This window comes from Gobius niger (assembly GCF_951799975.1).
Source record: "Gobius niger genome assembly, chromosome: 2".
In the NCBI taxonomy this organism is placed as follows: domain Eukaryota; kingdom Metazoa; phylum Chordata; class Actinopteri; order Gobiiformes; family Gobiidae; genus Gobius; species Gobius niger.
The window spans coordinates 16,855,027-16,926,900 of NC_136853.1; the positions used below are offsets into that span (position 1 = coordinate 16,855,027).

General features: G+C 40.0%; 6 protein-coding genes across 6 annotated transcripts in view; 2 read left to right on the top strand and 4 right to left on the bottom strand.

Annotated features, from left to right (window-relative positions):
- LOC306959600 (keratin, type I cytoskeletal 18) overlaps window positions 1-440 on the top strand; it is a 7,392-nt gene extending 6,952 nt beyond the window's left edge. The window contains exon 10 of the mRNA XM_079551754.1: window positions 263-440. Within this exon, the coding sequence (XP_079407880.1) occupies window positions 263-378 (116 nt within the window). The 3' untranslated portion in view covers window positions 379-440. The remainder of the gene's footprint in view (window positions 1-262) is intronic.
- Window positions 441-2,861: 2,421 nt separating this feature from the next.
- On the bottom strand, window positions 2,862-3,705 carry rbp4l (retinol binding protein 4, like; the record flags this gene model as incomplete). The annotated part of the gene is made up of 4 exons (XM_079551982.1): window positions 2,862-3,085; window positions 3,165-3,277; window positions 3,377-3,513; window positions 3,589-3,705. The coding sequence occupies 4 exons, from the start codon at window positions 3,703-3,705 to the stop codon at window positions 2,862-2,864; spliced, it is 591 nt and encodes a 196-aa protein (XP_079408108.1).
- Window positions 3,706-8,225: 4,520 nt separating this feature from the next.
- Window positions 8,226-14,185, top strand: LOC306983195 (rod cGMP-specific 3',5'-cyclic phosphodiesterase subunit beta-like; the record flags this gene model as incomplete). Its single annotated transcript, XM_079582968.1, has 23 exons — window positions 8,226-8,384; window positions 8,524-8,835; window positions 9,466-9,618; window positions 9,821-9,910; window positions 9,997-10,137; window positions 10,373-10,447; window positions 11,057-11,121; window positions 11,233-11,299; window positions 11,378-11,425; window positions 11,503-11,652; window positions 11,741-11,884; window positions 11,981-12,046; window positions 12,116-12,265; window positions 12,359-12,466; window positions 12,553-12,662; window positions 12,812-12,899; window positions 12,998-13,098; window positions 13,187-13,294; window positions 13,368-13,431; window positions 13,509-13,583; window positions 13,670-13,753; window positions 13,850-14,003; window positions 14,142-14,185. The coding sequence occupies 23 exons, from the start codon at window positions 8,226-8,228 to the stop codon at window positions 14,183-14,185; spliced, it is 2,556 nt and encodes an 851-aa protein (XP_079439094.1).
- A 2,930-nt stretch (window positions 14,186-17,115) lies between these two features.
- Window positions 17,116-26,533, bottom strand: fyb1b (FYN binding protein 1 b). The gene is made up of 18 exons (XM_079552250.1): window positions 26,471-26,533; window positions 24,567-25,509; window positions 22,078-22,177; window positions 21,924-22,000; window positions 21,724-21,746; window positions 21,554-21,612; window positions 20,272-20,404; window positions 20,025-20,184; window positions 19,824-19,920; window positions 19,725-19,744; window positions 19,587-19,656; window positions 19,228-19,314; window positions 18,334-18,378; window positions 18,038-18,110; window positions 17,801-17,963; window positions 17,676-17,709; window positions 17,568-17,599; window positions 17,116-17,436 (listed from the first exon to the last, which is right to left on the bottom strand). Exons 1-18 carry the CDS (start codon window positions 26,492-26,494, stop codon window positions 17,414-17,416), a joined length of 2,163 nt encoding a protein of 720 aa, XP_079408376.1. The 5' UTR covers window positions 26,495-26,533; the 3' UTR covers window positions 17,116-17,413.
- A 1,107-nt stretch (window positions 26,534-27,640) lies between these two features.
- Window positions 27,641-32,334, bottom strand: ccdc80l2 (coiled-coil domain containing 80 like 2; the record flags this gene model as incomplete). The annotated part of the gene is made up of 12 exons (XM_079552251.1): window positions 32,250-32,334; window positions 32,092-32,180; window positions 30,217-30,390; window positions 29,996-30,144; window positions 29,618-29,926; window positions 29,241-29,463; window positions 29,015-29,171; window positions 28,636-28,772; window positions 28,416-28,567; window positions 28,230-28,333; window positions 28,049-28,129; window positions 27,641-27,975 (listed from the first exon to the last, which is right to left on the bottom strand). The coding sequence occupies exons 2-12, from the start codon at window positions 32,122-32,124 to the stop codon at window positions 27,641-27,643; spliced, it is 1,854 nt and encodes a 617-aa protein (XP_079408377.1). The 5' UTR covers window positions 32,125-32,180; window positions 32,250-32,334.
- Window positions 32,335-69,316: 36,982 nt separating this feature from the next.
- fgf10a (fibroblast growth factor 10a) overlaps window positions 69,317-71,874 on the bottom strand; it is a 10,245-nt gene continuing 7,687 nt past the window's right edge. The window contains exons 2-3 of the mRNA XM_079551861.1: window positions 71,286-71,389; window positions 69,317-69,912 (exon numbers count right to left, since the gene is read on the bottom strand). Of these exons, the coding sequence (XP_079407987.1) occupies window positions 69,712-69,912; window positions 71,286-71,389 (305 nt within the window). The 3' untranslated portion in view covers window positions 69,317-69,711. The remainder of the gene's footprint in view (window positions 69,913-71,285; window positions 71,390-71,874) is intronic.

A 71,874-nucleotide genomic window follows, 5' to 3' on the forward strand; every position in this document is an offset into this window, starting at 1 on the left:
TATTTATGGACTGCTACACACCAGTTTTATCATTACTACTGTGATAAGTGTTCATTATTGTACAAAATAAACTGTGACAACTCCCAGGACGACAAGAGGAGACGGAAAAAACAATCAGTATATCATTACAATGCCGTAGCAAAGGTGTTTTTTTTCTTGCATTGAGTTTGTCAGGGGAATCTATGTTGTTAAAGAATAATATTTTTTGTTCTGAATGTAAAATAGCTTAGCATTTTTAACCCGAGTGCATTGTGTTTTGCAGAGGAGCCCGACGTCCGCACCAGGAAAATAGTAAAGGTCGTCACACAAACAATGGTCAATGGGAAAGTTGTGGATGAGTCCAGTGAGGTGGAACAAATTGAGGAGACTAAGAAATAGACAAAGAAACACTGTCAGTTGAGGTCTTACAAGTCAAATCTGCAATTAAATATGCCCCAAATTCCCACATACGTTGCACCCATGTACGTATGCGAGAATTTGTCGCATAACTCAGTGCTTCCTTTCAGAAAGTTGTCATTCCCTGCTGGTATTTTTTGTGTTTTACCTTAAAGTGTAAAGTAGTGTTTCTAGAGTTACGTGTTTCATTGCTGAACCATAACCTCTGCATGTTTACCCTCTTTTCAGATGCAAAGAAAGATGATAATATAGCATAAACTTACAATTTACTAATAACAGCCTTTTCTTCAGCAATGCATCTGTAGTATATTGCGGTAAACCGACTTTAGTTTGTCATAACCAGCTTTACAACGATATCATAAGCAGTTTTGTGTTTGTATGCTGAATAAAGTTATTTCGTTTCAATCATTCTGTGCTGTACATACTATAATTACAAATACTGTAGTACTGACAACTGTGATATGCACACAATTTAAAATTAACAACGGTATAGTATTTACTGTGTACTGTCTTGGCTCAAACAGAAGATCATTGATTTGTTCATACTCTAAAAGCACCGAAATCAAATGTAAATATTTAGCAATTGTCCTACCTGGCAAAGAATCAATATCAAATAAGAGAAGGGTTAATATGCCGCACTGTATTGAGAATAATCTGGGGTTGTTGCCGTGAGACACACCTCACAAACACACCTCGATCAGGATCTAAACAAGGCAAAAAGTCAATTATGAAGACTTTAAAATTCAACTTTTGCACATTTTTGTTGAGACGGGGCAAAAATATAAAGTTGAACTCTCAGTCAGATGGAAGTCTTCAGTGATTTTTCTTCTCTCATAGTAAATTGTATGTAACACAATAAGGAGATCTTGGTGATTGTGCAGCCCTAGCTTAGGAGGTGGGACTTTGGTTACAGGAGTTTAGCCTTACTGCCTCCATGTGGACAGTTCAGCTACTGCCACTTCCTTCTGTCCCCCCACTTCCTTTTTATTATTGCATTTGTGGTTTATTAATATTGCTAATTGTTTGCTATATAGTTAGATTATTTTTTATTGTACACCTTGACCCATAACTTGCCCTCAAGTATCAACAATGTCTTAGCCCAAAGCATTTGCAACATTTGCGTGTGGACAATGCATATGAAACATGTAACTTAAAAGTAATTTTATTTTAAATACTGTACCTTATTGTGTCATTTAAACCTTTCATTTATTTACCTAAATTAGGGAAGATTGTATGTTTCTTAATTTAATGCATACGCCTCAATAAATTCTTTCCAATGCACCGAAATGCAAATAAATGACCTTTATCATTGTTTTCCCCTGCCCTGAACTTTGACAGACTCCACAGGAGCAGTTTTTATGTGAAGGGTAACCGCTAGTGACACTAAAATGCATATGTTTTATTATGTTTAATGAAAAGAATCCAGACTGCTGGTGTGCTTTCAGATTGTTTTTCCTGTCTGGTTTTAACTGACAGTGGTTTTGTGTAGAAATAATAATCAACAGAGAACAGATAGAAAGATTATGGGATTACGCAGTCCTATAATGTTTCAAAAACAAACCCCAGTCAGACACCACCATTTCAATTTGTCAAGAGAATATAAGAGCTCATATTAGACCCTTCTGTGCTGTAAACCTCGACACAGGAACATGGCTGTAGAATGTTTCACCATGACTGTTTTAAAGGTATTTGGCTCAGGTCTGTAAAGCCTTTAATCCACAGCTGCAATTATGTGGCAGCCCCAAATATCACATGTGCCAAAGTCACTTTAAACCATTACTGTATGCTACATTTCTCACAAGCTTAAGCCAAATCTCAAGGCTGAAAGCCAAAATGCTTTCTTACAGAACTCCCAGGCTCAGCTGGTTGCAAGAAGACTTTCCTATATGTCACTGACATGTAATTGTACTAATGTTCAGTCTTTTGGACATGCAGAATATCTCTCTAACAATTATCCAGGGAAAACAATTACAAAGATAGTGAGATTTAACCTGCGAGAACATATAGAAAGTTTACTGGACATTATACTAATACCTCAGGGCTGTGTTGATGTGAAAACATGTGGAGCTAATCTAAAATTCCTTCAGATTTACATACAAAACCAATAAGACCCATAGCCATAAATGTGTTTATACAAATATAGAATATTAGGGTCTCATCAGAATCAGTAATCAAGTAATTAAGATGGTACCTGTATTAACGGTACTAAAGTCTCTACATCCATGAGCACTGTGTAACTATTGTGTCGGATATTTCCATTCATCACACACTGATAGATTATAAAAAATACTTTTATTATTGACCCAAAATGCAGTGACAATTATTAACTTCTTGTTTTGACCAATTTGGCGTGACAGTAATTCAAATAACAAAACACGATGGACATGAATCCCAGCAGTCCAGTGTAAAGGAGTCGCTCTCTCACACAAAATGTCTCATTCGCTCAGGCCTCCGCAGCCCTTTGTTTAGCAGGCTCCGGACTGCAGCACAGGCTGGAACTGTCCCGCCATGCAGATCTCGTCCTGCTTCTGGCGGACAACGCGCTGGATGGCCGGGGGCAGGCCGCGGGGGTTCCGGGAGAACACAATCGCATATCCATCCTCGCAGGAGCCGTCATCTTTCAGGGTGCGGCAAGCATAGGTGATGGCATAGTTGTCATAGTCGGTGTCAATAACCCAGTAGTTGTCCCCTGGGGTAAGATAAACACAGTGTTAGGCGTTCAAAGCGGGACACGCGACAAAGAGAATGAAAGAAAGATTATTACTGACCTCCGCTGGACAGGTAGCTGGCAAGGCCTTGGTAGTTCATGAACATTTTGCCAGGCATAGTAGGATCCGGGACAGAGTACTGAGCCGCCATGTCAGCACACACAACCCAGAAACTAAATAACAAAGCACAATTATTACAAATGTGCAATACTGACAATATCCATTACTATTTTTTAAACCTTTTTACTGATAGACAGAACACTGACACTCACCCAAAGAGAGTGACCCGTCCCTTAGAGGAGGCCGTCATGCTGCCGTCATCATCAATGGTGTACTCAGCTGAGATGTTGTCCTGAAGGAACAGGCCCTCGGGATCCTTCTTCTGAAGAGCGTACCATTTCCCTGCGTACTATAGGGCAAGCACAACCACCGTCAGCGCCTCCGTTTAACATCGCAGCTGAGCTTTGTTTTGTTTTTTACTCACTCTCTTTGGGTCAAAATCCTGCTTGACAGTGAAGCTGTCCACAACGCAGGACGCGGACAGGGCGCCCTCCACAAAGGCCAGCAGCACCAGGAGCAGAGGCAGTTTGGAGGATGCCATTCTGTCAGAAACAGAGCGTTCTTTATTTCCAAAATAACATCAAACCATGCGGGAAAGATAAATCACCACGTTTTAAGCTTGAATAAGAGTCAGAATTGTAGTAATCTTCGTCACGCATGCTGATCATTTAGATCATTTCTAAATAAAAAGTTCTTACCTTGTTTATTTGAGAGGGTTCAGACGCACAGGCAGGTCGTCTTGAGTGTGAGCCTTTATATACACCCAACACAGACAAGCTTACGGCTGATTTTCATTGCTTGGGACTAAATAAGGTGCTTAAATCTAAAAGTAATCCTGTTGGGTCAAAATCCTAACTGTAATCTGGCTTCTGCTTTCACACTTGCCCAAGACTTACTATGAAAACAATTAGTCCTTTATGTAACAAGTTCACATGATCAGGACAAAACTGGCAAATAATGTATTTATGACACGGCATCATTTGTAACTTGAACAGATTTTGATGAGAATGTCAAGGAACAATTGTTTTAAATATTGCATCGAGAACATTGAGGATAACATGCCACGTGCCACACGGGCACAGAGGCACATGTGCAGGATGAAAATAACAAGCCTTTTTGTTTGGGTTTTAGTATAATTCTCTAACAACTAAATCCGTATAGTGATTAAGGTGCAGCCTCAGAGATTACACACCTGAGCTACAGTGTTCAGTGTCACATGAAATATCCCTGGCTCAGACACAGAGGGAACACTTGTATCTTTCATTGCAAAGAACTGCTAATATAGAAAACTGGTTAATTTCCCACCATACTGAGGTCATCCTTTTTAATGTTTAATGTAGAGTAGTTTAGTGCAGTTGTTTGAGAAGTAGTTCCCAGACATTTTACCAGGCAAAATAAAGGTCAAAAACAGATTACAAACTAATTATCAGAATCTACATTGTTATTCGGAAACTACATTTATAATGGCGCCTTCAAAAAAAGAATGTGCAGTCACAGAATCACATTTACTTTGCGACAATGTCACAAAATCCAGCATTGTATTTATGAATTGGGTTTTATCTTTTCACAATCAAACTTTATGACAAAATATGATAAATGTACACATTTTAGTATACAAGACTTTTTCCTGTAAAGAGTGGGGCGTTGGCAACTGCTGCTGAAAGCATTATCAATTATTTACAACCAGTGTTGGTGTTTTGAAAATAAAAAGAAAAAAATGAAAAATTGAAAAAGGGTCCTGAAGGGTTCTCTTGATTGTTGGAAGAATTATGCAGTATGTAACTAAATACATGCATAGTTACTCATTTTTTCACCTTCATTTGTGAGTATTTAGAATACAGTTACTTTCCAAAAATCAAAGGAGTACATCACAGTATTCAATCATTAGATTTTGGTTTCATATTTTACAACATTATTATGAAAGAACTTTTAAAAATGACCTGTGTTTCTGCTTAAAATGAAATAAAGATTTAAAAAGCCTTGTGCCGCAATTCATACAAATAATGTTTTTGAATTCCTAATGATGGTAATAAATTGTGCGCTGTATTTATACATTAATATAATGCAAATCACTGTGAAAATATTCTAAGTATTCAGAATACCATATACTGACTGGACCTAGACACGGAATATGTTACAAAATACATTTTAGGCAAGTATTCAGTATTCTGTAATCGTACTAAATACAATCACAAAGTATTCTCCCCAACTCTGATTACACATAATTGATGTAATGTAGTTTAGAAGCTCCTGGATGAGGTGTTATCACTGCTTGCATGATAATACACACTGTGCTGTGTGCTGACATGTAGAGACTGTTGTTGACAGCGAACACAACAGCGTCACAGAGTTCATCACCTCCAGGTGTAAACACTGTAAACTGCAGCATCAGTTCAGACACAGAGCATGAACCAAGCCAGACAGCTGATCTATTTTCTACCCACTGACTGGGCTCATTCTAATCCAATATAAAAATAGTCCACTCTCAAGAGCTGAGATCAGCGCTCGACATTAACACTAACCGACTGGTTGGTAGATTTTAGAAACTGTTAGTAAAGTCCACAGTAGATGTGTAGATGTGGATGTGTGGATATCTCCTATCCTGCATGGACCACTACAAATCTAATAGAAAAGAAAATGGGTTAGGGTTAATTCGATTCATTTATATATAAAAAAAAGGCAATCTAGATATTTTGTGTTTTGACTTCTTGTTTTAGAACTATAATGTCCAAACTAGGCCTAGGCCTAGTTATATATATATTAGTTATATATATATATATATATATATATATATATTACAACTTTACAAAAAAAGATAAAAATAAAAAATAAAAAAAATTCAAGCTACATTTTCTCATTTCTACATTTTCACATTGGTCATAACAAGCCTTATCACTGCTATCAGTAAGTTACTTGTCCATTTACCCAATATTTATGTTGTTGTTTTTTAGTCACCAACAGAGGCCATAAAGATGACGGTCCTTGATATTAATCCTTTGTTCCCTCTTTTCCAAACAGCCCTGATTTATCATAAATCTGTATTACAACCAAACTAAACCTGACCACACTAGACCCTGCACTGCTGCACAAACTTAAACTGTACATCATGTTATAAAGACTAATCCAGTCTCCCTTTGCCTTCATTGGACCGATATGGTGCTGATGTGCATGTGTTCATTTTACTCCCTCACATCTGTGCTGTGATCGGCAGCCTCTTCATCAATGTTGAATAATGATCTCATACACTGATCTTCATGATGAACATGATCTGTTTGATTGGTCTAAAGCTAAAGTAAACAACAGTAATCTCATACTTGTGAGCCCAAGTGGGGTCATACCTTACCTGTTTCACCACAGCAGGCCGGAACATAAATTCTGTAACTTTGTAAAGTTATATGGCTTGCTGCTTCAGTTGTTGTTATCCTAACGTTAAGCCTTATTTATGGGTGTTGCGCCATCTTGTGGCGTACTGAAGTAGTTCACCTTCTACAAAACCTAAAAGCTTGTCATGAAGTTGTAAATTTGAGGGGTTAAACCATAGGCTAAACTGTGAAATTGTTGGCTACTCACGTTGTTCAATTGTGTAACTTGATTTCATTTTTCGTGATATTAATTGTAGTAAATTGCCACACATTCAGTTATTTCTGTCAGGAGCCATGTTGAGCTTAAACTAATTCACACCTCACAGTCACTTCCTGGTTCTTCTATCAAATACATTTCCTGAGGAGCTATTCCCTCTCCTTACTGCCGACCTACAGATAAGTAACACTTATTCACAGATGTGAGTATTACCAGTATCTACACAGAGGTCTATGCTAATCTTCTTCTGCACATTCTGTGACTAGATTAGCACCAGTTCAGCCTGACTGTTTCAGAACAATTATGCAAATGCTACAACTTCTTTCAATGACACCCAGCTCACTCACAGCCAACAGTATTAAAGAGGCTCTTATAGTAGAAGCAGATTATCTATCCGACCTTTTGGTCAGGGAAGGAAGCCTTAATTTAGATTGGAGATAGCCTATGCCCAGGGTCAAGGGTCATCAACTTTTTTCAGACCAAGTTGACCCCAACAGACACACACTCATTCAGTGTATCAAGAATTTCATTTGTGATCTTGCAGTGTAATAATTCTAAATGTATTAGTAGATAGTCCAGGTCTAGTAAGGACAAATTATATCCAATGCGAACAAATGAATATGTGGCATGCTCATATTTACTTTATTTTCACCAGTACCTGTAAGGTGTGAGGAGCCAATGAAATAGTTTAAGTCCGGAGATAATAAGTGACTATCCAAACCAAATAAGTAACTAAGTAAGTGCGTTATGTCATTGTGCAACCGTACAACAAAACTGTGTTCAGGTGTTAGTCCTGAGCCGCTGCCACTGAGCAGTGCCACCACTATGGGCCAACCTGTTTTTAGAGATTGGGGCACACAAAGGAAACGTGGCTGCCTTCAGTGCTCCTCTGATCCTCTGAAACGGTGCAGCGCCTCCTGGGCTTGTCCCTGTAATAAGGCTTATACCAGACACTCGTTTAATAAGAGCTCGCATGCTGTGCTTGGACAAGTCTACAAACTGAATATGATTTGGCACGACGTGGGCCAGTGAGGTTAGCACAGGCTCAGAAAAGGCCTGGAAATTAAATTGTATTTGACATGCCAATTGAGTTAGGTACATGACAGCCACAAGGCCATAATCACAGTGTCCATAGTAACCCGTACTGAATGATCAGCTGACATGTTTAACATAGGTAGATCAGTGCTCACCTTCAACACTATCTGCTGATGACAAAGGGATTGTCAAGACTCCTCCTGCTCCTTAGGGCTGTCACTCACTAGTCCACTCAGCACACTGGGAGGCAATTAAGTGCATGCACTAATGGACTAATATTGGCTTTACTCAAAGGAATATTAAATCGCTACTATATGCAGATGATTTTTTTGGAGATTTGGGGAAGAGGTTTGGAGGTAGCAGAGTTGGATCAACTGGAATATTGCCACTGAAGGAGCACAGGGCAAAGACAGTTCAAAGAGTTCAAAGAAGGAGTTCAGTGGCAGCATGGGGGCAAAAAAAGAAGATGTGGAAAAGTTTCTCCATGGCAACCCTGCATTTGCCAAGCAGTATTTTGGCAAAAAGATGGGTGCAGGCTTCATTTCAAAGGCGTCTGGACTTCCTGACAACCAGGTGGACTTCAGCAATTTTCAGGATCTCTCTCAGGTAAACAATGCCTCCATTCTACACAAATGTTTTTTTACGTGCAACACAAAATGTATTTTTTTTTTTGTTATTTAGTCTATAAATGTCCATACTATAATTATATCCCAGCATTAACCTATCTGTGCTTTCACTTTCAAAGCTGGAAGAGGGCAAAATCATGTACGAGGTCATCACAGACATGCAGGAAAATGTCAATATGGAAAAAGTGATGTTCAAAATACTGAAGAGGATAAGTGCTCTGATCCATGCCGACCGATGCAGCTTGTTCATGTATCGACAAAGGAACGGCATTGGGGAGTTGGCCACCAGGCTGTTTAACGTGAATGCCAAATCTCAGCTGGACGACTGTGTGGTTCCTCCGGACTCAGAGATTGTCTATCCCTTGGACATGGGTATTGTTGGCCATGTGGCTCAGACAAAGAAGACAGTCAATGTCAAAAATGCTTTAGAGGTAAGACTCAAAGTTATCTTGATGTTTAGAGACTATAATTATGCCCACCCCAGAAGACGTATTTCAGTGCTATAACTTTAGAAAGTAGATAAAATGGCGTAGGCTTCTCAGGAATTTAATTAATAATAGATCCAAGCACCTGCATAACCAGATAAAAGGTATTGAATGCCACTCACAAGTTATTAATGAACATTATGTTGCACAGAATATGTGGATGAGTAAATCCTGTATCAGACATAATCCATTTATTTCAATATCCCTTGGGCCTTTGCTTCAGCTCAGGATTAGACACCCCTGGCATTTGCACAGCATTGAGCACAATATAAACCCGATCAAAATCACTTCCCTATAGGACGCCTAGTGGCTCACTTAAAGCAACCATGTTGAATTCTTATTATTTGTTGTGTTTCTCACTTAACATCTGCTGAATGTACTTGACTGTGGTGCTTGGTAGATATACAAGCTACTGTGGCTTGCCTGTTCTTTCCTGCAATTCTCTATCAATTCTCGGCAGACGACTCTAATACACATGAAATTAATAAAATCATGGTTATTACATCTGTTTGCCAGCCCCAATGTCATCCCCGTTTGTTATATCCAACCTTAATATCGATATCCTTGCTGTTTCAGAACCAGTACTTCAGCTCATTTGTGGATGATCTCACTGAGTACAAGACCAACAACGTTTTGGCAACACCCATCCTCAACGGCAAAGACATGGTGGCAGTGATCATGGCTCTCAACAAGACCACGGGACCTCACTTCACTGATCAGGACGAAGATGTGAGACACAATAACACGCACAGCAAAGGGACATTATCATAAAGTTATTACACTACAACCTCTATTAGTTAGACTTAAGTACAACACACAAGAGGTTTATATTGTATGTCTTATCACTATGAGGCGATATGAAAGCACGTAATTACTGGTTAATGTCGTTATAGCATTCTGTTAAACTCTTCAAACCGTTTTCTTTCTGCAGCTTTTTTTAAAGTATCTGAAAATTGCTTCTTTGAACTTGAAAATCTTCCACCTCAGTTACCTTCACAATTGTGAGACGCGTAAGGGAATGGTAGGTATTTCATTTCTAGAATCCAATATTAACCACGTCACTGTAAACTGATGCACTGGCAATAAAAAGGTTGTCTTTTTTTGTAGATGCTGCTGTGGTCTGCCAACAAGGTGTTTGAAGAACTGACAGATATCGAGCGGCAGTTTCACAAAGCCTTGTACACCGTCCGAGCCTACCTCAACTGTGACCGCTACTCTGTGGGTTTACTAGACATGACCAAAGAGAAGGTGAGTCCATTCATATTCACAAACAACGTACAATCAATATTATAGTGTAGCATCGAAACACTGGAGCTTTGTGATTGGGAACACGAACCGTCCAAGCATATAGTCATTCAGTACAATACAATAATGCAGATATGTAGTATGGTAACACAGTATTTTCAATTGGCAAATAGAGCCAAAGTATGTATTTATTTTGCACAGTATATAACAGAGCGTCCACATACACTTGTCTTTGTAGGAATTCTTTGATGTTTGGCCAGTGCTGATGGGAGAGCAGCCGCCTTACTCTGGCCCTGTCACACCTGATGGAAGGGTAAATATATCTTCTTACATTAGGGCTACAACAACTTGTTTAAATAATGACAACAAAGTAAAAACTGACATAATCCTTTAAAAAAAAATGCAAATATGTATTCATTTCATACATTTGGCATCAGCTTTCTCTTCCTCTTATTTACTCTTTTCACCCAACCAATTAATTGGACAAAAACAGCAGCAACATAAGCGCCACTGCAGGTGTCGTAGCATGTTGCGTTTTTTTACTCATTAATTGTCCGTGAGAGTAAATACTACGCTGACAGAAAAGACAAAGGGAGAGAGGGATATTGTTCATCCAATTACACAATAGAGATCATTTCACTCAAACTTGGCTGTAAACACACTGCTAAAGTGGCGCTAGCCTGCAGTTTTAGCCTTGCCCGTTAGCCTGTTAGCTTCTTCTTCGTGATTCCATTAGTGTGAAATGGTGACTCCGACCCGAAGGCAGGGAAGTTGCAATTGTGGTTTTCTGGGCAGAGACACCAGGAGGAGATGAATCATCCCATTAACACGTGTATTACTCCCAGAGGGACTACGGAAAGGATATATTAACATAAACAAGTTACTTATTCCTGCTTTAAGTCCATTTATGTGTTCTCTCTAGGAAGTTATCTTTTATAAACTAATTGACTACATCCTGCATGGAAAAGAAGACATCAAAGTCATACCGTAAGTCAAAAGCCAACTAAGCTACATAGTTAATTTTAGTCAACAATGGAAAAACTAACTATGCAAGGCACCTCTCGTGGTATTGTGTTGATTATCCATGTTTTCAATCAGAAATCCAACTCCAGACCACTGGGCTTTGAGCAGTGGTCTCCCTACGTACGTTGCAGAGAGTGGTTTTGTAAGTTTAATTTCAAACCCCTCCATATTTTGATTTTTCCCTTTTTGCTCTGATTATGCTCTTTTACTGTGACATTAGATCTGTAACATCATGAATGCCGCTGCAGATGAGACATTTAAATTCCAGGTAGGATACGGCCTGCTATAAGAAATTATACAGTTATAACAAAGTGTACCGACTTTTTTTTTTTTTCAATCCTCCAGACTGAGGCTCTTGATGACAGCGGTTGGACCATCAAGAACGTTCTCTCGCTGCCAATTGTCAACAAAAAAGAAGAGATTGTCGGCGTGGCCACGTTCTACAACCGGAAAGATGGAAAGCCTTTTGATGATCACGATGAACAGCTCATGGAGGTAACGAACATCAAGCATGTCTCAAATGTTGCTTCATATTTGTTATGTGTTTACAATCTTGTACCTTCCTGTGTTCCTGACTCTGCAGGCGCTGACACAGTTTTTGGGATGGTCTGCCTTAAACACAGATACTTACGACAAAATGAACAAGCTAGAAAACCGTAAGGAGATTGCTCAGGACATGGTGCTCTATCATGTTAAATGCCGTAATGATGAGATCCAGAACATCCTCGTAAGAATTCATCCCTTACAGTAGTGCATTGCCATTTCTTACATTGTGTGCTCAAATATTCGGACCAGGTTTGATGTATCATTATCTTTTTGACAGAACACCCAAGAGGTTTTCGGATGTGAGCCCAGCGAGTGTGAAGAGGAGGAACTTTTACAAATCCTGGTATTACAAAGATTCATGTACGCTTTAAAACAATGTGAAACACTTTACACTGATGCCCTTCGTTTGTAGAAAAAGGACCTGCCGCCACTAATCAAGAAGTTTGAGATCTATGCGTTTCACTTCTCCGATTTGATCTGCACCGAGATGGAGCTGGTGAAGTGTGGGATCCAGATGTACTATGAGGTCGGAGTGGTCAAGAAGTTTCAGGTCCCGCAGGAGGTAGGCAGTTCAAATCTGTATATGTGCCTGTAATATAAGCCACTGTGCAAGTGTTTTATAGAAGATATAATACGTTTTTAAATGTGATTCTAGGTGCTGGTCCGTTTTATGTACTCAGTTAGTAAAGGCTACAGAAAAATCACCTACCACAACTGGCGTCACGGCTTCAATGTGGGGCAGACCATGTTCACACTTCTGACGGTAATGAAATATCATTTAGGAATTCATTCATTTCTCAATGTTCTGTACAATAAGTGAACTAGGTGACGCTCTCTTTTAAAAACTAGACAGGAAATCTGAAGCGATATTACACCGACTTAGAAGTGATGGCCATGATCACAGCAGGGTTCCTCCATGATATTGATCACAGAGGAACCAACAACTTGTACCAAGTCAAGTAAGACAGATTTTCATTTGTTTGACCTTAAAACAGGATTACAAGACCGGAAACCTTAACTGTTTTATTTATTAAAGTACATTGTTTTAAACTAAAGTACATCACCTTTTTTGTGTGAAAGATGAATCAATGTTTTTTTTTTATGGTAGGTCAGGCAACCCTTTGGCAAAACTACACGGCTCCTCTATATTGGAGCGACACCATCTAGAGTTTGGAAAATTTATTTTGTCCCAAGAGGTGAGAAAAGATGCAGAAAAAACAAATCATGCATTGTTTTGTACAATCAAATCTTGTTAACAGTTATGCTGACTTGTTTCTGCTTGTTTTGTTGGCAGTCACTGAATATCTACCAGAACCTGAACAGGCGTCAGTCTGAGCATGTGATTCACCTCATGGACATTGCAATCATTGCCACTGACCTGGCTCTGTACTTCAAGTCAGTTGACACATTACATTCTACAACACATTAGAGTATTTACAAATGGAAAAAAAAAATCAATAAATAAAACTATTTTTCGATACAGGAAGCGAACCATGTTTCAGAAAATTGTGGACCTGTCTAAAACATATGAGGACGAGAAGAAGTGGGTGGACTTCATGTCATTGGAGACAACACGGAAAGAGATAGTAATGTATGTGCAATAACATACATGTCTCTGCAGATGTGTAGACACATTTCTTACATTGAAGTCTGTGACATTTCAGGGCCATGATGATGACTGCATGTGATCTATCAGCCATCGCCAAACCATGGGAGGTGCAGAGTAAGGTGAGAGACCCAAACAAACAGCTCAACAATACCTAAAGCGGTCCATGAATGATGAGATACTATCATTTGTTTCTTAGGTGGCTCTCTTTGTTGCGGAAGAGTTCTGGGAGCAGGGTGATTTGGAAAGAACTGTACTTGAACAGCAACCAATTGTAAGATTTCAGCGACATGCTTTTTCAGCACTGATGTTGCTTCGAAATGGTTAAATTCACAGAGACTCTTTGCTGTTTGTCTCTAGCCAATGATGGACAGGAATAAAGCAGCTGATCTCCCCAAGCTTCAGTGCGGTTTCATAGATTTTGTCTGCACATTTGTGTATAAGGTAATATAAAATGCTTATCACACAATAAGGTCATACAAGAGACATCTATTGACTCGCTTTTTTGTGTAACTGTTTTTTTTTTTCTTTTTATACCAGGAATTTTCTCGTTTTCATCCTCAAATCCAGCCAATGTTTGACGGAATCACAAACAACAGGAAAGAGTGGAATGCTAGAAAGGAGGAATATGAGGCTAAACTAAAAGCCATCGAAGATGAAAAGGCTGCAAAACAGGCTGCTGCTGCCAGTAAAGGTATTTATAATTACCAAGCTCAACTGCATTATACATTTAAGCTACATTTTTATCCTGTGGCATTTGCATATAGTGATTCCCGCTTCATAATTAACCATGTACAAGGTTAATGAGAATTGTGTCTTCTTTGCTGACTAGCTCCTGACAACTCCGGAGGCTCTAAAACCTGCTGTGTTTGCTAAAGGAGGTCGCACCTGCCAATGTGGAAAACAGCCAACAGTCCAGAAACCAAGAGCAGGGAACCAGGCGTGGGGAAAACGCAATCAAAGAAACTCCCTGCACACCCGCTCTACATGAGAATGACTAGACTTTCTTTGACTTTATATTGATGGTTGATCAATAATTACGTAACATCTGATTAAGATGAGACTTACTATTTGCTTAGTGTAGAAGCAACAATGTGACTGGTTGCTCTAGGCGTCCAAATGTACTTCAAAAGGTTTGTATTGGGTGCTCTTGAAACGGCGATCAAAAAAAGGCATAAAGGGCGGCAAACTCAAGCACTCTAAACTAAAAATGTAGGTAAGTAAGTGCTTTATTTGTCATTGTACAAGCGTAAGCACCGTAGCACCCAGAGGACGCCTGGCTGGCTGCCTTCAGTCTCCTCTGATCCTCTGAAACGGTGCAGCGCCTCCTGGGTTTGTTCCTGTTTCAGAGCGTGGTGTCCTGCACTGGTCAGCTCCTCCTCTTTCTTCTGCCTCCTGCACCTCCCTACGCTCCACAACAGTCTTTCACCATCCTCTGGGAAGAGCTTAGCAGTTAATCTGTATTATGCTCCAGTGAACGTCTATTAGCCTGAACAATAGAAGGCATGTGTGGCTTAGCTGTGAGTCTCGCCTGGATACCTCCTTGTTTGTCCCTTTTTTGTTTCCTGTAGCTCCTCTTGCTGCAGGTGTGAGCTGCACAAGAAGGTCGTAAATGAGCTCATATGTCTTTGGAGTGTCTGGGTTTGCCTCCTTTTTATACTATGTGTTGTGATTATTAGTTAATTTGAGCCTTTAGATGTCTAAGTAGATCAGTTAATATCTGTGCGTCGTCATACAATTTTATTACTTTTACTTTAGTGCAAAACTGTAAATATCAGGTGTTTAAAAGCTCTAGTTGTACTTATGTCACTTATGTATTAAAATGACCAGGTCTTCCAGTCAAATAAGATTTACTTATTTACTACTGAAGTCAGTTTGCTTTAACACCATGTAGAGCCAAATGTAGATAGTGATGAGACAATAAGCTCAGAGTTTGTGCAGAACAGTGGAACACTGCATAATCTGTAGCTAAAAATGATGCCTTTATTTGTAAATACAATACACTGTATGTAGGCGACAACAGGTTAATGCAAATGTTTATTCAAAATCTAAAATATTTACTTAATAGTATGGTCATGAATTTTTATTTTTACTAAACAGCTTCCTGAATATAAAAAAGTTGTGTTGTAATTATTATTATTTATTTTTTAGAGGAGCATGTCTCCAGGAACTTAATTGAACATCATTCAAAATGGGGGGATGTGTAGTACATGTGTAATGAAAGTCAAAATACTATATGAATTTATATAACTTCATTATTAGGTAGATTTCATGAATATTGATGGAGAAAACATGAAGTGATTTCAGTGAAAAGATCATTTTCCAGTTTTGTACCACTTAATGATTAGATAGAATTTCTCATGTTTCAATCACAAAGGAGTTAATAAGTAAATGATATATTTGGCTTTTTGTAGAGGCATTTTGTAAGATATGCAAGGACACAATGTTTCCCTCATTAAAATCTTTGAAATGGTTTTGGAAAAGAATAACCATCTAAACACGCAGGAAACAAGACTGATCAATGAATGTAGTCTACGCAATACTGGACATTGTGAGAAGTTATTATAAATAAATGTACCTGCAGTATTTTGGAGTGTGCAGTGTTGATCACAATAAAGCAAATGTATTTTTCTAGTGTGCCTGAAATAATTGTATAGACCAATACTATAATGCTATAAAAACAAGTTTTATAAACAATTATGATTATATGAAATAGCGGGTGAGAAAGTAATACCCATTACATAGTGTAAGTAATGACGTTACACAACATAGAGTTGGCTACTCAAGGATTCCTTCTGTCCACACAGCATTTTCTACAACAGGTCTGTGACCTCAATCCAGGGATTGCTGCTTAACTAGGCCAGGATTACAACAGCATTCCCTCCAGAAGCTCATCTTCTACTGAAGGACAGTAGTAGACACATTCTGGTAATGACAATACATGTGTTGTTCACACATTACACTAGACTCCTCTGGAAGAACAAAACCCATCAATTAAAAAATGTACAAATATATACATATTTTTTTCATTGCTCTGCGATATACGCCACCAGAGCAGAAAGAAACAAAAATGTTGATAAAAAAAAAAATTGCTGAAGCCGCATTTTAGGTATAAGTTCAATCTACACTGTTTATTAGTACATTTCACTGTAAACTCTGAGTGTAAAGGCTACTCAATAAAAAAAAGTCAAATTGAGACATGTCATCTGACATAAATAACACATAAATTGCCTTAATTAAAGGCATATAGATCAAAGGTCAATAGCGATTTATTGCATCCATTACATTATTACCGTAAAAGGTTCTGTTTTAATGAGAAAAGTTTCTGTTTTTCGAAAAGGTTTCTGTTTAATAAGTTTATTTTTTGTTTTTAATTAAAGTTTCTGTTTTTGTCGTGGTCGTAAGTCACAAAATCCAACCAAGAAAAAAAGTTTTTCCCGAGTTGTGAGTGACATGATAAAATTAAAAGGAGTCATTATGTCCTCACTACTCTTATACAAAAAAATACAAACATAAAAACAGGGACTTCTAGTACAGCAAAATCTTAAATACAATTGTGTAAGTAGCGTAAGTTCTGGTAACAAACAAACTATTAGCAAATTAAATCAGCCTCCAGCAAAATCCCCTGAAAAAAGTAAAACACTTTTTGACGCTCACTGACGTTTGTTTTTACAAGCCATCTGAATCGGCTTACACTTGTATTGCGCTTTACAAGCCTGTATTAACAAGTTTCTCAAAGCGCTACACTGTGTTCATTATTCATTCACTCCATACTCGGTGGTGGTAAGATGTTGTTTGTAGCCACAGCTGCCCTGGGGTAGACTGGAGGAAGCGAAGCAGCCAGTCTGTGCCATTGGCCCCTCCGACCAACACCACCAACCACTCACTCACAACATTCATTCTGGCCTATTGTACATGTTTTTACCAAAAGATAAAGCAGAGTTCGGAGAGTAGAATGAAACAAATATCTCAATTTGGCACTTATGTAAGGAGGCTGACGAAAAATGCAAAACATTATGGCAGAAAACAACAACAACAACAACAACAACAGCAACAACATCAACAACAACATAATAACAGTTAAAACTGTTCCCTTTAGGTTTCTCAGTCGTTATCGTAGATGCAATCTGAAAATAAATGAAACGATTGTTATTATTTATACAAACAGACATTGGATGATGAAAAGTAGTCTTTTGGTAATGTACTCTGTCCTGTACTGCACTATATTTACTGATGTAGCCTACTGGAAAAGACCTACCATCTCCAATGTCATCATAGATATCTCCATCACTGCAAGAACAAAACACAGACGTCAAGTAAAAGGCCAATTTATCTAAATGTATTTGGTCTTGGTGTTTGTACTCACTCTGTAACAACATAACTGGTCGATACATAACCAACTGTCAATTAAAAAAAACATATACATAAATAATACATATAGATATACACACATAAGTATAATTTAAAAGTTGAATGTAGTACCACACTCACATTTGCCATCTTCATTTCTACAGATGAACTTGTTATCGACGGCCCGAACAATGACGTCCAGTTTCTCCCCTGATTTGAGGGGCAGCTCTTTGCCACTCCACTTCTTGTTGGTCAGATTTGGGATGATGGTCACCTGATGCAGCACTTTGATCTCACCTTCAAACTAAAACGACAGGTAATGCATGCTCGTTTTTCTTTTACAAACTTTTGTACTGCAGTCTATTTTTTTTGACCAACCTTAAACTTCTTTCTGAACTCCTTCTCTTCTTTCTCGAACTTCTTCTGCTTCTTCGGATCAATCTTTGGAGCGCTTCAAAGAGCAATAAATAAGAAATAAGAAAGTTATTTTAGTTAATTTCACTAAAACAGTTTTGTTGCCCAATTTACAAAATCCCAATATGATGTACCTGATAGTCTGAGTGTCCACATCATCGTACACCTCCTCATCTATATCGCCTCCCATATCTGTGAAACATGCATAAGGTCAAAAGTCCACTTTATCCCCCTCTTTCCTTGGAGCATGTTATTAGTGCTTTGGTTTACCTGAGTCTCTCAAAAACGGACTTGGTGTGGGCAATCTGCAAGAATCAAAACTCATGAACATACTGTTTTACATAAATGTACTGGTTTATTCATTAAGGGGGTCATTTATCAAGACAGCTGCCAAATAGCCAGTGCAAGCTGGAAAATATAATATAGCTTAATTTAGGAAAGTTGCCTCTAATTTACCATTTGAAACAGCATGTGTTATATTAGTTATATTACTTCTTCTTCTTCTTCTTTTATCAGGCCAAATCTGTTCAGTTCATGAGAGAATGCTGCGTGAGTGAAATAACTCTGCTGTGGATCCTTTAGCTCGAGCTACTCCTTTTGCACATGAGCGTTTGGTAAATAACCCCCTTTCAGTGTCAATGATGATCACCATTAGTTGATTAGTTTTTAGTTAGTTTTTAGACAAAGCATGCCATGATTTTTCAAATATATATCAATTTAATCTGGATGTAACATGAAAAATATGAAATGAATCAATTATTCAGTTTGAATTTGAGTGGTTAAAAGTGCATTATGTAATATTTTATCGAGATGAAAAAGTTGATATATTTCAGTAACCCAGCGGCTGTATGAGTGGTTAGCATGGCGCCTATACTTTCCATCTCGGCGGTTTCAGGGAGCAATCATTTTTAGGGTTTGTAGTAGGTTTTCACTGCTGCATTCAGAAAACCAACCCGAAACCCTAAAGCAATTGCTCTGGGAGCTTCCTAGAGGCCACTGTGATAGAGTAAAGGCACCATGCTGGCACCCAAACAGCTGCGGGGTCACAAAAAGCACAAAAACAAACTTATATCAACCAAAAACTACATAATGCACCTTTACGTGGGCAGATTAATATGTTTTTAAAAAAGGTCTTACTACGGCATTTATTTTACACTTTAGTGCTGGGGGCCCGTCTGCCCCGCTCAAGCATCCACTGGAAGACTCGTGGCTTCATGGGAGACTGACTTGGGTCTGAGGGACTGAACAGCCAAGCATCAACACGGTTTCCCTATAGGCTTTATAGCAGGGGTGTCCAAACTATGGCCCAATTTCTTGTTAACCCTCAGGTACCCTTCCACTTAGCCCGAATCACCATAATATGTTGGACTCTTTACTCCAGGTTTAAATCATATCTTTTATCTAGAAGCACCTTTGTATATAATAATATAATAAACAGTTTGGACACCCCTGGACTGTACTCTGTGGACTCGTAGGGCATATCATTTCAATGTACTGTTTTGCATGTTCATACCTAGCATCTTGGCTTGGATCGACATCATCGTATATGTCGTCTCCATCCCCAGGGAGTGGAGGAAGAGCCACTGCAGACAAACGTGCCCAGTAAAGTATGAGTAAATAAACAGAAAGTTATTGAAATGTCTCACCATACCTCTTCCTCCTTTGGTTTTACTGTCAAAAACAACAGAAGACATTTGTAAAGGCTCCATTGAGGATTAACTATTATACTATTGTTTAAAAGCAAGTTCACCTCTGTTCTGCTGGTGCCATATCAACGTCATCATAGACCTCTTGCTGCTTTAGAGCGTTATAGTCAATATCCACCAATGATATCTGCACATAGCCAACTAAAAAAAGAAAATGAGTTTACACAGTATTTTGGTAAAAGGAAATAAAACTAAAATAAAAATGTAAACGTTTTTAAAGGCTAGACTCTAAAGTAGAAACCCACTCGATCCGTCCTCTGTTCGGCCCAACCACTTGCCCTCTGGGTTGCCCTGAATGCGGATGATGTCCAGTGAGTCTCCCTGCTTCAGACTGAGGTCAGTCTTATTGCCTTTAAAGTCCATACGAGCCTTTCCTTTTTGAAGAACCTCTAACGGACCATCCAGCTGGAGACACATTTTGAAAAACATTGTACTAAAATACAATGGAGAACGCACCGGCCAGTCCTTTTTAATATGTGCTTTTTCACTTACTTTAAACTTCTTCTTAGCCTCTTGTTCTTTCTTTTCTCGTTCCTTCTGCTCCTTTTTGTCCGCCTCCAAGCGTTTTTTCTCTGCTTTGTCGTCTTTCTCTTTCTTCTTCTCTCGTTTTTGATCAGCTGCTTCCCTTTAAAGAAAAAAGTGTCATTTGTTTATACATTTGAATAACACAAGCAAAATAACAAATCAACTACAATTGTAGTCTTGTCAAACAACCACTAGGGGGAACTATGACTCAACACATAACCAAACACTGAAGATCATAACAACTAACCCAGTGTCTAATCAAGTGATTTGTAAACAGAGTAGTAGAATTAGAATAGAAACAGAATAGAATTTCCTATAAAACCTTATACACTGCACTGTATCAGTAGATTTCCTTACAATTAGGGCTGCAACTAACAATTATTTTGTAATCGATTAATCTATCGACTATTTTTACGATTAATCGATTAGTCGCTTGGCTATGAATGGTGTAGGATTTTTTTTTTTTTTTTTATCACATAAATCTTAAGTGGATCCGCTTGAGGACGTGTTGATGGAGTAAACGTAAAGTAAATGTTTGGAGGCTCTTGGTGCTAATTCTGCTTCTGATTAACCTCTTAACTCCCGCCTGAATCGAGAGCATTTTCTCCAGTTCAGCTTTACCCAAATCCTGTAGGCCAGTGTAACACCTCATTTGAAAGCTAAGACCTACAAAACTAAATTGATCTTTTTCCTCACATCATCAGATTTTTTTTCATCACTTTTTCGGGTTTTTTTTGTCCATTTTTTGTCACTTTTTTGTCACTTTTTCGTCCATTTTTTCTCAATTTTTCGTCAAATTTTTCTCACTTTTTTGTCAAATTTATGAACATTTTTTGTACATTTTTTGTCACTTTTTCATCCTTTTTTGCGTCTCAGTTTTGTTGCTATTTTCACACCTTTCTTCCAGAAGCTTTTGGATTGGGGTAAAGCTGGAGAAAATGTGCTCGGTTCAGGTGGGAGTTAAGGGGTTAAATACTACATTTTCATGTAATTTTTGCTCTATTTGAGTCTCTGTGAACCAGAAAACGACTAATCGATTACTAAAATAGTTGTCGACTATTTTAATAATCGATTAGTCGTAGATTAATCGATTAGTTGTTTCAGCCCTACTTACAATCAGTACAGTTTCAAAGATTTTCCAAAAAATGTTTTACAATAAAAACACCTAAAACTACAAGTGAATCCAAATCTGCAACGGCATAGTCCCACCACTGCAACAGTAGGGAAAAAAAGTATCACAATCTTTTACCATCTCTCATCAAGGTCCTCATACATTTCACCATCTTCGTCATCGCTGTCATTCTTTCCCTACGTCAAAAGATACAAAGTCATATCGAAAACAGTTTACTTTAAACTGGCTGTTTGTATTTGCCAATCCTTCGTTTGACCAATGAAAGAATATCCTTTGGAACATCTCACCTTTAACATTTGGCTTGGATGAACTGCAGAGAAAAGAAATATTAGGAACAGTGACAAGTATCATGTAACTATACAACACTGCATTGTGGTTTCACTATTACTTTTGTTTTCACGTGTTAAAATTGCACTAAACAGACACAACAGTTATAGGAACTGTTGTGCGCTGTGAGACACACAGAGAGAAAGCAGTGGCAGCAAACCTGGTGGTAAAGGTGGAGGCGCCGCGGTCAGTCCATCCACATCGTCATAAAAGTCTTCCGTTTCCTCTGTGTGATTTCTGAAACGACACTTGTTGAAAGCTTGTGTTTTCTTTTATGAATCATGTGTTTCTGGGTTGTGGTTAGTGTGACTTACATTATTCCTGGGTGTCTTGGGGGCAAACTTGGAACAGCAGGCGGTGCAGGGGTCACACGGTTGCTTGGGTGAGAGGGTGAAGGCGGAGTGATGGTTTTCCCTGGAGATTTAACAGCAAACACATAGAGAATATAGGCTGTAATTGGTATAGTAGCGATGTCAGATGTGGTCTATTATGGCAAGTGGCAATTGGTCTTTCGCAAAAGCCCCGTCCCTTTAAGAAATGGCAGCTATAGCAATGGCAAGATGTGGTTTGGCATCTGTCATAGTGAGGGAGACGGCCGTGTTAGTGACTCTTGTTGGTGCAATACCAGCGTGGGATCGTCTATCAGGGGTGCCTGCGCCAGAACACTTTTGTTGGCCCGCCAGGACTTTTGTGCCGCATCTGTTTAATAGGCTACCAACTCTCTCCCATTCATTCTCAATGGTAAATATGGATGCAGTACACTTTTTGGCCACCAAAGACAAATTGGGGGCACTGTTTCACTCCTTTCGCAAAGTTAAGGACACACTGTTGTAGTGTCTTGGTGTTTATCAATCACAGAGCGTTGTAGCGTCAACGTTCCCAGTTTTTCAACTCTTATTGCAAAGGCTGTTGACATCAACAAAGGTACATGTTAAAAATTGACTCATAAAAGAATTTAAGCTGGAATGGCACTTTCAAAATGATCAAATGTGGCATTTTATTTGAGGTAATGAATGAATGAGGTAAAGTCACTGTAGGTGGGCTACTGTATAAGACTGTGTTTTGCACTATATTGATACAATTGTTGATTTTGTTCAACTAAAACTAGGATTTCGCCATAGTTAACATTTGTTTTAATGTAACATGTTATTTGCGTATAGCCTCAAATGCAAATATATACCAAAAAGTGATAATAGTTAACTATAATTATTTGCAGTTATATGTGTTTCACGCTTGATATCACAGTGTTTGGCCCGTGACCCACTGGCACTTTTTCATTTTGACCCTCGGAGACAAAAGGTTTGGGCACCCCTGGTCTAGATTGAGGCAAAATGGGTTGCAATGTGCAGTGGAGGAAAATATACTGTTTGAAATATGCAAGAAAAGGTGTGAGAGCTACTTTAAGAGCAAACACAGCACTCATAGACGCAGATGTATGTTTTTCCCAACCAAAAAAAGTAATTCATTTTAAAAAATAGGCGAGCATGAGAATCAATCTTGCAAACTCTTAAATCCCAGCAAGTCCTGATCTAATAAGGTTTGCTTTACTTCAGTTTGCTTGTGTATGTCCCGACTCTGACTAGACTCAATCGGTGGTTCTGCAGTGAGTCTGGATGAGACGGCCTCTTATCGAAAGTAACCCTTCCAGATATTCCAGCTCCAGAAATTGATTTTTTTTTTTTTGACAATGTCCAGCAATGACAGCTCATGAAACTCTTGGGAAAGAACAAGAGTATTAGCTTGCTGCAAATGTTAGCAGCCAGTGCTTGTTTATCGGCTTTGAAAGGGAAGAAACAGGTCCCGCTCCATTAGTTTCTATGTGAGGACATCTGGGGAATGTCGCAACGGTTGCTCTGAGGTATGTTTGGACAATGACCGTCTTGGGGCGGGGCTTCGTGAAAGTTCCATTGTTGTGGTCTGTTCTGCAATTGGTGAATAAATTACATTTTCCGGAATATTTATACCAAAATATTATTGCCTATTTCTGTCCATACTTACTTCCTTTTGAAACAATGTATGCTAATGTGGATCAGTGAAGACTTTTGTATTTCACTGTGCGAGTGGCCAGGCCCGGAACTACAGGGGTGCAAAAGGGTGCATTGCAACCTCATTTTGAAATGTTTGCACCCTCAGTTTTAATGGCATCCCAATGTATTTTAATGGCGAGAAACTCTATTTGCGCCCTTTTGAAACTCAAATGCACCCTCAGTCAGTTTGTCCTGAGCCAGTGCGGCGAGTGGCTTTACCGTTTCACACTGTTGACAGGTGTGAAGTTTTGCAAAAGGAAAATGTACTTTATATAGCTAAGTAAGAGGAAATCCAAGCTGTCACATGGTTTTGCATTGGCCAAACAATTTTCCACTTGTATTAAAAGGCAAAGAATGCATTGCATTGCATTGCAAGTAAATGTGTGAGGGCAGATGTTTTGGGGCCTGTTGGCTCACATGTGTGCTCCAAATGTTGCTCTGCACTATATATAGTTACCAGAGTTTCTCAAATTGTGGTGGGGGTGCGACTTCCTGAGTCCTAATTTTCTTATGTCTAAACTAACTAAACAATCTATCTATCTGTCACACCTGCAAAAGATGTTTGGGTAAAGTGGAGTCATGCAAAAGGATTTGCACTTTTAAAAGTTGCATATGTCTCCCTTACTAGAATTATTGTTTGTATAAATCAGGGCTATATGTAGGTCAGACCAACCATATGCAGTTCTGTCTTTTCTTTAAAATAAAATACAATAAGAACTTAATTGATTGAAAAAATGTTTGGTCGGGTCCTTTGCTTTGCTCTGCTTTGTTCTTACCTTCAGCTTGTGCTTCAGACTCTTTCTTAAAAACTTCCAGGTTGACTTTTGGAGGTCGATTTGGTTTCCCTGGAGCGGGACCCAGAGCCAAACTGTTGGGGAGAAGGTTCTTCTTGGGTGCTGAGGGGTCGTCATCCTTAATGTGAGGGGAGGGCTTTTTCACACTGGGCTTCTTACTGGGATGAGGTTTGGGTGGGGGAATGTTGTTAGAGACATTTGTCGGCAGCTTGTTGACCACACTTGGCTTCACGCCACTGTCCGGTTGCTCTGGTGGGTCTTTGTTGAACAGGTTCTGAGCCGTCCTGAAGTTGGACGGCTTCACAGCCGCATTTACAGGAAGTGTGGGTTTGTTTGCAGTGTCTGTGATCACTTCTGCCTTTCCCTCAATTTGCTGTTGTTGTAGTTTGAAAAAGTTGTTGTTAGGTTTGAGCATTACTGGGGGTATTTTCGGCACAGATGGCGATGCTGATGGTATGGAGTCCTGCTTGACCCAGGTGGGTTTGGTGCTGATCACTGAGGGTTTTGGAGAGGCAGGTTTGGGGTCAGACCCTGTGACATATGGCTTGTTAAGCGGAGCTTTAGGCTCTGCCATTTGTGAAAAAGGTGGTTTTGACTGTGACGTATGTTTGAGGATGGGCTTGTTCACCTCCCCCTGAGAGTTAGCAAACACACTAGCCAGTGCTTTGGTTCTGTTTACATCTTGGACCACTGGGTCACTGTTAGAGACCAGAGAGTTTTTAAGAAAAGAGGGTTTAGGAGGAACAGATGACCCACAGCCTGGTGGACCATCTGACACTGGCCTCTTCATGTGCATGGCCTGCCCTGACAGCGTGGGACGTAGTGGTGGTTTGTGATGTCCCGTACTAGCAGAAGGGGCTTCTTCATCATTTGAAGCATTGGCCTGAAAGCGAGCCAACATGGCCCTCACATCACCCTTTTTCTCCTGAAATAAACAGCAAACAATGTCATTAATGTATTGGCCGACAGGTAGCCACACCCAATGCAATAAATGAAGCTAAAGAGGCGCCATACAAGGCAGTGCAGATAAGAGTAGCAGGGGGACTCTTTGAACATGTGAAAGTGACAATGCATACCAACTTAAAATGCCTCTCTCGCTCTCATCACAATCCTAATGTAGAAGTATTACAACAGCAATAGAAAATATAAACAAGACAAAATCTAAAGTGTAGTTGCAGGAACGCATGGCCTTATCATACTGTATATCACATGGTGAAGTCATGAGATGAGGACAGTGTGTGAAATTAGGGGAAAAGAAACAATTCAAAGTTCCCTCATTGTGGTTCTTTTTTTTCTTCTTCAACCACAGAAAACTAAAATTACTCAATATGTTCCTTCCCAAATGAGTTGCGACAAGTGCTTCTCAAAATATCGGTGTTGCTGCAATTTGGTAAAAACCTGTCAATGCTGATATGTAAAGCAACACAGAGCAGTTCTCCAAAATGTCTGAGTGTGTAACTGTCACCCAACTCTTGCAAGTCCGTCATGCATATGTTGCACATATAGGTTTTTCCGTAGGGTACCACTGACTGTGCTGATTTGACCTCTTTCCGAACCAAGAGCAGCCACAGTCGCAGGTGATTTTAGTCCACTCAAGTGCCAGTAAGTGAAAGGAGGAATATAGCCTTCTGTTTAAAGCAATGAGGAACAACAGCAGGCTATAGTGTTTCACACATATTCAACTTCTACAAAGCAGCTCTGTTAAACTTTAGACAGTATTTTACATTCTGTTTAAGGAAATGAAAAGTTTTATACAGATCATTCACTGTGTACAATTGCATCACTAAATTAAGTAAGTAAGCAAGTTAATCTAACACTCTGTAATTATAAAACAGCTTTCTCATGATTAGTTTCATTTTTGGCTTTACCTGCTACTTTGCACTCACCATTATGCCCGGAGCCTCTGCCATGTCCAACAAAATCCCTCAGGATAAACCACTCATGCACTGGTCTTCTTTACTGTAAGAATTAATTCCGTTCGTCCATCCAAGTGAAGTCTGTCTGAGTAGAAATGAATAGAAAAAAAAATCCACAGCTATCCACCTCTTCGTTCAGTTTTGCTAAATGTATCTGTGTACAGAGTATCACCACCACTGGCTACTTCCTCTCTTCTCTGTGTCAGCTATGTATGTGTGTGTATGTGTGTGTGTGTGTGTGTGTGTGTGTGTGTGGGGGGGGGGGGGGGGTGTTGCTGTTATCTCTGGGGCCTGATCACATGGATTTGCCTATCCCAAGCAAACACCATGTACTTTCCGGCTGTACTTGCGCTCATAGGCCAAATAAAACAGCCGGGAGCGCTTCATATGTGTAATTATTACATGTTGGTTATTATTTGCTCATAGACTAAAGTGAACTTTTAAGGAAGTTAGAAAGAGTGCACATGCATGGGGTGCTCTAAAGCAGGGGTCACCAACCTTTTTAGAGGGATACAAGTAAAAATCTGTATATATATCCCAAAGGATTTATCAGCCATATCATCATCATCATTCCTGATTTTAAACCAATACTGAGTCAAAAGAGCAGAAATCAGATGCAACTCAATTAACTGTGTGTTTTGCTACTACTGTGGATGACCACCCAAAGGGCGCCGGGTTGGTGACGTGACCCCTGCTCTAAAGTGTGCATTGTATGTTTAGAAGCTAAACATCTTTTTATCCAGATAAGATAAGCTTTTATTCAGATAAATAAAGGCTTATCTTATTCAGAAAGTTCTGAATAAAGGATGGAAAGAGAAATGGAACATATCAAGCATATCAAATTGTATCCATATAATGCAGGAACTCGACAACGGAACCATTGTCATTTTTAATGTCTTTATCTCCAGTTATCTCTCTAAGTTTGGAGACTCCTGGCCCAGTATGATGGACCCCTGTGCATGTGTGTGCTTTGTTACGATCACTTTAACTGTGTTTCAGTTAACATAAAACAACATCTCATTCAATATGAGTTTTATTTGCATATTCAAATACAGTTGATTTCATTGTTTCAGAACACTATGGCCAGCTCTCATCTGTGTTTTACTTTTTTCACTTATTGTTTCTTATGAAGCTTCTCAGTCATTCCTCGGGTCCCTGATACAGGTATCTCTCGTCTGTCCCATCCACACCATACTCATGATAGTGCCCTCCTTGGCTGGGCCCCTGGTCTTTGTCGTCACTGCAGTGAATACCCAGTCTCCTCTGCAGTTTCTCCTCTTGCACACGCAGCTCCAAGGAGTCCACCAGGTCATAGATACTATCCAGGGACCACAGGGGTGAGGTGAACCAGGCCTTCACATCCCCATCCTTCCCCACGACGAGCATGCTGAAGTAATCCTTACTGATCTTCAGATGCTCCCGTAGGTTGTTCACTGTGTCTCTGGACAAAGGCTCCACTTCACTCTGACTGCGACCTAAAGGGAGTGTTTAAAGAGAGAAACTGTAATTAAAAGGTTTACCAGGATATTCACTCTTACTTTTTCATACCATTTAGAGGAAAGAGCTCAACAGTCCCTGTGGCTTTGTCTCCTGTTCCCGTCATCTTTAACAGTGCAAAGTGTCTGATGCCTTTGAAGAGATAAAGAGGAGCGTGTCATTCAGAAGTTTGCTAAAGCCACTCTGAGACAGTGTACGGTGTCGTGTGGCCTCTATAGGGCGCTTTCCTCACCGAGTGCGCACTGTTGTCCGTTGAGAGAGGAGAGCTGCTGCTGGAAAGAGTAGTCTTCTTCAGATGGAGCTGAGATAAGCATCAGCCTCCTCTTTGACACGAACCTGAAGATCAAAGGTATGACTGTGTTTACCTGGTATTATTTTACACTCACTATATGCTCGGACAATGAGTCTGCACGTGTACCTCAGTAGAGAATTCTCAGCTTCTGGTTGCTTTTCATTTTGGGAGCAGGCCGGGGCACTTTTCCTCTCAATTTCTCTCTCGGGACGTCTTGACGGGAAGTTATCAATGAATTCATACAAAGCAGGAGATGACGGTGGAGCCTCAAACACTCTCTACAAAGCAAATGGATCAAGCTGGCGAAACTACTCAAAACACTGCTTCACATTGACTTTGTCCTTACAGTGGGCTTGAGGTCGTAGTCTGTGATGGTCATCGAGAAGAGGTCAGAAGAGGAGAGGCCAAGTTCAGAGCGGAGCAAAGAGATGAGCCCTGCATCTGAGATCCGCTCTGAAGGACCACTGAGCGGAGCCTTTGACTCTGAAACATATTCAGGACAAGTGTCAGGAGAAGGGAATGATCAACTTTATGAGTCTAGCTGAGTTTGTTTTATTAATAGCTCGAATTCAACTTCCTGAGTGTCTCAGAACCTCCGATGTTTCACTTCCGTGTTGCTTTAATGCTATGACCCAAGGACACACTGTAATTCTGTTCTGTTGTGTGTTCTGAGTGTTGCATGTTGGAGTTTCATGTCTCTTTGGCAGATGAAAAACACTTGATACCGAGATGGTGATGATCCAGGGTGAGCGTGGCATCGCTCCCCTGCCCCACAATGGTTGCCACGGTGATCTTCCGGATTGCAAGGTTGCAGTGTTGCTTTTCGTTTTCCTCTTTCTGCTGAGTGTACAGTTTGGCATCTTGGCTTGGTGTAGAAATCAGCTGCAAAACAGGCTCACTTTTAAATAAGCGAAAGCAGCAGATAAACATCTCCTTGCGCTTGAAACTCACCAGAAGACGCCTTGTCCCCTTTAAAGACTCGATGAAGTCTCTCAGGGCCGCTTTGTCTTTCTCGCTCACTTCTCGGCTCGACTTTCTCCCTCTTCCCTTCTTCTTGCCTTTCTTCCCTTTGCCCTTTTTCTTTGTACTTTTCTTTTCCTCACTGTCACCATTTGGTCTGAGCTTAATGTCCGTATCTTCTGCATTTGTTTTGGCTTGGACTTCTTTATCGACCCTGATGGAGTAACACAGGTAGGAGTAACATTACTTTAAATGAATTTTACTCAAGTGCAAGTATTTCTCAAGTATAGGAGTAAAAAAGGACTAGATGCGACACTTGAAAACTGTGACAACTGAGTGAAAGTCAGATATACATAAACCTTTCTCACCTTTCTTCCTTTTTGTTTGAAGATAATGAAGAGATGTCTGTCTGTTGTTTATCTGTTGTTGCCGCAGTGTCCTCTCCACGGTTCTTCTGTCGCGCGGATCCTTGAGTAGACCCTTTACGGATAACAAACCTTGAGCGCCCATTTAAGATGTCCTGGATCTTGCTCTTCAGAGCCTCTTTCTTGTCTTGAACATTTAGTCTCTGCAGCGCTACCACGGAAGTCACATTCCCACGCCTCTGTGAGCCCAAAATTCTTTTTTTCTTGATCTTTTTCCTCTTCATCACAACTTTCTTCTTGGCAGTTTTGCACCTGTGAACAACAATGCGTCAGCTGAAACGTCCCATTTACGTGACCACTGGATGTGAACATGAGGAGCACCTCGTATCCAGTCCTTTCCTGGTCATCTTCTCCAGCTTTCGCTTTGGGAATTGGTCTATTATTTCGAAAATGGCTTCAACCCGAACCGGATAAGGGAAGCGCTCGCTGGTTCTTAAGTTTTTTTTAATAACCAGCATCGTGAACACATCCTAGAAAAAATCATGCATGGGTTTGGCTGTTTTATGTGACAAGTTCTATGTTTTATTTGTTTGTCCTCTTACGTATCCAGTGAGCTCCAGGTAGTGCAGCAGTCTGCTCACAGTGTCCGAGTCCAGGGTTTCTACTGTGGCTTGGCCCTCGATAGTGGTCTTCACTATCCTGCCCTCCATCATGGCGTTTTGGATTATAGTGATGATGTAGGTGTCTCTCTCAGCAAGGCGACAGTTCAGCCCTTCCTGGTGAGATACATTTTTGCATTAATGGGTGGCACATGACTTAGCAGCACAGTCACAGCGCCATAATAGGATAGAAATGGTATGAAAGAGTTGTAACAATAACATTAGTGATTTGAGTCATTGCATGGACACACGTTATTTATTCAAGATATTATGAGGTATTTTAACCTGAGCTGGTTCTATCACCCAAACCCAGTAAAACCTGTCTATTACCAGGATTTTGTTGTAATTTCTCGTGCAAAAGATTGTTCTTGAGTAGTTTAAGAGCGCGTTTCACCTCTTAGAGCTGGGCGATTCCCCGCACCCCCCAAAAAATCATTACCCTCGTTTAAAAAAAACATACTATTAATATATATGTAAAAATATATTTAAACCTTGAAAAAAAGCAAAGGCAATCACTGTAAAAAACTGAAAAGCCAACAAAGATTTTTTTTAATCAAAATTATTAAAGCTGTACTAAGTAACTTGTTACCTTAATATATCCTTTCCGTAGACCCTCTGGGGGTAATACAAGTGTTAATGGGATGATTGGGGGGTCTCTCATCTACCCCCGGTGTCTCTGGCTAGAAAACCACAAATGCAACTTTGCTGCCTCCACGTCGGAGTCACCAATACACACTAATAGAATCACAAAGAAGAAGCTAACAGGCTAATGGGCAAAGCTAACTGCGGGCTAGCACCACTTAAACAGTATTTACAGCCAAGTTTGAGTGAAAAAAAATGTCTCCGTTTTGCAATTGGATGTACAATCCTTTTGTCTTTTCTGTCAGCGTAGTATTTGCTCTCACGGAGTAACAAAAAACGCGACATGCTACAACACCTGCAGTGTCGCTTATGGCCTCTAGGGGCATGAGTTACATAGTACTGCTTTAACACTAAAAATAGAAGAAAAAAAGAAAGATATTCTGAAAATATTAATCGATTTGACTTAACAACTCAATTTTTAAAGAAAATAGATTATTTTTGCCCAGTCCTACCTCTTAGAAACTTTGTCAGCAGCACTAATTGATCAGCAAGCATTTAAACCTCCAATAAGAGGCTTCATTTCTTGATAACAATATGAAAACAGCAGGACTGTAAAATGCTTTAAATGATTGTGGATGGATTTCATTAATTCATTTTGGATTTCCCCTTTAGATGTAACATCTCATATTCAATTTGTACCCATATTTGTAAATAAAGGACAGACAAAAGGCACACATGCACACACATGCAGTTCCACATCATCATCATCATGTTGTTGCTATTTCCATTATATGTCCATGTAATTTCTCTGCTATACAGAAAAGTGCAACATGTTCATTTGTTTTATAAAAAAAAAAGCTCTATTCCACCTGCTAATGTCATGAGTTAGTGCTCCTCCAGTTCAGACTCCTAAAAAATATGTAAATGCTCAAATTGCTTAACCATTTCTTGTTAAAATTTGTTTTATTAGCTTTATTTTAACAGTCTCACTCCCCTCTGTGCGTGACCTGTCAGTGACCCAGCGGCTGAACGATGGTGCTTTTATTTTCCATTACAGAGGAAATTTGCATAAAAAGTTCCATAGTACACCTTTAAAGCCTGGATGACAGACTTGACCTTTAGCTACAGCCCATGCAGTTGTGACTGAGCACACTCTGAAAGCAACATGGGAGTGCAGTGTGCTAATGGAGGCAGTGTGGTCTCACTATGGTGCTGTGTTCAAGGTATTAATCCCACCTGTTCCATGTCTTCCATCTGTTTTTCCATCATGCGTAGATAGTTGTCATTGTAGGAGGGGGCTGTTATGACCCATAGCCTCTTTTTGCCTGAAACAATGCAATAATTCTAGATGTAAGTCAGGTCTTCAACAGATCAAACCCACATGCTTGTCTTACCAGCAAAATCAGACAGAAAATCCAGCTCTGGCGATAGAGTTGTGGTTGGCTCTGCTTTTGTTTTTTCATTTCGTGTGTCCTCTTCCAGCCCCAGCCCCACTTCAACTCCTGCGGGAAGGTCCGAGTAGTCTCCCCAATCCCGCACATTCGGGTCCGAATACTTTGATTTGCTTTTGCCAATGTCCTGCCTGGTATGTGCGCAATTCCAAACACATAACAGTAAAGCCAGTTTATAAAGCATCCTTATGGTGGTGACGTTTCCTGCTGTCTGAAATGTTGTCTCAAACTCTCATATCCAGGTTTTCCATCTCAATTAGAGGTTGTTACGTAAAAATATCCAGATGGGTCAAAACTGCAGGGATGATTGAAGCATTAAATAATCCATATTGCCCGTATAATGAGCTGTATGTGTAGAGAGCGGTGCACTGTCTCCTTCAATGCAGAGACAGACTGAGACGGTTTGCCTCCCCAGCTCACACTCCTGGTTCACATTATACCCTGGCCTTGTCGTTAACAGGAAACTCCTGGAATTTGCTCTGACTTCAAAGCCTTTTCTTTCAACAAATTTCACTCCAGCAATTGCCACTCACTCTCTCTCTCCCACACAGATATAAATACACAGCTTTGTCCATCAGGTGTTTTGATGCGCTCTCAATGGGACTCTCCGCGCGCACATCAGTGAGGTCAGGGCACTGAGTACACTGGGAGGGATTAAGCCATACATGTAAAAACATGCTGCTTTCAGCTCTTTGAGTTTGGAATAAATGTGGCATGAGCTGTTTTAATGTTATCTTTACAAAAATGAAAGACAGTATCTTTGTTGTTCGAGGCATTTTTGATGCACCAGCAACTAAAAGCAGTCAAAGAAATAAGCTCTTTGGTCAATTAATCCATGTCAAACAAACAAGGCACAATCCACTTGATAGGTTTCTAGAAAGATTTTGTGCAAAAGTGAACAAAGCCTTGTGAGAGATTTGTTTTTATTGTCTCAAAAGAATATTTGCACAATAAACAATAATATAATTAAGATCAATTTAATTCAAATTGCCAAATGAAATATTTCTAGTTATTAATATTATTAGTAACCAGTGAGCACTAATACTATAGTAAGTAATGTTTTATGTCTTTAAAGAGTTTAGAGGTCCTGTCCATTTGTCCATGTTCATCTTTTAAAGCTTGTTGACACAAACACTTACAAACCTGTGTTCAAAATAGTTCACACAAGTTGTGAATCAGGCGAATGGTGTCCACATTCCAACAACAACAACCTTTGAAATCCTTTGTTAAATCAACATCTAGAAAGTACTCAGCGTACATGTTTCATGTTTTTTCATGGTGATGTGGACAACATTCAAGGTCAATCCTGCTATGAGGTGAAAGGTCAAACGTTAATAACACATACACGCCTGAACAAGTACAGCTGAAGTGTGTGACACAGAGGTATTTTTCTTGCAAATGCATTTAAAAAAGTTGCATAAATTTGCTGCTTTACAGCGCTATATTGCGTATTTGCCATTGAAAAGGGTACAGACAGGTCTCAGAGGTAAAAGCAAATACTATAAAAAGAACTCCCTCTTGAATGAAGTCTTAAATGAAAACAGATGTGGCAACTACAGTATGCATTCCTAAGATGACTTCGATAAGAAGAAACAGATGATCATTGTGGATTAGATGTGTTTTAGATAGTCGGCATGAGCTTACATGAAGATTTACTCCAGTCTTTCATCACTTTTTCATCTACAGTGAAGAGATTTAATAATCTGTGTCATTGTTTTAATCTATTGAAATTGCTCATATACATTGACAGACTTACATACAAGGAAACCGTGAACAAATCAGGTAGTGGCTCCCAACCTTTTTTCTGAGTACCCCCTAACTCAGATGCCCCAAAGTGAGCATCTTAACATAGATTATTCAGTATTTAGTAGAGTGTTTTCAAAATATAGCTAAAATATTCTCACAGTCAAAGCTTTCACTGAAAAACATAATTAAAACTCTTTAAATTTAATTCTACTCAAATTCACGTTGTTTTAATCTGAGGCCAAGTGCCAAGTGCTCAAGTACCCCTGGTTGGGAAACACTGTTGATAAAAGGCAGGAAAAACCAAAGCAAAAGTGAGTGACCGCTTGTTTTGAAGAAAGAGCTCCCCTCTGTGGTCGTTGTCGGTATTAGATTGTATTTACATGGCGTTTGTAGTGAAATGCGTTTCTAACGTTCACCCACACCGTTCACATTATACAATATCTTTGTAATTTATATATGACAAGAGAAACGTGCACTCTAGGCTACCATTTTTAAATTGTTCTTTTGAGATCACATCGCTAAGTTTACACAGCAGGAGACCTGCAACTGCAACAACAACAATCACTTAGAAAATTATTTAAAACCTACACAATAATACGCTATTGCCATAGTCCCATGCATCATGCTTAAAATGAGACTAAGTTAAGTTTGTGTTTACTATAGGTATCTGTTTCATTCATTGAACTCATGCGAGGCTATATTAAAAGTAGCCTAAATGCAACTGAACCAAACCAGATTGACCCCTCGCTTCTGTCAGTCTACCCACCCCTGGGCTACCACCAGCACTTGTAACCTTTTGTCCACAGGAAGGGACTCCTGGGGTGAGCATCACTTGCATATAAGCATGTGTAAATGCAAACACATTCAGGCACAAAGCACCAGTTAATGTCGGCCGTCAAAAAACCTCTGAATGGTTCAATCTGTATAACAAAAGTAACATATTAGCAAATGTCAATGCAAACACATTCAGTCACAAAGTACCTTAACATGAAATGTAACCTGTTAAACCTCTGAATGGTTAAAAGAAAATAATGTGTTTTTAATAATAGCAAACCCATGTCCATGGCATTGCATTCAATTGTCGAAACACACCTGCTATGTGTAATTACAGATTGTGTTGGCACTGCTTGCAGGTATATTACACACAATCTAAAGTCAATTTGTCGGATGTTTATTTTTCAAGTAGCTCCTCACATACAGCAGAGTGGTACAAGCATAGCATGTTCAATATTACATGGATGTCACAAACACAAAAAGAATCCCAAAAGAGAGGGGGGGGGGTCTTCTGGGCTTTAGTCCAGCATATACATTAGCAAAATACAGGCTTTATGATTGGTTTTGCATCAGTCTCAGGAGCATGCTCACACATAAGGGCAACATATCCTGCATCAGAGCAGCGATGGTAACCTCAGGCGCGGCATCATGATCGAGGAACATGCCACTCTTCACACAGGTTGTGTAGAGCGCAGCAAGTGTACACCATGGATTTGACTAGAGAAAGGTCGCTGTCATTCTTTTTAAGTCGAGAATGCCTTTGGTCAAAGGCAGAGATGTCCTTGGTGAGTCAGTTTCCAGAGTGAAGACAGGCTCGAAACTCGAGTCTAGCGTCATGTATGCAACCAGGCATCCCAGTAAAAAGTCAGGCGGTGCAATAATCTGAATATGAGACCCGTCGACAGCACCCCACTGAGGCAGACCCCACTTGTTTTCAAAATAAGTAAACTTATCCATCAACCTCGAATCAGGAATATGGATTTGCTCTGGCATCAAAAGGACCTGAGCAGCAGTGCAGAAATCAGGCACACACCTGTACACTGTTGCCATGCTGACCCCAAAAAGTCCAATGCTCCTGATGCAAAAGTAAGTTAGCATATAAGCAGAGGAACATGTAAACACATCTGGGCACTAAGCACTTGTGCATGTTGGCAGTTAAACATCTGAATGGCTCAACCTGTACTCACATAAGTAGCATATTAGGGTTGTGCCGATGGACGATGTCATCGTCCATCGGCGATGGATGAGCAACATCACGATGGAGAGCCACCATCGTGATGCCACGCCCCCTCCCGTCAAAAACACGCACTGGTCTTCTGTAGGCCTTGCAAACCTACAAACTTTGCAGGGATTGCACTGTAAATGAAATCACTTATGTAACTAATATGCGCGCTAGCGTCAGTAGCCTGCCAGAAGCCACGATGTGTTAGCCGTAATTATTAACGTAAAGACGCAGCTGCTCTGTTTATGACGCGCGGGCTCTCTCTCTCTCTCTCTCTCTCTCTCTCTGCAGCTCAGAGTTTAACAGCGCGTGGTTTTGTTTTGCTTTGCTGCGTATTGAAACTTAAACCGTTTTCAAATGAGATGGCTCTCACATCGGAGCAAGCTGAGCGCGTGGACTATTCTCACGAAGGACCGAGAGAGGAAAGAGAGGAGAGAAAGGCGCGGTGCAGCAGGAGTTAAGAGGTTACGAGCTCACGGACCGGGCGGCGCGTGGAGCGGCTTCAAAAATGTAGCTACGACGCAAACTTCTAAATATTGTCCCGTTCACCCACTGTTTCTTAAACATTACGTTAAAATTGAGCAAATGCAAATAATAAGCTCCGATTTACATTTGTATTAGTGTGATAAGAGCCTTGGAGTTCACGCGCTGAATGAGTCGTTCTCCTCTCAGACTTTGCGCACAAGTTTTAACACATTTCTTTTGCAAAAGTCGTGTCCGTGACTCTGTTCAAATCATGTTTAGTTTAGATCCATTTATCCTGCAATCTCACATTTTCCTAGCATACATAGTAATATGCAGCATATATAGGCTATGCAAATGTCTTTAAAAAAAAATGCTTATAATGAGAAATGGACGATATCATCGTCCATCACGATGGTTCACTATAAACATCGTCAACGGCCTGGGACATCGCCCAACCCTATAGCATATTAATCATAGAACATAATAACGCTTGTAATTAAAGCTGCAGTCTGCAGTTTTACATGTCTACATTTTTTTTTCTTTTTTCAAATCCTTTGTGGTGGTTTATAGGGCCAAAAACATTGAAATGAGTCTAACAACACCTTGTTCATGTTATCGTCGTGGCACTGTTTGCAGAAATGTAACACAATCTCAAGTCAATTTGTAGGATGTTCATTTTTCATGTGCCTCACATACAAGCTGCCTGATACATGCATGTCACAAACACAAAAGGAATTACAAAAGTGGGGAGGGGGATAGGCTTCTGGGCTTTTTAAGTACTGTATGAGAGAGTGGCGTGCGCGGTTAAAGTGAATGTAGTTACAGGTAAGTGTTGAACAGTTTATCTTTGTTTGAATTCATTCATTTTCATAAAAAATAGATATAAATAATGTTTTCAGACACTGTGAGTCTCAGAGATAAAGAGTCTCCTCCAAGTGTAACAAGTGTATAAGTGTATAAGTAAATAGACAACTTTGTAAGTTTTAAGTAGTCCAGTTTTTCATTGACTTAAGTTTTTATCGTTAAATTAACTTTTTAGCATATTTTTATTAGGCTACATATTAAGTAGGGCAGCAAACTGCTAATACACTAATTATACCATAAAATGCCATTGTAACACGCTTAAAAATATATAAGTGCGAAAGGTGATTTAAAGATCATATAAAATGCAACTTGATGTATAATTAGTTGTTCCAAAATAGCACATTTAAAATATATTAAGTATGGTGCATTTTAAAGTATATTTAATGCTACAAAAAAGAACAACTTAAGCATTTTTTTTTTTCGACCTGGGAGTACTTGTTTTGAATTTTAAATTTGAGTGTGTCTGTGAAGGCTGAGGAAAATCTGTAGCATTCATGGGATGATCTTGGGTGAATGTCTGTGGAAAGATGTGAGTGGCCTCTCCAACAGATGTGTCACATGACGGTGCACAAGTCTGTAAAAGTGTGAACAGGGTGTGAATGATACTAGTCCAGGGTATATAAGTTGCCTCTGGTGTGCTATCCAACACACCCACTTCAACTGCATTAGAAGCATGAGTGATATTCCACACCCCTGTGTTGCAAAGATCTGGCCAAATGGTGTTGTCTAAACTGTTCTGCAGCAAAGGGAGATGGAGAAGATGAAGAGGCACAGACATTCACCATAGATCATCCCAGGGATGCTACAGATTTTCCTCAGCCATCACAAACCCACTTAATTGAACTTTCTTCTATGGACAAAGCAGATGAAGCACATGAAAGTGAATCAAGTCCATCTTCCTCATTCCATGTTGATCTTCCTATTGAAGAGGTTGCCCATTTACAGGAGGCTTTGATCACTGAGGACCCGCTCCCAGAAAGGATAATGGAGGACGGCCTCGCCACATTTGAGTTAATATCAGGTAGTTCACGAAAGGGTGATCTCCTCACAGACTCTAAGGGTTTCCAGTACGTAAAAAAGCAACAGACTGGTTTTGCAACTACTTGGATTTGCGGCGTCCGCACTTCAAAACATAGATGCTACAGTGAGTCAACAAGGTGAAGTGTTCGTCCGAGGCTCACATGATCACAACCACCAAGGCACTCCTGGCGGGGCTCTCAAGACAAGGGCACGGGTACAGGTGAAGAATGCTGCCAGGAGTAATGTGTTCAGGTCTTCTGGGAAAATTGTGACTGATACACTCAAAAGGTTTGATTCAGAAAGAGTTGAACTGCCATCATTTGGGAACTTACAGAGGACTGCTAACTGTGCAAGGGAAAAGCAGAGACCAAAGCAGCCAACAGACCTGGACTTTGAAATTATAATGACCCATGTGCCTGAGGATTTTCTTCAACATGACATTCGTCAAGATGACCAGCGCCATTTAATCTTTGCCTCACACCTGAAGTTATCCCACCTTGCCAACGCCAAGATGTGGTTCATGGACGGATCTTCTAAAGTTGTGAAGAAGCCATTCAGTCAGTTACTTACAACTCACAGCTTTATCAAGTCTGGGGAGACCATGAAGCAAGTACCTCTCTGCAGTGTTGTGATGTCACGCCGAAAAACAAATGACTATCGTGTTGTGTTGGAGGCAGTTCTGTCAATACTCCCTTCAGAACCTGTGTGCTCAGAGATCATATTGGACTTCGAGAAAGCTATGTGGAATGCCATTCGCAAAACCATGCCGGATGTAGCTGTCTATGGCTGTGATGTCCAAGCAGGCACAACTGCAAAATCTGTGGTGTGATTATGAGAACAAAACTATCTCAGCCTCAGACTACCTATCAAGATGCAGCTTGACCACAGTGAGGACTAAATCATGGATGAAAGTGACGTTAGGAGGTGACATTAAGTGAAAGGATATCAAGATTTGAAATTACATTGAAATGTAATGTAGATGAACATGGTCTGAAATAATAAAAGGTGATTCTACAAATACAATCTTGTTTTTATGTATTATTAGTATTGTTGGCAAAGTGTTTCTAAGATGTAAACCATTCACACAGTAAGGCCCCACAATGGGTGTGGGTCATTCAGACAAATTAGGCCGGGGCATTCAGACCACTCCATGGGGCATTCAGACCAATGGGTGTGGGGCATTCAGGGTGATGAGTGTGGGGCATTCAGGGTGACGAGTGTGGGGCATTCAGGGTGACGAGTGTGGGGCATTCAGGGTGATGAGTGTGGGGCATTCAGGGTGATGGGTGTGGGGCATTCAGGGTGATGGGAGTGGGGCATTCAGGGTGATGGGTGTGGGGCATTCAGGGTGATGGGTGTGGGGCATTCAGGGTGATGGGTGTGGGGCATTCAGACCAGACTTCCAGGGAGCAATGGCCACGCGCTTCCTCACGGGCACACTGAACGTTGTGTTTTTGCGCTCCATAGCTGGAAGGACTTTGTTGCAGAGGAAGGTGAACGTGTCTTCAGAAATCCTAAAATGTTCAATCCCCTCCATGGTGTCTGTTAACGGTTGTTACCTGAGCACCAGAGACTTTATACAGTGTTGCACCACAGCGTCCACGCCTCTTCTGCTTGTCGGACCACCCTGTTCTCAGTCTATGCATCTGACCCATTGACCCATGGATCTAAAAGGCCTGGCGGGCATCTACTGTGCTGAGTAGATACGAGCCAAAGTGAGTAAGTAGATGGTGCCGTGTAGAGCCATGTTCAGTGGAAAGAAGACGCCTAAATCTGTGCACCATGTCTGCGTGTTCTTGTGAGCAGTTGCTCCTGAGTTCAGAGGTGTGTCCTGTCTGGAACTGCAGAAAGCTCCTTCAATCACAACCCGTGTAGGATTTTTTTTTGAAAACATAAATCCTTGAGATGATGTGCCAGGCCTAGTATACCACATAACTAAACAACATTCTGAAATGTTCTAAGATTTTAATTCAGAAATTACTTTGCATATCAGCAGTGTTCATAGCTAAAAGGAAGAACCTTCAGACATTCAGACATGAATTTTCTGTTCCATTCATGAATTCGCATTGAAGTGCAAAACTGTATGGTGGGAACTGGTCCCAACTGTTGTCAAAAGGATACCAAAATATATATAAAATACCTCTATTTACTATTTAATTATTTGAACATTGCCTGTCTATTTGCACACCCTGAGTGTTTCTGAGAGCTGAATGTATCAAGTGAATTTCTCCATTAACAGATCATTGAATATTATCTTATCTTGATTAGTTACAACAACAGAGGGTGACTTGATGTGATTAGGTCAGGTCCACTAATGACACAAATGAGACAACTGTTACTAAAAACATCTGCCTGGGGCTGCAACTACCGATTATTTTAGTAATCGATTAATCTGCCGATTATTTTTACGATTAATTGCTTGACTGTGAAAGATGAATGAAAATCTTTTTCAAACTTTTTACCACATAAAGCTAAAGTGACGCCGCTTGAAGACATGTTGATGGAGTAAAATGTGGGAGCTATTTCTGAGACAGACAGATATATATGAAGTTTATGCACAAAAAAACACTCTACACTCACACTACATACCCTTACTTTAAAACAGTTGGCGATTAATTGATGAATTGTTTCAGCCCTACTTCTTTCCTGCTTTAGTTTTGTGCAACCATCAGTTTGTAAATTTGAATGTCATGGTTATATTTAAAATCCCTTTACTTTCTTCTCTTCACTTCCCAGGAATTCCTTACACACAACTCACAGTTGGCGTCCCAAAATAAATGTTCCTATATGAGCGTCGTGTGGCGCTGTCTCCTGCTGGTGCCCAGGCCCTCATCAAACAGGGGTTCAATGCTGTTGTGGAGTCTTGGCAACTAGGCCTTCTTGAGGCAAACCAATCTGCCTGTAAAAGGCCAAGTTGCCATAAATCTCACCTTTTGCCAGGTTTACAGTGTGCGGGAGATTCAGTTTGCCACATAAAACCATAACAAACCTTATACTTCAAAACAAGCTAGGTACTCACCATTGGAGGTGGTGTGGCCGGATTAGCAGCGGCCCTGGCGCAATGGATCATGTTGTCAGGGGATCTATTGTCATGCAGGTATGTAAATTACATGTGCGCATGTGCATATACTATAAAGTGAAACTACTACATTTTCGCACCAAACCGCTCCTGTGACCCGTTAGCCCCTTTTCAGTCTCAGAGAGCAGCCCATCCCCGAAAAAACAGAGTTGACCTCACGTGCGTTAGGTTGAAATGGCCCCGTTTAGCGTGCGCCAAAGGTACATGGTCTCGATAATAGAATCAATCCTATTTTTTGTGACGGGTTCGTAAAGCATGGGGAGCAGTTCCTTTCCAAAGACACAGAAAATCTGCATTTATCCTTCAGTGCAACGTCTCCCTGGTGCAGTATTTTCAAATGTTTGAAGTAAATCTGGCTGTGGTGGAATATGGATTTGTACTTAGATTGTTTTAATACTGTGACCAGCTGCACAGATGATGAATACAGCCTGCTCAGTTATTCTCACTGCAGATGTGTTGGAAGTAAGGTTCACATTGAAGTGACACTGAAGGGAATGGGATCTCACGTAATACGCGAGATGTGTGGCCCAGGCCTTATCAAAGCAACTTTAGCATGTTGCTGGATGGCAGCTGCATCACATTTTTCACCACTGTAAATGAATAACTGAGTAAGAAATCCAGTGTGCAGTGAGTTTACAGGATGACGCTCACTTGCGGGTTTTACTACCACTGTTCATGACGGGACAAGCAACGAGGAGCTCGTGGTTCAATCCCTGATGGTGTTCACCATTGCACTTGCTTACTGTGGTCACTAGAGGCCACTGTAAGAGCAGCTCTAAAGCTCTTTCTCCAGTGAATCATTCATTATCCTCTTTATGCAGTCCATGAACTCATTACCTACAATAACACTGCAAACGCCGTGTTTAAGTGTGCTCTTTGTGCTTGTTCATCTTTGTAGAATAGCAGAAGCTCCTCAGCCCAACAACGTGCCCTGCTCCACCTAAACCAGACAGTCCAAGAACTGCAGGCAGATAAAGCTTCACAGATCTCACGCTTTACCACACTCACCACTGCTGGCCTGTACATACTGCTGGTATCTGTAGCTCTAATGAGAATGCGTTGTTTAAAGCAATATTCCCTTTGGAAACTAATTTACCGTAGTCATCAGATTGTACTACTCTGCATGTCCAGCCTCTGTTTAATTCAGAGGTAAATATTATAACATTTTGTCCTCCTTTGGCTTTGGCTATTTTATTCCTATTTCTCTTCTAGTTTATGACAATTCAAGATTCAAGATTTTTTATTTGTCAAATCATGTTTGAAATGATGTTTCTCTCATCCTTGATTGTGGAGCGGGGGAGGGAGGTTAGGGAGTTCAGCTTCCCGATGGCCCTGTGTACGAAACTGTTCCTCAGTCGACTGGAACTGACCCGTAGTAGGACTAGTAAAGTATTTTTAGAGACGTGCTTTAGATATGGTGGTGCTTGAATTACCCAATGTTTCCTTTGGCAGCACTCGATACAAGGTTCAACTCTGGGGTCAAGAATAGGTCAATTATCAGCCTACAGGTCAGTGTAGGAATGTGTACAGAGGCGAGAAGTGACATAGGCGCACACTCAGACACCCTGTTAGTGTCAGGAAGTGTACATTGTAAAAACAGTGTCCTGCTGAGTGTTTGTTTGAAGTGGAGCTGAAGTGTGGGTTCCCATGGTGCCACAGCACTGTCTGTGTGAGTGCACCACACACAGTTAATGTGCTTCACACATTGTTGAGGTACTCTGTAGTTTCCCACCGCACAGTTACTGTGGTGAACTACCCCTTTATTGAAGCGAAAACCTGCCTAGTGCTAGTTACAGGCTTATTAGTATGGCATATGATTGTAATTTAAGAGATACCGCTTTGATACTCTTTTAATGAAGCCTGCAATGACTCTAATAACCATGCAATTATACAGTATTATACATTTGACCATGTATCTGCTTCTTTCATTTGTAGTGTTTGCATTAGTAAAGTGACAGCAAAGTGTTTACACTGGCTATCTCTTCCTGTCTCAGGCCTTGCCACCTTGCTGGGTCTGGGAGAGTCTGCCCCTAATGCTGCCTTTAGTCAAATGGTCACTACATTTGGCTTGGCTGGGATGGTTGGGTCCCACACAGTGTGGGGAGTCACACCTGCTCTGCACTCTCCACCCATGTCTGTCACCAACGCCATCTCAGGTTAGTTTAATTTGTCACCTCCACTACATAAAAACTGGCCACTAAAATGCTGGCTGGTCTCCACTGTGTTATGTTGTTAAAATCCTACCGTTCAGTCCAAATAAAAAGATGAAAGATTGTGTCCTTATTGTCTTGACACAAAGAGGTTACAGGGTTAGCGAGGTAAGTACATGTGTGCGTTCTCCTTCCTTTGATCAATGTTCTGAGCCACACACTGGTAGGAAGTAACACACTGCTGATCTTATAGGTCACACGAGTTCCTTGCTGGTTGCTTGTTCGCACAGCTAGACTTGACCTGTGTAACTGTGATAATGGTCAGTTTTCACCTCCTTTAAACATTTAATAGCGCCCCTTGACACTTCTTCACTCTATCTTACTGGTTCTGGTTCCTTTCATTTAGGGCTTGTTTATAGTTTTTTGACTCTCATTACATCTATGCCAGTTTTCAAGTATAAGCTTGTTTTACCATATACGGATGTTAAAAGAACACTATAATTACTGTGCGTACAATTATACAACATTTGAATACAATATTTTCTATAAAAAAGACAGCAATTTAGTTTTTTAGTAAGTTTACTCCGACTTTGTCTTTTGTGTCATCTTTTTTGACAAAAGCAGGTCTTCCATTATTACCTTTTCAGACATTAGTTACTGGACAAATGTGGTTATGGAAACCAGGCAACATAAAGATGCACAATCACTCACAGACATTAGATAATCATATTGGAATTTCGGGTTTTGTTGAGAGACGGTTAAATATTTTCAGACATAGAGTAATAAAATACAGAATAAAGACAGAGTAGGATTATATTGTGTCTGGCTTGATGATCTCAGTGACTCACTTGTGTTTAGCAGTAGATCTGATGTCTAACTTTTATCTACCTGAGACCCCGATTCACTGTGGCATTGCCTGTTGTTGGCTCGGTGATTAGAGCGGGTTTCTGGTACGCAGAGAATGTGCATACACGTGTGGACGACTATTCACTTTCTTTTTGGCCAAACCTTTGCTTTTAGTGGCCAAAGATTGCTTTGATCTGCACCTAAAAGGTGTAACACTGCCTGTTCACTTTGTTCTATTCTGTAAAAGCATAATTGTACATTATACGTTTAAACACATTTCAAATCCAAAGACTATGATCAAATATATAAAATAAAGAGTAAAGAGAAGCAGTGGTAAGAGGTAGTGTTAATGTTTAATAGTGCGCTCACATTCAGACTTGTACCTGATTTACGTGCTGAATTGGACACACACATGTCCGTGTGAATGTTGTGGATTGTGTCTTGCTGGCTGTAAGTCATTACAGGCCTGATGTTATCAAGGTTTCCTGGGTCTGTTTTGGGAAACAGGCTTTTTCTGTTGTTGAACCAACATGTGAGTGTCTACAAATCCTTTGAGGTTAAGAAGACGAGAGTAAATAAGTAGTGTAGATGTGCATGAGTGCTCTTTCATAGAAACATTTTACTTAGGTGTGTAGGTGTTTTATAAATGTGAACTTCACAAACACAAGCATGTCCATCAGACCATTCAACATTTGACACATAAGCAATCGGAGGTATTATAAAAACTAATGTTTGTTGTACAGGTCTAACGGCTGTGGGTGGTCTGTCTCTGATGGGAGGCGCTTACAGCCCAGAAACTACTGCTCAGACCCTGGCTGTACTCGCCGCCTTCATCTTCTCAGTCAACATCGCTGGTGAGTCACCCTTTTAAAGACATCGCACAATAAACACTGCCAGCTACAGTAACACATGTCCAATTAACTATCAAGATGGATAGATATTATATCGAGCTGCACAATAACAAATCTTAACCATATTTATTACCGTCATGTTCTAAACACCTTCTTAGACTTGTTTTTCTAAATTCAATAAAGTTCATGAGGTTTAGCGGTGATCCCCACGGCCACATTTCTGCTCTTCTTCCTCTCCACTTCCTCTAAATCCTCCGAAGTCATATTTATATGATCTGATGAGCGTAAACAATCCAGGTTCCCCCGCCTTTTTTTGTCATGTTGTCTGTGGTTTTGTTTTTACACACATTCATTGGAACTTAGGAAGTTAAAAAAAAAAGGTTTGATGGAATTGAATGAATGATATACAGAATTGAGACTTAGCTCATATAAACCCTTCTCTTTCAGTGTGTTTTGTGAAGCCCTGACCAGTTTGTTGCGGTTTCCTCTTGGGTGGAACAGCCAGAAATCACCTGACTGACTGTCCCATACATTCACTGCTTCTTCATTAGTAATCCTGCCATTTATCCTGAAACATTGCTCTCTTACAGTCATCAGCAACGTTTGGAGTTATATCATGTATGTTTGACTTTCTAAAAGTAGTGTTACTGTTCTGGGGGAACAATAACACACTGGAGTGGATATTGGCTTGGACATGTTTATTAAGTAAGTACATTCCTCCATGGTAATATATTGACTCTGATTTTTTTTATATTACTTAAGCTAATAATCCGATTGCACTGTTTTCCAGTTAGCACCTCAGAATATAATGACATGACTGGAAAATGACTGCTGTGGCCCTCTTTTTCACCTTTTTTAATGTCTATGCATGTGTGCGGATGGTGCAGTCATGTCTTTGGAACGAGCTCGACTACGGTAATGTGATCTCTCCCAAAAGCTCTGAGCTGGAGCCTAGTCTTAGTATAACACATTTGAGGTTTTCTTCTTAAAATATTTACACTGACACAAAGTAGATCCATTAAATTCCTGACATTGGTTATTGGCCTTGGCACCAGCTTAGCTTTGAAACACCTGTGGTACAAAAATAGATAGCTTGGCAGGAGTGGCTTGTCTGTTACAAATCCAGTCTATGCGTTTCTGTCAGATTTGCTTTTTCACCTGTGTCGTCGCTTCTTTTATGGGTAATTATTCCACATTCCCATCTTTCCAAGCAGGTGGTTTCCTCGTGACTGAGAAGATGTTGGACTTGTTTAAGCGTCCCATTGGTCCCCCTGAGCATAACTGCCTCTAGCTGCTTCCTGGTGGAGTGTTTGTTGGAGGCTCCGCTGCAGCTCTACAGTCTGGATAGAGCATTGAACAGGTGTGAGAGCAAAACCCAGATGTTTCCTCTACATTTACTTTTATAAAATCGCTCATTTAGCCTTCATTTGATGTCTTTTTGGATGATGAACTTAGGCTCTGGTCTCTGTTGTGTTGGTGCCCTGGCTTTCCAACCAAACCACAGCACGTCTTGGAAGTGCATTGGGAGTAATGGGAGTTGCAGGAGGGATTGTAGCCACGTTGGGTGCCCTCAAGCCAAGCCCTGAACTTCTGACTCAGATGAGTGCGGCCATGGCTGTAGGAGGAACTGCTGGTAAGTGTGTTCACATCAAATGGAGTGAACCAGACTGAAGTGAAGAAACCATTTGATTAGACTAATTAGTCAACATGTGAGTGTCTATTGGAGAGCAACAGGTGGTGGCCTCTCTCGGCTGTTTACATCAAACACACGAGTAAATTCCTACCAGACTGAGGAAGATCTTCAATGGTCGGCATTGTACATGACTCACTTTCTAAGAGTTTCTCTGAACTCTTTTATGCTTAAAATGCTAATTGTTCCAGTAACAAACTGAAAAGACTAAATGATATACACCATGCACAACAATACTGTTTACTTCTTTTAAAAAGTATCAAAGGCGCCCTGCACAGTATATACCTACTCACAAACATGGAATGCGTTCGAGTGGTCTTCATCCACACCACCTGGCTCCTTTATGAACCACTTCCCCAGCTGTACTTTTGTGGTATCTGCTTTAGATTTGCCATTTGTGTATACATATCTGTCAGGACTTTTAAAAAAATCACTGGTGATGTTAACAATGTAACTCTTTATATTCAATTTCAAACACATTGAACTTTTTGTTGTAAGCCTAGCCATTGCTAAGAGAATCTGGGGGCTGCTTTCCACGGCCTGGTTGGCTTGGCTGCTGTACTCACTTGTGTGGCTGAGTATATGAGTATAACAACTGATCCAGCTGCCAATCTCACTAAGATTGTTGCCTACCTTGGCACATACACTGGCAGCATCACATTCAGTGGCTCTTTGGTTGCTTATGGAAAACTGCAAGGTATGCAAAGTTGCTATGTTACAAAACAGATTGGTAAGCAACAAAAGGTTTTGAAAAGAATTCGGAAAAACCTTTGTGGCTATAGCTAGTGTGGGCAGATGCTTGAGGTATTTGATGGACAAAACAGGTCCAGTTGATGACCCACATAAATGTCCATATGGTTAGATCATATTATATATGTTATATTGTTAATTTATAACTGTTTACTGTGTAGACTCAGTACCCTGGAGACAGAACATACATGGTTTTGGAATTTTAACTATGTGTGCACCTCACTGTTTATCTTTCTGGTTTATGTGTTCATTTTTTTCATATATGGGCCCTATTTTAATAGGATCAAGACTTGTTGTAGACAGTGTTGATGTTTTTTGAAACTTTTTTTGAATCTAAAGGTCAAGCTCTCCCCTGATCGGACATATTAAAAAAAACATTTTCTCTTTTCTTTTGAACATTGACCCTTTAATTGCTGATTTGATGCCACAAAATTGATGTGTACAGCATCAGCTCAAAATGTCCATTGAAATCCACTAAAATCACTTTTTTATTTTAAATCCTGCTACAATCAAAAGTGTAAAACATGCAGTTCCTCTTTATGCACTTGACAGTTTTGGCTTATTATGATAAATAGGAAGTAGCCAAAAAAGTGTGTGACTGCTTTGAAGCCCCTCTGGCTGCACACGTCATATGGAGTTATGACTTTTCCCAAATGTATTACTTACACCAGCATTAGTCCTTATCCAAATATCATGTATTATTTCTTATCCCCTAAACGATCACTTTTGTTTTCAGCCCACTCAAAGCCACTTGGGACCAATTCGGCACCCCCTTCTGTTGAATGCAATTGAAATTTGGTTTCATGATGTTAGTTTGGATACAGTACAATCAAAAATACACCAAATTCAATGCCAGAAATGTAAAAAACAAATTATATAACAGTGTCCCGCGACTGTGATAGAGGTTTGATGTGTCAAGTACAATCATTTTACTTGATAAAACTGATGTACTTGTACTTTAGTTGCCCTGTGTACTTGGTAAGACTAAGGCTGACCTTTGGCTGAAACAAACAGCTCAGTTACCTTCTGTGCATAATGTCTGTGTTTCCTGTTGCAGGTCTTCTGAATAGTGCTCCTCTGATTCTTCCTGCCCGTCATGCTCTGAATGCCAGTTTGATGGCCGGCAGTGTTGGTGGGATGATACCTTACATGCTTGATCCCAGCTCGCCTGCCTCGGGGCTGTCTCTGTTCTGTCTGTGTCATGGTAGGTGCTGTCCAAGAGAAATGTTCAATTGTAATGTAATGCTGGTCTGTAAGAATGTTACAGTAACTTGTACTGAACTGACTGGTACAATAATGGACTGGACTGTACACCTTAGTTTTGTAGGCTTCACTTGAGCATTAAATTAATGTCAAAGCTCCAGTACCTGTTTTTTCCTGTTTTCAATCTGTGATATGGGGAGGTAGTGGAGTTTAAACTATAACCATGTCTTTCTCTCATCATCCCTTCCACACATCCTGATTGTTCACAAATGAATTATATGCAAGTGTTGGGTGCTTGTACAGTTTATACTTCAGCATCAAGCTGCAGAAAAAGTATAAAACATTGCATTTGGCCAGATGTTTATTTTAAGCAAGACAAGGACTGGTAGTTAAATGTGTTTGTGATTTAGCACAGGCAACATACAGTATGATATAAGTTCAATACAATGTCTTATCTAAAAGAAATGAATGCTGTTTTTACTTTATTGCTTACCATGCCCATTTCAGCTGAGGCTCAGGCTTTACCATAATTTGGAGTCAAAGCTGGTCATACAATTTGGGAAACACCAAAAGTCGCACGGCCAAAAAGTCGTACGTCTGGTTGTGACTTAGGCTTAAAGAAGACTTATCTTTGTTCTATTTATCATTGTGGAAAGATCACTTTATCTGTGATTTGTGGGAGTGATTTGGACAGTAACATTTTTGTTTTGTTTTTAGAGGGTGCAGTGTTGACCGCTGCCATTGGAGGCGCTGAAGAGCCTGTAGTTATTACTGTGCTCAACAGTTACTCAGGCTGGGCTCTCTCTGCTGAAGGCAAAAACAACCTGTTGACTAGTAGAGGAGCACTTATCGGATCTTCAGGAGCTATTCTGTCATACATTAGGCGTGTGGTGATTACCGGTAGTATTTGAAGCAATATGACTTTACAGTTTTCCATATATTGATTGATTTTATTTTTTTGTATATAAATGTAAGTGCAGTGACTTTTTACCAATGATGTCCCGCTCCACTTTTTTCAGCTCCCAATCCGATCCGATATTTTGACTCTTCATGCTGGTTAGCTTCAGCTGTATCTGCTTCTAAAGGCCTTTCATTATGTTTATGGACTGTAAAAGACATAAGCACTAGTGGGAGCACGTGGGGTAAAAAAAACAGTTTTCAGTCTGGATTTGAACATTGTCAGAGTTGAGACCTGTCTCACATCCTCATGAAGACTGTTCCAGACTTTAGCTGGAGGAAACTGAAATGCAGGACATCCCTTGATTTTACTTTTATACTTAATGAACATCAAATATATGTTTGGTTTTCCAGTACCATTTAACCTCAAATATTTTCCATTCTATTTCTTAAAATCCACACCAGAGAGCTGTTAATGCCACAGGAGGCTGTTTATCTGTCAGTTTAAGGGCATCATAACAACAACAACAGCCCATTTTTAAAATTAATTCCACAGCCATAAATTGGACAGATTCTTTACTAATGGCAACTAAAACAAGTTATGTATGAAAATACTATGTAAATGCTCCTCTTAACCCTCTAGGTGATGAATCGGCCCCTGGGCTAACATAATCTTGGGAGGCTATGGCACGTTTTCCGCTGGTACCGGAAAGCCTATGGAGATCACATGAACGCTCACTGAGGTCAGCGTGGATCAGACTGTCGGCATGATTAAAGAGGCTTCAAACATAATCATCACTCCAGGTAAGACACGCACACACGCACACACGCACACACACACACACAGGCTCCTGAAATTGAGTGGAAATACTTTGACTTTACCATGTTTTTTTTCCTTGTCTGTGCTCTGTTTACTTAACCTTTGCGTGACCCATGTTACATCACCATTCAGCTAATTGACCAGCCATGGTAGTGCCGCCACACACGCACATGATTTCTGTGTGGTCGGTGGGCCCAAGTGAAGAGACATTCTACAGTGCAGCGCATATGCAAGGTCAAGGGAACTTCAGATGGAACCGGTGCATGTTGACAATACAAAAGAAACTCGGGGAAAGTGCAAGGTCCAGTGTGACAAACTTTAGGGATGGGTTACATTTGAAAGGTTAAGAGAACTACTAATGGTACAAACATCTATTGTAATATCAAAAACTGGTACCAAAAACCACATTGCATTGCTTCTTTGTGTTTCATAAAATGCAACATTATCATCCTATTGAAGTCACTTTATTATCTAGCTAAAGTTAAAGCACTGCTACTAAAAATCCAAATGAAAGCTCTTCCCAACATAATTTGTAAAACATGTATGAGTTCTCCTAATGCGACTGGCGCTGCACAGTTGGTCCCTGAAGCCGCTCTGACCTCATTATTGTGTGGCCTAGTGACATTTCATTGCTCCCCCAGACGGTTGTTGTTAGCATGTCAAGCTTCAAAAGAGTTGTTTTTTACTCACGTGGGTACATGTAAACACAGGAAAAAGCACACAGCCTGCAAATTAGTGCTTCCAGCTAAATTGCTAAGGTGCTCGCTATATACAAATGCTAACTTTAGAGGAAACAACTTAAAGTCTCCCGAAAGAAAAACTAAAAGTGTGTTAAAAATAAACTGAAACACAATTAAAGGTACACTCCACTTGATGGTCAATGGCCCTCATTTATCAACGTTGCGTACAAAAATGGTGTATGCGTAGGTGTATTTGCGATATACGGCAGATTGCGCGTGGCATTTATGAACCCGTGCTTTACGCTGAGATCAGTCCGTACGCAAAAGCATCTGATGGTAAATGTCACGGAGAAATCCCAGCGTCATTTGAATGAAACGGCCCAAAATATTCATAATGAGGAGGCCTCACCCACGGGTTTTACGGCACGCACGAAACACGGCAAGAAAGAACATTTCTCCAACCACGAAATGATAAAGAGTTGTTTTTAACACAACAAATATGATATTTTTGCGCATAAGGAAAAATAAAGAATCTGTCAGCAACCAACATTAACCTTATAGCCAATCCAAGATCACATTTACTAAATAAAAAAAGAGGGGGGAAAGAAATAGGCTAATAATAATTATTAAATATGAAGAAGAAGAAGAAGAAGATCTTTATTTATATAGCGCCTTTCACAGACATATAGTCACAAAGCGCTTTAAAATATGCTGTACTCGGACCATACGAACCCGTCCGGACCGAAGAAAGCGGTGGAGGTGTCGAAGGTTTTGTTTGACACCCGGGCTACTCGCGCCACGGAATACGGTCCACAGACCTGACGCTCAAACCAGCCAGAACACAGAGCAGGGCCTCGCAAAGACCCAGGTGAGTCTCGGTGTCCCGGTGTCCCGGTGTCCCGGTACACGGCAGCGGGTGTGAGGCGGGGAAGCCATACACACAAAGCTTGCGTAGCAGCTGTCTTTTGTTAAAAAAGAAAATATATTAAAAAAGAAAAACACCATGAGTGACTCTGTGGCCCGCAGTCACTCATTGATTCTTCTTATTGTCAGCAAATGTTACACCCACTTTCTCACAGTAATACTGCCGCGTGATAGGCCCAAACCTCTGGTGGTTTGGTTTTCAAACAGATCGGCTTGACGGCACGAGATGGATTCTCGGGTGTTCGTGAACCTGCAAATGAGTGAGAATTCAGCTTGGTAAATGATATGTGATAATATGGGTCACACAAAACTAATGCAAGAACTCTTTAATACATTAACTGTTTTCCTCTAGCCCTTTAAGGCGATGCACTTTGTGTTGACACAGCCCTATTATGGAGCGAGTAAAGATGCTTAATGAAGCTGGGGAAAAAAATCATTCATGTGCTGTAGTCTTTGCAGCTGAAAAGTTTGGGAACCTCTGCTGCTTTAGAGTTTAAAGACTATAATATTTCAAATTATACTATTTTATTACTTTTTTTTTTTATTGAAAAGAAGAGATTCTAAAAAAAGAAGAAACCAGATTTCAACTATTGTACACCTCAAACGTGAGTGCGGTTTGAAGTGGGGTCACAGAAACCCCTGGTCCAGCTGTGCATTTGAAGCACATTTTCTTATTGTTCATGTTGTATGGCATCCGTTTCGTTTCTGTAGCTCCGCAGTGTGGCTCAATACCACTGAAAGTACTTAAAGTCATAATTGTAAAACCTGTTCCTGAAAATGTGTTCCCCTTGCTGCTGATAGGTTGCATGTGGTCCTACAAATGTTCCGACTTAAAATATTCAGAATACCTGGTGAACTTTTATTACAGAGTTGACCTGACCTTCTCGAAACATGTCACGCATCATCTGTGGCTAAATGAGCCATGGAGAAACCGGCAAAACTGGATAATTGCATTTGACAATTTCACATTTTTCTTATCAGATTCTGACCTGGTTTTTGGTGATTGGTGCCAACAATACAGTGACCTCAGCTGCTCTGGAAGATCCCAACTCCATCAATGCTGGTGTGCCTGTGCTGGAGGTCTGGAAGTCTAAGCAGGTGAGCAGGTGAGGCATCTGGTCTGTGCATGTGCGATAATGATAGTCCTGCAGCCACAAGAGATACTTAATATAATGGAGGATTTTACAATGAGGCTGCTTTTCATCTTCACAACAGCATGTTTGAATCCCATACGGGGCCCCCGCTGGACACATGCCCGGCAACATGAATGCAACACACATTAATGTTCTTACGGCGCGAGATCGGGTACATGCTGTGAGGATACTGTGTTCTTGAAGATTTACCAAAAATCTGTGGTGATGTTGTCATGTTGGTCTTCATTAACATGGCCTCTAACATTTTGAGGTTTGAAGAGTGGGTCATGTTCTTGTATGTGCATTGAAAACAACTTTCCACTGACAACATAAACATTGCATTAAAATCCATTTATCAAAGCAAGGAATTTCCCTGCTCCCCAACATCCATTCCTTAAAGCCATTTCTTTAAAATGTGATCTCCAGTGATTTCCCCAGAGGATTGTTTTAGTGACACAGCTAAGCAAACCACAAAGTAGAAACCAATGCTAATATTGTGACTGCATGTGTCTTTCAATGCGGTTGTCCTTTAGACATGCTGTGGTCAGTGAGCACTGACTGAAATCTGCCACAAACATGGTGATATGAATGAAATTGTCCACGGCAGCACTCTGCTCCAGGTCTCTGTAAACTCCGCAGTGCGCAGTACGGCCCGGTCACAGTCAGCTGAAAGGGGACTTGGATTCAGACGAGGACCATGCACTGCAAGGGAAGGTTGCATAGACGGGTAGCAGTGCTTATATAAGCTTTATAAGCTTTATATATATCTTTGTTTCATTGCCAAAGTAAATTTTGTTTAGGCGACTTCAAAGAAGCATATCAATAAAAACAGATCAACAGATATTAAAATGAAAACTTTGCGCCTTTTTTACAGACTTGTTTGCATGGGTACAACATCTGTAAGTGAAGCACATGCACTGCACCGGGCCAAAGAACCCTGAGGGCCCCAGAGATGCATAAGCACTAAGATGCCGCTGTAATATTTTGTACCATGATTTCATGCTTCTACAAAGCTTGTTTGACTAGCACTTTTGTGATAAAGCACTATTAACGACATTTATTTAAAATCTTCTCTCGAGCAGAAAAGGTTTATCCTAGATGTGTTTACAAGCCATACTACCTGAGTATCAGACAGTATCATATACCCGAGTATCATACGGTATCATATACCCGAGTATCATACGGTATCATATACCCGAGTATCATACGGTATCATATACCCGAGTATCATACCGTGAAAGTAGTGGGTAGGTGAGTAAAATCTCTCAGCTGTTGCCTGAATGCGTTTCACTTCTTTCACAGTCAGCCGGAGTTACAGTTCGGTCTGCAAATGCTAACACTGTGCTAATTTAACATTATTCTAAACTACTTTTGACAGTATGAGGATTAGTTATGAAGGCAACAGCAGCATCATGAATCACAGCCTGAGTGTATTGTGCAGAGGAGAGCGATGGCCAAGGCCAGGATTAGGGTGAAAAAAAAGAATTGTGTTTACCTTTTGTTCCTAAGGCAACCACCATTCAACAGCTTTAGCCATCAACTGTATCTAAAAAGTTGACAATCATTTGAATAATTGTTTAATTGTGAATGAATTGATCAGTTGTTTCAGCCCTATATACCGTATGAACCGTCTGTCTCTGGCATCAGTGGATATCAGGTGTGGGCTTGTATCCAGACTCTGAGCCAGATAGCTCTTAAGTTGTTTTAGCCTTAAGGAAAGATAAATGTGGCCACAATAACCTTGTCACAAAAGTATTCTTTACTGTGCTATGTCTTCGCTACTTAGAGCTGTGTAATATAAACACTGTGGGATAGTGTCCTTTTAAGATGCTTTTATTGTCCGGCTGTTTCTCAAGCCCTGAATATAAACTGTTGACGTTAATGAGGGATAAAAACGAAGAAAATGAAAAAGCATGAAGTAAACTTGCTCCACAAACTCCCAAGTACACTAATCCATTCTTGCCGCTTTCTATAAATGTTTTATTGAATCCATCCTCACATTCAACATCACTGCCTGGTTTGGTTCACTCTCTCTCACTCACCGCAACATTCTCAATAAGTAATCAAGTAACAAAATCATCGGCCACTCAGAACCATCTATGACTCCAGAGTTCTGATGAAAGGCTCCCAGATCTCCACTTGGTTTGTATCTTTGGGGAAAATGGTTGAGTTTTGTTTTTCTGTTGTGTGTTGTTGAGCCTGGGTAAAGAGGCAAAGTCAGTAGCCATTTGTATTGTATAGTATATCCTTGAGAACTTATTATAGACTTAGAGCATACTTCATCATTTAAGGGAGGCTTGGATTGTTGAGATTAAGTTGTAGAAAAAGTGTGGGACCAGATAGGTTGTAATTATGAGCTGCATATTTTGTTATGAACTCAACAACCTCATTTTTGCAGACGTATGATAACAACGTTATATACTTTTGCTTAGTTGTTTGTGATTTGTTGTCTGAATTGGAGATTTGCAGGAAGTGATTTTGAAGACAGGAGTTACTGACTAAGAGACTCTACAGGAAATAGCGAGTACATCAGCAAACAGAAATAAACAGTGCTGGAGTGAGTGAATAGAAGTATGGGGAACCCCTCATTACTGTGACAGCTCAATGAGTCAAAGGTAATAAAACTTAATTTAGAGCTTTGTGAAACTCCTGTGTTTGTGCAGCCTGGCCACACACTGCTGCAGCTCACTGTCTGCCAAGAATACACTCTAGACTAGGAAACATTAAGAGGCTTTGACCTGGATGGCTGTCCAGCCTTTTCCACTGATGTCTGTCCGGCTCTACTCCGCTCTCGGTGCCCATCGACCTGACTCTCAAGCCTTTCCACTTGGTGCTTACACCTCGATCTTCAGCACCTGTTACTCTCTTGGGCCACAGCGAGGCGAGTACTTAAACAGACTCCTAGGCAGAGGAGTTGTCACAGCAGATTTCTCCAAAACGATTATTTTGCCCCATTACACGCAGGCCCCATCCCACACGTCCTGATTGTCTTTGCACCAAAGTTCAGACAGGTTCATTTGGATGCAATCTCTGGCTGAAAACAGTGCTCTACATAGAAAACAGCAGTGCCGCCGCGTCCTATGCCCAAATAGCCCTAATAACTGTGCGTCAGGCATGTCAGAGGGCCCCACATGATGCCGTTGTGATCAAATGGTTTTGTTCAGTATTTGCGCCGCTGTTTTATTCATGTAGCTGACAAAAAACTTGGTGAAGTCGCTTGCAAATATAGTTCAGAAGTCCTGACAAAACATAAATGTCATGTAGTGTTCTCTGGTGTCTGTTCTCGCAAGCAGGAGGAAGGCACATGAAACATTTTGCTTATGGCACCAAAATAACTTGAAGCAGCCCTGGAATACAGGCAGGTATTCTGTATTCCAGAATAGCCATTCTCTAATAACCTCGATAGAGGAGCAACAAGTCAGTTCTCTGAAACTCAAAGTAGTGCATTTACATTTTTCATGGCGGTAAGTGAGTGTATGCCGTGACATTGTCGTTAACTTACAATACACGATGTGTTAGCAAATCGTGTTAAAGCGTAAGTGATGATTAGAAAACCCTTGTGCAATTATGCTAGCACTGCCGAAAACTGTTGTGCTGCTTAGAGAGCGGAGGTGTAGGTTTTAATATCAATTTTCATTTCTCTGTGAGTAGGGCTGCAACAAAGATTAATCTGCAGATTATTATACATTTTTTTAGCGAATATATAAATTATATTTTTATCACTCTTTACAACATAAAATAAAAGTGGCATTGCTTGAAGATGTGATGGAGTAAACTTTAAATGAATGGAGGCTCTGCTTTATAAAAGTCACAACAACTGAACTTGATTTGCTCAAAGCTGCACATAAACACAAGCACAAGTTTCTGTTAACAGGCCATTCCTCATTTGAAAGCGAAGAACCTCCAGAGTACAGGCACGTACGCAGCTTTTGCGACTGGAGGCTGAACTGGCAGGGACTTTATCGGAAACAGCAGCTGGGATTGAGGAAGTGAGAGAGAGTTGTTTTATATTTATTTCCTAACTGGTTTGAACTTAAGGATCTGGAAACAACAAGAGTAGAGCTACTTCTACACTTGTCCCGGGACACAGACAGATAATATTTCTACTGTATTTTCTCACTTACTGTAAAAACATGAGCAAAGAGCCTCCGCTGTTATTGCATTTTTACATCACACCGTTTTGGATGTACAGTATGTACCTGTATGTCACATGACTTTTAGCCCCTTTAGTCTGACTATACTGAGACTATTGAATGAGACACTACTATGGAGTACTTCGGGCACACTCAAATAAACATGTTGCCGCTAAGCGTGTTTACTACTGACTTACTGGATATATTTTTGTTGTCAGTTTGTATATGTTTGAGTGCAAACTTCAGGTCACGTTTACCAGTGACACGTGCACTTCTGTATGAACTTTCACAATATTTAGTCTCTTCTCCCTGTTGTATATGCTTTCAGTTGGTGTCCCAAAGTACAAGTGTAGAAGTGCGGTTAGCCTATCCTATATGCCGTTGTTAATGTTCGTGTTGTGCCTTCTAACTCATGCTCTGTCATTGTCAATCAACTCCATATTGGCATTAGTGATACGGCAATAAAACACGGATTTGTACAGAATAAGCTTTTTAGTATTAAAAGTCTCTCCATCTATGTTATCTTTGGGGACGACTGCAGATGCTGATAACGTTGAATGGTAATGTTTACAGTAAACTGTGACGACTGAAAAGAAACAGCTGCTCAATAAGACATGAAAACTGATTGTGTGACGCAGGATAATTATTTTTTAGCCTGTAAATGGCTTTTTTTTTTACTGGTACAGAGTTGTTTTTTGGTGCTTGTGTTAACAAAAGGATGAATCATCCTATTCCTGTCTGGATGTCCCCCAAGGGTCTTTGTAAATATTTGAAAAGGAACTGTTGACATGATGATAACACGGGCTAATGGATATACAAACCTGGACTTAAAGCACCAGTGGTTCTGTAGGAGCGGCAGAGGTGATGGGTAGGAGCAAAAAAGTAACAAACGACAATATGGTGATTAGTCTGATTGGTCATGTGGTCAACTATGGTATGTTTGGAAATGAAAAGAACAATCATTGGACTGAGATCCACGTCACTGAGCTTCAAAACTCCACCAGAAAGTCCGGAGAAGAGAACTTAAGTAAAAAACTACACACTGTCTGTTTCGACTTAAAATAATCACAGCAATCAGCCTCAAACACATTGATGGCTTTTGATAATGTTTTTTGTTTGTTTTTTAACTCATAATACTACAAACGTGACCGAGGTCTTCATCTGGATACAGCAAATACTGTAGATAGATAGATAGATAGATAGATAGATAGATAGATAGATAGATAGATAGATAGATAGATAGATAGATAGATAGATAGATAGATAGATAGATAGATAGATAGATAGATAGATAGATAGATAGATAGATAGATAGATAGATAGATAGATAGATAGATAGATAGATAGATAGATTTAGTCTTTTGATTTGTGTACAGAATATCAATAGTAGTTCTTTATTTTATCTGCCATCCATGCTTGTAACAATGTCCCTTTGAAGTTTTAAATAGAAGATTTCAACATCAGAGTGGGTGTCTGTTTTACGTATGCATGGGGTTTGGGTCAGGGAAGAAGTTGGTGAGTCACATCAGCCAGCAGCTGTGGTACTGATGAAGGCCACCTGCTCCACTTGTCCTGTACTTCTTTCACTTGTTTACATCTAAACTACACACAGTGGCCTTGGCTTGTTTTTTTAATTTCCTTCAGAAACACTCTTTTGCTTTTTTTCAGTACATTATGTGTTGAAAATGTGATTACTGTCTGTGGTTTGTGTTTCACTGTATCTCAGTGTAAGATACAGGGAAATATAATATCTGAAAATGTTGTCAATGAACTGGCGAGCTGGTGTTCATAGACAATGTGTTTTGTCAATGAACACCAGTTTTTATATTGCTTTGAACAACGGCAACATCCTTTTCTTGTTTTGACCCACTTGGCATGACTCGAATGATCTTTTCCTTTTTTCCCCCTTTAGACCGGCTCCCCAGATTTTATCCTTGTGGTGAATGTGTTTGTGTGTCTGCGTCACGGTGGCCGAACGTTGGACCACACGTGGAATTGTACTGTATCTGTTTTTTGGAGAACTTGTATACTGCTTCAGTTTAAATTAGTTGTGCTTTGTGCAGAAAAAATATCAAATAAACGCAAAATAATCAAATCAATAAGAATAATCATCATCATGATAATCATAGTCTTTTCCAAACTTTACAAGCAAAAAATGTTGTAGATTTATTACTGAAATGACAATATGTTGATCCGTTGTTTTTTTTTTTTTTAAATCTGCTTCTATTTCTGCCCTCTGAAACATTTGTTGTATACATTTACATCTGTTATTTCTTTTTGAAACAAGAGAGTAACTCTGTAGCATCAGATTTAACAAAATACAACCCCACAAATTCTGATAGTGTGCTTATCCCGCTTCTCCATTTCAGCCTTCTTACATTCCAGTCAAATTAGGCCTCCCATTGGACCCAGTCAGTAATCAGCCCACTGGACGACTGTGCCTGTTCTGTAATAATATGCTAATAAGCACTGACTGCTGCTTTGATGAAAGCTTGCTACTCCTACTAGTGATCCTCTTGAGTGCTGAACTTACTCCTACTTCGTAATTAAGTATGGCTTTAAACAGGCCACCGGACCACCAGCTATCCCGTCTTGCTCCTGTCTTAGTTCAGTCACATTTTTCCTTTTTCTATGAATGTGTCTGCTATTCATTTTGAACTTTGTTTCTGCTGTTTCTTGCTTTGCTGCTCTGTAATTTCTTGTTAATGTTTCACAAAGCCAAGTACATGCTGCTTTTCTGATCTTACTCCTACCTAAACCGTTGAATCAACATTGGGAAAAAAAAGAAAATGGACCACCAATGACCTCACCAGTTTTCTCATCAAGGCACAAATTAACAATGTGCCACATTATCTATTCCAATGAGACCAGGATTATGGGCTTCTAATGTTACTGCCAATCTTTTGTATTATATTTTTATTTCTTTTTAAAGTAACAGTTATTTCCCTTATCCATCCCTCTTCTTCCCTTGATCTGGGGCCTGGTCATGGAGGCAGATGTCTCAGCAGAGATGCCCAGATCTCTTTGTCCAGCCACACTTCCTTCAGCTCTTTTGGGGGAGCCCAAGCTATTCGGAGGTCAACCACGAGACATACACTGCACCCCCATAGCCTTTAGGAAATCGACACTCTTCCGGATTTGAGCTCCGGTTCCAATCCGAAAATGTTGAATGTCTCCTCCAGTTCATTGCTCCTTCCTGTACCATCCTGTCCAATAAAGAGAGAGATTCTCCGAACCACCCCACCTCAGCGGCTCTAGTTCCTCACTTGTCTTTTTTGCCATGACTATAGGTGAGAGTAGAAACATAGAGCCACCATTGCCTTTCGAGTCAACTCCCTCTTCACACAACAGTTTCATACATCACATTTGGAGGTTGCCCTAGACCCCACACATGGAGCACCCCCACAGGGCACCAAGTGGAACACAATTGAAGGCCTTCTCCAGACCAAAGCATTTTGTGGACTGGTTCCCGTGAACTCTAGCTCTAACACCTGATTTAGGGTATACAGCAGGACAAAAGCAGGACATAAACCTCATTGCTCCTCCTCCTGAATTCTAAATTCAACAATCAGTCAGATTTTTCTCTTCAGTGCTTGGAAAAGACCTTACTGACCTTACCCCAGCTAGTTTTAAAATGTGTTTGGGTAAACTCAACCGTGCCAGAAATTACATTTTTGTATTAATCACCTTTCTTGAACTGTTCCACTGTTTAACCAGTACTGGATGGTTTTAAATGTTTTCAAACAAGAAATATGACAAATACTATGTTTTTGTTCTTGGTGCATGAGTGCACAACTAAACAATGGTTGCTAATAAGTTAGCTTTGTTTTGCTAAACATTTTACCACAATTCTCATTTTGCCAGTTCATGTAATATTCAATGCTCCCTCATCTACTCTTGCACGTGGATGCTCAAACCATGCGGTGCTGCCGCCCAATGTAAACATAAAGACAATTTGATAACTGTAGATATAAAACAAAAAAGTGACTCCTCTGCAGTTCAGTGAGATTCCTGGGATGTTTGGTGTGAATGGCTTTCTTGAGGTCATGCCACATCATCTCAATCGGGTTTAGGTCAGGACTTTGATTGGGCCATTGCAGCTTCAACTGTTGGACAGATGGCCTCAAGCTTTTCTGGAAAATATCTTGATAAACTTGATAAACTTTCCATTGATGATTGCAGGTAGTCCAGGCCCTGAGGCAACAAAGCCATGATGCTCCTGCTTCATACTTCACAGTAAGGATAGGGTTTGTGCTGATCCATGTTTCCTCCACACATGATGTTGTGTGTTCCTCCCAAACTATTCAACTTTGGTTTCATCAGTCTACAGAATATTTTGTCAGTAGTGCTGTGGAGCATCCAAGTGCTCTTACGCAAACTTCAAACGTGCAGCAATGTTTCTTTTTTCGACAGCAGAAGCTTCCTCCGTGGTGTTCTCCCATGAACCCCATTCTTGTTCAATGTTTTACCTATTGTAGACGTGTCAACAGAGATGTTGGCATGTGCCAGTGAGTTCTGTAAGTCTTTAGCTGACACTGAGGGTGTCAGCTGAAGTATTCTGCGCTGTGTCCTTGGAGTCATCTGGACAGCCACTTCTTGGAAGTGAAGCAACAGTGTCAAACTGGCTCCATTTACAGACAATTTGTCTAACCATGGATTTATGAACATCAAGACTTATAGAGCTTTATATAAGTCAACAATTCTTGATTGTAGGTCTTCCAAGAACTCTTTTTAGCGAGGCATGGTGCACAACACACAATTCTTGTCAACAAGAGACAATTCTTTACTAGTGTTTTTTCAATGGCAGCTTTAAGCCACACCTCAGTGATTGAACTTCAGGTTGTCTCACACCTGACTCTAAATGTCTGCATGAGTTTGTCTAATTAGCTCTTTGAGCATCTTTAGCCAGGGGGTTCACTTACTTATTCCACGCTGTCCTGTGAATGTTTACATGTTATGGCCAATAAAAGTATGATAACATATAATTGTTTTTGTGATATTAGTTTAAGGCAAGGCATGTTTATGGCACATTTCATGTACACGGCAACTCAATGTGCCTCAAAGCAACACCAAACACCCAAACACAATAAAAAATACAATAAAAAGCCACAAAACAAATCAATCGATACAATTACATTAAAAAAATGTATATTATATACAGACACTGTTTACTCATTCTTGTGATTTTGATAAAGATCACACCACATTTGAACGTTAATCTTATTGGAGTTAATGTTTGGGCTTCTTACCCACCTCTTCAAGAGAGTCATATGTTCCCTATGTTTAAATTTAAGAGTCCAGTGAGATTTGTCTGATGTTATGTGATGGAGTAGAAAGTCAGATTCTTTACTATTTTTAAAAGCAGAGGTTTTTCCATTGCTATGTGAATTTGTCATGATCAGACATCTAATAGCGGTCAGGTACTTGTGGCTGTGCTTTAGGGATTATACAGAATTGATAAGGACTGAACTCCACTGGATCAGACACAGTATGTCAAGTGAGAATAGACCATTCATCTGGTGAAAGCAGCTCTGGTGAATGTAAAATCACCATGATGTTTACAATAAACCAGCCTATGTAAGACTGTTTAGTGCAGCAGTTCTGTCGACTAGTGTCGAGTATGTGGTTATTTTGAAAATAAAAGCAAGGGAAAAAAGGATACTTCTGGTATTGTTATCGGATTGATATAGACTTTTTTCGAATCCAAAATCGCAAAATCGTCATTATGATGTAAGTCTTTTACTATGTTTAAATGTGCTTGCCAACATTTGTGCAGTTGCTGTGATGTGGTAGACTTCACCTCTTAAATGTTTGTTGGGAGGTGATCAATGATCATTGCTTCATTTGTTTGTTTTGGAGAGTTGTGATCGCTGATCATCTGACACATGTTTCTGTCCCGCTGCTCTTTCACCCTCTGTATGCACAACATTGGAACAGAAGTGGGGATACTTAAACTCTAACTGCACTAGATTTTGTTTTTTACAGCGTCAAGCTAAAATATTATTATCAATAATAATTGAGAGATCCGTGATTTTTGTTTGTTAGTTTTTGTTTATGTGAAACCCTATAACAGGATACCTTTTGTGTTTGTCTGTTCCCATCTTAGTTTTAGTAGGTCAATATGCCCTGCCCCTCCACATTAATTGTTGTCTTGCTGCAGCAAAGAGCTAGTCACAGCTGGGGTTTATTAAACCTTTTTAAGTGCATTCAGTTGTAGTAACGCTTCTCTGCTACAGTGGAGACCAAATCTAGAGAACTGAAGTGGAGTGGGCCAGAGTTCTAGAGATTTAAAAAGATTTAAAAATTAAAAATGTAATGATTTAATTTAAAGGAATAGGCCACCTTTTTTCCATACTGAGATATGTTCTTGTTAGCATTGAGCCTCTCCTCCTACGGGGCCAAACAAGGGTGAAGTTAGAAGTAACCAAGCTCTTCCATGTTTCCCCTATTTAAATACGTAATAACAGCTTAGGAGCACTTTGACGTCCGCGTAGTAATATCTTCACTTTACTGAGCAAGAGGGTGTAAACTCAGCTGATGAAGAGTCACGTGGAGCTCCAGATATCCACAGGAAATGACGTTTGAGTCTGGTCTGCTGGGGCTAGAGAAATGAATTCAGATCCTCAGTGGCCTTTTTAAAATGAACTCATTACATGCACATCAGGGTTCTGTATTTCCCAGCAGCAGCTCCCATCTTAGCAATTAAGGCCCTATAATGAACTTGATTAAAGTGTTTAATCTAGTCCCACCACTAGTAAAAATTCAAGTGCTGAATTCCTCTATGCGCGCTCAATTGTATGTTATACAATAAAAAGGGATTGTAAGGTGTCTTGGGCACAAGTGAACCATTTACTTATTAACGTGCATGTCACCGCTTTCTTGGTGACCAGCATTAACCTGTCACCTTGACATGCAACAAACCGGCCGGGTCTTCTTACTCATGCAAGGTCCCTTTGAGAGGAGTTGAGGTGAATTCAGTGTTTGTTGTGTGCTTCAGGAAACATATGTTCTTGTGAATGAATGCATGTCGGGACTCCAATTACATATTTATGCACTATAGAGAAAAATAATGCAAATAATGCAACAACTTTTCATTCTTTAAGCCTGTTTAGCATTTTTGCTTTTATATTTTGGTATTTTTTAGTCCAAAATGGGAATATTATCTGTATACAGTTCACACACCTAATAAATTAGTCTTTATTTGATCCTCTGTCAGGCCCTAATACCTGGCTTGTTGACTCTGCTGTCAGGGAGCCAGTGATCAAGGACTAATGGAGGCTTTCGTCTGCCAGATCTGCCTTCAGCGACCCTGGGGCTAAGGCTAACTCACACCAGAGGAGTGAGACGGGGCAGAGCCAACATAAGCAACAAATATATTTTCATTTAGACTGCACTTTTATCCCACTGGAGAGTGTAGAGGGTGGAAAAAAGAGTGTTGGTAAGTAAGCAAAACAGAGTAAGAAACAACATTTGAGCTGCATTGAACAAAGAACATTAAAACAAGGTGATTCATTAAAAGCCAGTGCCAGTTTTGCCTATTGCGCTGGAGAGCTGACATACACCAGTTATGCCCCGTGTGTCTGCCTGCCACGATGTTCTTTTTTCTCCTCTCACATTTGAGTTGATAAACACAGGCTTTAGCTCAGCGCAGGCCAAGGCAAATGTTTGAGCCACCTGTTGCAGGAAACCTGAGGCTCTCTGGAGATGAGAGGATGGAGCTGTTACTCCAACTCCATATCCAAGTTGTTGTGAAGGAGAACTGAACAGGAGCTGAATGTGTGCACCAAATCAAATACAGTGCACGTGGGGCTGAAAACCAAGTAGAAAAATGTCATTGTTAAATGTGTTGATGAGGACTGGGCTGTGGTAGACAATGCATACAATGAGTTTCTATAAATATCTAAATTGCTCCATTGTCCATTTAAAAAATACAAAATGAAAGCAACAAAGAAGTAGAGGCCGTGGATGACAAAAGGTTTAGTGAAAGCATGTAAAAAGAAAACTGCTCGGTGCAGAAAAATAACCTCAAGTTATGAAAACAATAAAGGAACTGCTTTAGCTTTAACAGAAGTATTTAAGGAAATAACTAAAAGCATAGATAATAAGTTTTACTCTGTAGGAATGTTTGACACATTGAACCACCAAATACTATTGCAGAAAATGTAGGGAGAGAAATGGCATTCATGGAGTTGCACTGAACTGGGTCAAATTGTACCCGTTAGACAGTTAATGGTCTGTACCACTGGGGGAATGTACATCTGAAATGTGCTGATGTGCCACAAGGATCAATTTTGGGTCCTACATTATTTTTACTAGATATAAATCATCTTTGTTTTATCTCTACCAAACTGAAATTCATACTATTTGCTGATGATGCGACTATTCTGTGTTCAGGAAAGGATTTACAGCTTTTTATGATTGAAATCTCAACAGTAATGAATAAGTTAAAACAATGGTTCGATAGCTAATTGTCAATGAATATTATGAAAACAAACAATATTTTTTTGGGTGGTAAAAAATTAAAATTAATAATATGCAAACCAAGAGAGTTTATGAATGCATATTTCTGAGTGTGATTTTAAGTCATAGTGTAAGCAGGAAACCTCATATAGCAAGTGTACAGTCAGAAATGGTAAGGAGTATATCAGTAATATCCATCTGCTAAAGATGGGAGACAAATTCATGATTATTATAGTTTCCTGTATTGCGGATATCTTTGTAAACTACCTATCCCCAATCCCCAAGTTTAAGGCAACTTCTGAAATCACCTCTTCTTCTTGGCCTTTACCATTGCATTTGAACTGCTGCCCTCTTTACAAATATGCCTCCTCCCTCGTGCTCTCTAATGCCCTGCTTCTGACTCCCTCAGCTGCTGTGAAAGCCCCCAGGACTGTGGGTCTTTCTGTATTTCACTTCTACAGAATCTACTCTGTCTAAAAGCTCTGAGTTATACTCTCCTGCCCCTTTGCCGTTTCTACCTCTCTCCCCCTCTCCCCGGGACGTAAAATATTCACAGCTGCTGCTGCGGTCGGCTCGCGCGGCCACAAGACTTTCTGCGCAAACAGAGAAGCTGTGAACGTGTGAAGCCAATGGTGTATGTTTCATTTGAGGTCCGACACAGGTTCGATAGATCCTGATGTAGTCAAAACAGAAACCGCATACTGAGCTTCGCCGCATGCCTCAACAAACCAAACACTAACCAAGCAAATCCAAGCACAACAGCAAAAATTATATTGGCAAACAGTTTTAGAAACATGTTTTGTGGACAGAGAAATCTGAGTAATGATGGTGGCTTCAAGCCGCCGAACTGACAGATGCTAATGTCACTTGCGCTGATAATGAGTGCGTAACATCTGTCTTAAATGAATGCTGCCTTGTTATGTATTATAGCTCAAGGCAAAACTGCATTAAGTCATGTTTGAGATGCAATAAAAATACATCAACAGTTTCAAGGGCTCACGTATAGAGTGCACGCTTTTTACCCAACTGTTATCATTAAAGATAACTGCATTCATTTGCATTAATGTGTCTTCGAATAGACTATAAAACTGACTTGTTGACATATGTAGACCTCTTTTGTGCCACCAAAATATAAAAACATCTTGGCTGAGGAATGCCAGCCCTTGAACTTTATAGGGATGGAAAAGGGGAGGGGAGGGGGAGATCAGTGTCTTGAACACATTTCAGTGTAATTGTACTTGATATGTCGTTTACAGAACACCCAAGTAATCGTATAAACAAAGGACTAGATGCCCCGGGAGGATGAAAGGAAATCTGAATCTCCTTTATATGCATCATACTTACTCACGTTTTGACGTGGACACTCGACGCAGAGGACTCTTAAATGCATAAAAGAAAGACATCTTTGTAATAAACACAGCAGGACATGACTACTATTCTATTAGATTGAATGCTTATCTCTGTCTTTTTTTTTTTTTTTTTGCATTAGACTTGTTATTCCCTTCCTTATTATAATGACTATTACCTCTGTGTGTGAAATCATAGAATACAGGGACACATACAACTTTTGCCAAGTCCAAGTAAAAGCTAGAGATGAAGCGAGAGGAATAAAGAAAACATGACATCATAGTTAATTAGAGTCAGGTGATAAACACAAGAGTGATATTTACGTTACGCCATATGCCCTGCTCCATGTGTCTCTCTTTCTCGGGGGGCAAAGCAACAGATTTCAGACAAGTAAGGTCAAGGAGGAGGCTTTTCCCAGCTGCTAGACCACACCGAGTCATACACCTCTTCAGTCGGCCCACCACATGTCGGTATAAGAATCGGCACTGTCTAAAACCCGGTGCCGCTTTCTTATTATCACATAAAACACTGTGTTTATCCTACACAAAGCCATGTTTGCCGTGTTGTATTTGTAGGGGGGAAGTTTTTGCACTGAGAACAGAAAATCTCTAAACTCATCAGCCAGGTTGAAGAGCGTAATTACTTGCAGACCTCTAAACGTCTGCCGGAGTAGTACTCACTCATTTGTAGCTTGCTAGAAGCCCTGATTAGTTGGATGAAGATGTCTGTGATACTTTAAAGAAGAAAGTGACCTGACCTTTGCAATAGTAACACGAGTAAATCATCTCAAATTAAAGACCTACAGGAGAGAAATTTGCAGGAACAAATTCCCCCACACACACTTTGAATAAAACATAACTTTTACTTAAAAAAAAAAAAAAAAGCCTGTATACCGGTTACTAGATAAATGAATGTACACACTGTGGTATATAAAGTACACTTTCTCCTCTGACTTCTCACTTATACGGGGTGTTCTGCTTACTTATGTGAAGCTTATGTGTGTGTTACTTGCTCTAGGGCAGCGACAATGCTTTGATTGTGATATATTATTGATGTGAACCCATTTGCAATGCTTTAAGGCAGAACTAAGTAACTCATGCCCCTAGAGGCGATAAGCGCCACTTCAGGTGTCGTAGCATGTTGCGTTTTTTTGTACTCATTAATTGTCCGTGAGAGTAAACACTACGCTGACAGAAAAGACAAAGGGAGAGAGGGATATTGTACATCCAATTACACAATGGAGATAGCTTTTTTTCACTCAAACTTGGCTGTAAATACTGTTTAAGTGGCGCTGGCCCACAGTTAGCTTTGCCCGTTAGCCTGTTAGGTTCTTCTTCGTGATTCCATTAGTGTGTATTGGTGGCTCCTACCCGGTGGCAGCGAAGTTGCAATTGTGGTTTTCTGGCCAGAGACACCAAGCGGAGATGAAAGACCCTCCAATCATCCCATTAACACTTGTATTACCTCCAGATGGACTATGAAAGTTACTTAGTTCTGCTTTAAGCCTCTCGACTCTAGGATACATGATCCAGGGCGGTAAGCACTGTATCGGCCTAAATCTATTCACTCTATATCAGATATTGTACCTTTTGGTCTCTAAATTTGTACTTTATGTTTGCGTGTATTCAAAGTAAAGTACAATACTAAAAATATTACCTGCATCATAGTAATGTGTCATGACAAAAGTGTATTGTTGTAGCACTTCAGTGGCTTGTAGCTGTAGCGTCTTTGTGATGATTTATTCAACTTTCTTATTGTATTTAGAAGCCAACAGAAAACAGTTGTAAAGATTGTAAAGACAAATATATTTATTTAAAGTTTAAATGAGAAGTATTTAAAAGAAAAGCATAATGGTAAAAATGACAAGTGTTGTCCTTTGGGGATTGCTGTTTGTTAAATAATATTACACAAAAAAATAAATAAAATACAATAAAGAACTTATCATAGTATTAGACTTGCTATGGTATCACTGCTGGTGTTGTAACAAAAAAACTTTAATGTTCATTCTTGCCCTTATAACTTTATAGTCACTTTTTCCCAACTTTTCCGCCCATCCTTTGGTCACTATGCATTCCTGCTCCCTCACATGTTTACACATCTGATATTTTGGCACAGAAGTCGGGTCTTTTTCATGTTTTCTGCTGTGCCAACATGTTTTATAACTTAAAGCAAAAATAAAATTTACACTGTATACCAATATATCTATTCTTTTTTTCCTCTTAAAATAAACGTCTTTTTTTCAACAGAGAAATATTTATCATTTTGCATATTTTCCATCTCAGTGCATCACATAGATTCATATCAGCATAGTTTCACAGGAGCTTTAAACAGTCACTGTGCTGGGCGTCTCATCACCGCGGTTGTACCACTATAGGCAGGAAGTGAGTGGCTGTATTTTTCCTTCTAGTCTTCTTGCCCCTCATTGGCTTTCCATTGGGGTTAAGTCCAACAAACATGTGCTTTCTCTTGTTCCGCCATTCAGCTGAAGCGTAGGTGTTGTATTTGTTCTCTTCAATGCGCTCGATCAGACGGCAGTCCGGACCAAACTCGCTCTGCAGACAGGAAACAAGGAAGTAAATATCAGTAAACCGTAAACTGCGGGCTCATCAAATGCAGAATACTCGTGAACCTACAAACTTATGTGCAAGTGACCGCCATAGAAGGAATTATTAACGAACATGTGACGGTTTACCGAAGCTGTAAAGGGGCTATGTTGGCTGTGTTACATGTGATAATCATAAGTCAACATCCCTGCATTGAGCTTTCACACACAGATGTGGATTCACAATATGACTCTGTATCTGGCCACAGCTGTGCAGATTGGTTCCAGGAGTAAAACTAAATGTCCCCGAAGCCAAACGAAGATCTTTCATGCACACTGCTTGAAGCAAGACTGCAGTTTGCTATGATTCGAGTATCGATTCGACTAAATCAATCAACTAAACCTGAGAGACAAAGCAAAGTGTGTTATTTGAAAGCCCTTCAGTGAAATATTTTTTAAATGTCCAGCTGTATTGATTTTGTGGACTTGTTAATGGACATCTTAAGCCCTGTTTTTTTTTTATCTGTGCCATTTTGTGACCTTTTCTTTGATCTCGGTAACCCCCTTTCACTACCACATCGTAACTTAAGCTGTTTAGAATAAAAAATGGAGAAAAAGAGCATCACAAATCTCAAAAATGCACGTCAGCGGTAATTCCACTTGATTAGGAGAGGATAAAGCAGTCACTGTGTGTGTAATGTAAGGTGCTGCTGAAGCTTGTGTTGCAGCATCAGGACGACGTAATGGGAATTCAGTTACAGGCCATGCAACAGAATGCCTCTTTCTTTTCTACAGTGTGACATTTCATCTGTGGTGTGGCTCTAGAGAGACATGCTGAAAGTTTGCTTTTCATAGCTGAAAAGAAAAAGGGGGAAAAGTTGGTAAAGATGAAGGAAAAGGAGAGAAAATAGATGAAACAAGGGCTGCTCAGCCCAGAGGGACAGTAGTAGAATAGGCAACTGAAGGATTGTGTTTCCTGTTTCTGAATGGGACTGAGAGCTAGTGGAGACTGCTCTCACCTTGAACTGGTTGTTTCTTTTTTTTTTCTTTTTTTTCTTTTTTCTTTTTATTTATTTATTCATTCATTCACCTCAGACATAGACACAGTCACAGTAGACATTGAATAAAACAAAAAACATAATAACATAACAATACCAAAATCACAATACATTTCACATAAAGATAATTCCGGACTAAGACAAGACAAGACAAAGACAAGACAAACAAACACAAAGACAAGACATACAAGACATACTGGTTGTTTCTACAAATGTAGCAGAAGTTGGTAGCACACATTTGTTATTAAGTTTTTTTATTATCAAAAAAACCTGTTTGGAAATCAGTCAAATGCTATGTTGTTGGTAGTGTGCACATTAAACTTACCGCTCCATATAGCTCCCCCTTCTTGCTGATCGCCAGATAGTAGTTACTGTTGAGGCCTCTGATGGCCACCACCCCAACATCCACTGACTTAATCTCCAGAATACCTGATGAAACAAATACCAACGTCAATATTTGATGATAATCCCTAAGAGTTATTTTTCCTTGTTAACAAATATTTAAAACAATATGATCAAATGATACTTGACTCGCTATAATCTTATGAGGAATATGTTGAAATTGAACAGTACAACATCAGATGAAAGGCAACCTGAACAATCTTATTATACTTATTTATAACCCACTTTACCAAGCAGCCTGGCAAAGAGCTCACAAACATCAACCTCAGTGTGTTTGCAAATAAAATCCCTCTTTCAGCAATACTGACAGAACTGAAGGAGCGACACTGTTCACTCATTGTTCTGAGACCTGACCTTTACCCTTTTTGAGAGAGAAACTCAGTTAATTCTATTTTTATTCAGACCTAATTTTTCAGTAGCTGAATATTTGAAACTGGGTTCAGATGGCGGAGTGACAATGTGTAGCCACCTGTTTGAACTCTTTCCTTGTGATGTGGTTTGTGGAAAACCAA

Excerpts from the sequence above, each read along its gene's own strand:
- fyb1b (XM_079552250.1), bottom strand. The coding sequence starts at position 26,494 with ATGGCAGAGGCTCCGGGCATAATG. Across the intron at positions 25,510-26,470 it reads CAGAGGCTCCGGGCATAATG|GAGAAAAAGGGTGATGTGAG; the intron begins GTGAGTGCAAAG and ends TGTTTATTTCAG. Across the intron at positions 19,657-19,724 it reads TAAAACCAAAGGAGGAAGAG|TGGCTCTTCCTCCACTCCCT; the intron begins GTATGGTGAGAC and ends GTTTGTCTGCAG.